The 72,089-nt window shown below is 38.0% G+C and overlaps 5 protein-coding genes across 7 annotated transcripts in view; all 5 read left to right on the top strand.

Annotated features, from left to right (window-relative positions):
- znf710b (zinc finger protein 710b) overlaps positions 1-13,882 on the top strand; it is a 20,878-nt gene extending 6,996 nt beyond the window's left edge. The window contains exons 1-5 of one of the 2 annotated variants that reach the window (XM_053634965.1): positions 4,273-4,642; positions 5,431-6,948; positions 10,293-10,484; positions 11,016-11,187; positions 11,281-13,882. In XM_053634965.1, coding sequence (XP_053490940.1) covers positions 4,598-4,642; positions 5,431-6,948; positions 10,293-10,484; positions 11,016-11,187; positions 11,281-11,459 — 2,106 coding nt within the window. In that variant the 5' untranslated portion in view covers positions 4,273-4,597 and the 3' untranslated portion in view covers positions 11,460-13,882. Of the gene's footprint in view, positions 1-4,272; positions 4,643-5,430; positions 6,949-10,292; positions 10,485-11,015; positions 11,188-11,280 lie in introns of those variants that run through there. The other variant, XM_053634966.1, reaches the window with a different exon arrangement.
- A 12,560-nt stretch (positions 13,883-26,442) lies between these two features.
- tmed3 (transmembrane p24 trafficking protein 3) lies at positions 26,443-30,055 on the top strand. Its single transcript, XM_053635034.1, has 3 exons — positions 26,443-26,682; positions 27,978-28,223; positions 28,444-30,055. The coding sequence occupies exons 1-3, from the start codon at positions 26,539-26,541 to the stop codon at positions 28,666-28,668; spliced, it is 615 nt and encodes a 204-aa protein (XP_053491009.1). The 5' UTR covers positions 26,443-26,538; the 3' UTR covers positions 28,669-30,055.
- A 123-nt stretch (positions 30,056-30,178) lies between these two features.
- frmd5b (FERM domain containing 5b) lies at positions 30,179-50,145 on the top strand. The gene is given in 14 exon segments (XM_053633985.1): positions 30,179-31,173; positions 36,541-36,645; positions 37,086-37,128; positions 37,311-37,389; positions 39,225-39,322; positions 39,752-39,875; positions 40,128-40,215; positions 40,371-40,459; positions 40,545-40,608; positions 41,445-41,536; positions 43,005-43,079; positions 43,257-43,325; positions 43,473-43,579; positions 49,559-50,145. Coding segments are annotated over 14 exon segments (1,722 nt in total). The 5' UTR covers positions 30,179-31,071.
- A 5,169-nt stretch (positions 50,146-55,314) lies between these two features.
- serf2b (small EDRK-rich factor 2b) lies at positions 55,315-57,346 on the top strand. The gene is made up of 3 exons (XM_053635545.1): positions 55,315-55,460; positions 56,527-56,632; positions 56,741-57,346. Exons 1-3 carry the CDS (start codon positions 55,454-55,456, stop codon positions 56,805-56,807), a joined length of 180 nt encoding a protein of 59 aa, XP_053491520.1. The 5' UTR covers positions 55,315-55,453; the 3' UTR covers positions 56,808-57,346.
- Positions 57,347-63,356: 6,010 nt separating this feature from the next.
- On the top strand, positions 63,357-68,965 carry LOC128614256 (uncharacterized). Of its 2 annotated transcripts, none has more exons than XM_053635648.1 (16): positions 63,357-63,468; positions 64,929-65,035; positions 65,230-65,311; positions 65,433-65,571; positions 65,739-65,801; positions 65,928-66,042; positions 66,161-66,263; positions 66,344-66,446; positions 66,534-66,674; positions 66,770-66,941; positions 67,113-67,207; positions 67,333-67,383; positions 67,639-68,023; positions 68,152-68,328; positions 68,486-68,596; positions 68,831-68,965. In XM_053635648.1, the coding sequence occupies exons 2-16, from the start codon at positions 64,966-64,968 to the stop codon at positions 68,899-68,901; spliced, it is 1,878 nt and encodes a 625-aa protein (XP_053491623.1). In that variant the 5' UTR covers positions 63,357-63,468; positions 64,929-64,965; the 3' UTR covers positions 68,902-68,965. The 2 variants fall into 2 exon arrangements, with proteins under 2 accessions (XP_053491623.1, XP_053491622.1); XM_053635647.1 differs by lacking the exon at positions 63,357-63,468 and adding an exon at positions 63,864-64,446.
- The last annotated feature ends 3,124 nt before the right edge of the window (positions 68,966-72,089 follow it).

The raw sequence follows: 72,089 nt of genomic DNA, 5'->3' as shown, positions 1-72,089 counted from the left end.
CTTTTCTTTAAAAAATTCACAAAAATAGTCTGCTCTCATGGATATCAAACAATTGCAAACACAACACAGGTTTATCAAATAAAAATCTTTGTTAAATAAATGTGTGCAACAATTGTTGGCACCCTTTTAGTCAATACTTTGTGCTGCCTCCCTTTGCCAAGATAACAGCTCTGAGTCTTCTCCTCTAATGCCTGATGAGGTTGGAGAATACATGGCAAGGGATCTGAGACCATTCCTCCATACAGAATCTCTCCAGATCCTTCAGATTTCAAGGTCCACTCTGGTGGACTCTCCTCTTCAGGTCACCCCACAGGTTTTCTATGGGTTTCAAGTCAGGGGACTGGGATGGCCATGGCAGGACCTTGATTTTGTGGTCAGTAATCTATTTTTGTGTTGATTTTGATGTATGTTTTGGATCATTGTCCTGCTGGAAGATCCAACCATGGCCCTTTTTAATCTTTATGGCAGAGGCATTCAGGCTTTCATTTAATTTTTGTTGATATTTGATAGTCCATGATGCTATGTATCATAACAAAATGTCCAGGTCCTCTGGCAGAAAAACAGCCCCAAAACTTTAAAGAGCCACCCGCATATTTAACTGTGGGCATGAGGTACTTTTTCATATAGCTACCTGTCTGTGTGCGCCAGAACCACCTCTGGTGTTTATTGCCAAAAAGCTCCATTTTGGTTTCATCTGACCATAGAACCCGATCCCATTTGAAGTTCCTGTAGTGTCTGGCAAACTGAAGACACTTGAGTTTGTTTGTGGATGAGAGTAGAGGCTTTTTTCTTGAAACAATCCAAACAACTTGTGGTGATGTAGGTGACTTTGGATTGTAGTTTTGGAAATGCTTTCCTTTTAATTTCTAGAATTAAATGGACAGCACCATCCTTCTTGGATGGAAAGATGTTGTAGAACCTTTTGTTTTGAACCATGGGGTACCTTTTTGATCATGCCTCTGTCGAAGAGAACTTCTTGGGTCAGAGAGACAATGTTATTGGTGTCTGATACAGTTGTTCCCAAAAGTTTGCATACCCCTTGCAGAATCTACTAAATCTTAATACTGTTAACAATATGAGGGATCATAAAAATCCCATGTTTTTTTTTTTATTTAGTACTGTCCTTAAGCTATTTCACATAACAGATGTTTACATATAGTCCACAAGACAAGGTAATAGCTCAACTTCTAAAAATTACCCCGTTCAGAAGTTTATATACCCTTTATTATTAGTACTGTGTTTCGTTACCTGGATGATTAGCGACTGTTTTTATGTTTTGTGATAGTTGTTCATGAGTCCCTTGTTTGTCCTGTGCAGTTAAACTGCCCACTGTTCTTCAGGAAAAATCCTCCAGGTCCTGCACATTCTTTGCTTTTCCAGCATCTTCTGCATTTGACCCCTTTCCAACGGTAGTTACATGATGTTCAGATCCATCTTTTCACACTGAGGGCAACTGAGGGACTCGTAAACAACTGTTACATAAGGTGCAAACATTCACTGATGCTCAAGAAGGTAACACGATACATTAAGAGCCAGGGGGGTGTAAACTTTTAAACAGGATGATCGGTGTAAATTATTTTTTCATTTAGTACTGCCCTTCAGATGCTAGATAAGATAGTTACATGTCTCCCAGAAGACAAAATGCTAACAATTTACATCAATCATCGTGTTCAAAAGTTTACACCCCCTGGCTCTTAATGAATTGTGTTGCCTTCTTGCGCATCAGTGAATGTTTGCACCTTGTGTAATAGTGGCAGTGTACGAGTCCCTCAGTTGCCCAGGTGAACTCTTGGAAACAGGTGGCTTCTCCCTAGCTTCGCCCCATTTTTTTTTGTGCAGGGACCTGCTCAACTGGGCAGAAATTTATCGTTCACATCCAGCGCAATAGATCCCTTGATGGATACCAGTGGTAAGTGTTTGAACAGTGGTGCTCAGATAAGCACAAGCAGCCTTTTCGGTGCTCCAATTGTGTTGATCTTATCTTTACTCCTGATGAATAAGGCAAAATCAGTTCCCGAACAATTTCCCCTATCCTCAGTTAAAGCAGTGTCTAAATGCAAATACAGTTTGCCTTGCGAAAGGACCCTAAATGTGCATTTGCTTCTGGTAGCAGATAGTTTCACTCTGCATCATTATGTATGTGATGTTTGACGTGTGAATTTGCAAACATGGGTCTTGTGAGCAAACAGAAAACATGAAGGTTGTATGGTGGTGTCTGTGCTCTGGCACTTATCAGGGAGGAAAAAGTTACTCCTACGTTTTCTGCAAAATCACACCAGCCTGAACCAACATACTGTTAATCCATGCAAATCAACAGTATCAAGGGATCAGTTTATGTGCTACCAAAAAAATTTCCACTTCCCTATATAATGGAAAGGGCTGGAATAAGACTTCTGAAGTATAATTAGGAGATGTCTATCCCATAATGAAGCACCACACTTCACCTATCAGAGAACTGGGGCTGATTTTACCACAGTGGTGAATCTAAATTGCCCCTTGGTGTGAATGCGTGTGTGTACGATGTCTTCCAGTGGCAGGTTGTATTCCTGCCTTGCGCCCAGTGTTTCTGGGATAGGCTCTAGATCCACCACTACCCTGACTAGGATAAAGTGGTTAGAGAGAACGAATGAAGGGATGGTTGATTGGTTGGTTGTACCAACCAAAACTGAAGTACAACTGAAGTTTGGATGTATAACTCAAGGATACTGGTAATTATTCAGGATTGCCTTCCTCAAGCTGTTATGAGTTTGATCCAGAGAGAGTTTTTCTCTTTCTGGCTGTTAATATACATATTGTAAATGGTCAGTTTTATAATCTGATTGCAAATGTTTAGACAACTGTCTAAATCGGGTAATGTTGGGATCATCAGTGTGCATGTAAAGGCACTGTGTGTGACTGTGTGACTCTACACACTGTCCTCTACTGTGTGCGAATAATAAGCCATAAGAGGGTTCAGTCATTTTCTAGTATGTTCAGTATGTGAACCTGACTTGGATCAGACACTTGAAACCATGTAAATGAACCCTGTGAAAAACTGGACTGTGGCGTTTAAAACTTAATCAAAGTACTTGCAATCAGAATCTGTCTCTCATGTCTCCATTTTCTCTTTCCTGTCTCACTCCCTGCCCTCCCTTTCTTTCTCTCACTCTCTCTCTATCTCCTTCACTCTGTCACTCCTCTCTCTCTCTCGCGCTCTCTCTCTTTCCCCCTCCCTCATTCGTCCTCGCACTCCCTCTCTTTCCGTCTCCCTTTCTGTCTGTCTGTCTTTCTCTCTCACTCGCTCTCTCCCCTCCCTCGGTCATTCTGTTTATCTCCTCCCCTCTCTTTCTTGCTCTCTCTCTATTTGTTCTTTCCTTCTCCCTCCCTCTCTCTCTCTCTCTCTCTCTCTCTCTCTCTCTCTTTCCCTCTCTCCCTCTCTCTCTCTCGCTCTCTCCCTCCCTCTCCCTCACTGAAAAAGACTTCTCCTCCCTCATCCCTCCATTTTCTTGTCTTCCTGAATACCTCTCTCTCAGCCATTTTCTCCTGAGGTGTAACCACTACAATTCTAAAATGCCCCCAAAATGAAAATGGGTTCATATACATACTGTACTGCAACATTATATCGTATATTAACCATGATCAAATAAACAAACTGTGTATTGGGACATTTCTAGTATCCATACAGTTTATTGTTCCAGTTAAAGATTAGAATATTAAACAGTTTTTTTCCCCCCTACAGACCAAAAAGAACAAAGTTAACTCAATGAAAAGCATGTACATGTTTAGTTAATAATGTTTGAACTTGAGCAAGTTTTGCTTTTATGTGTATTATATTTGGCTGTGTGTGAAACACTGATGTATACTGAATGACCATTACTGGACTTGGGTATACACTGAAGATTTGCGTATTCCAATTATGACCCTCTGACTTTGTGGCCAGTGCAGATTTCTTACTGCCTTTATCTGTCTGTCTCTCCTCTTCTCCTTTCCCATTTCATTCATTATTCTTATCCACATTATGTGTATGTTTTTATCTTTTATTTTACTATGTTTGCTTAGTCACTCTCTCTCTTTCCCCTTCATCTCTCTCTCTCTCTGTCTCTCTCTCTCTCTCTCTCTCTCTTTTATTCTTTGTTTCAACTCCTCTCAATCTAGTACTGATTTGGGGTGTTTATATCTAATATGTTTTTCTTTGGGGCATAAAAGCAAATACCATGATGTGTGTGTGTGTGTGTGTGTGTGTGTGTGCGTGCGCACTTGTGTGTGTGTGTGTGTGTGTGTGTGTGTGTGTGTGTGTGTGTGTGTGTGCTTGCACCAGTATGAAAGAGAGAGAAAAAGAAAGAGAGACAGACAGAGAGAGAGATGGGGGAGGGGAAAGAGGAAAATTAGAGCGAGCACATACGAGAGAGAGAGAGAGAGAGTGAGAGAGAAAGAAAGAGAGAGAGAGAGAGAGAGAGAGAGTCTGACAGAAAGGGAGGGGAGAGAGAGAGGAAAACGAACAAGCTCACATACAGAGAGAACAGAGACTGTGTATCTGTGTGTGTTTGTGTGTAGCTATAGACTGTAGAGAGTGTGGAGCAGAAGGGGCAAGCAGGTAAACGTGAACTTTTGACTAAAGATGAGATCGCTCAAACATCTAAAACCTCAAACCAAGAGAAATTTGGTAAGTTTATATTAGAGGGTGTGTGTGTGTGTGTGTGTGTGTGTGTGTGTGTGTTTGTGTGTGTGTGTGTTTCACTTATTCCTTACTGTGTACACTACAGATTTTAATGATTGAAAAGCTGTGGTGTTTTAACCAAATGCCTTTTTCACATTTAAGATATTATGCTGTTATTTCTTTCTGTACATCTAAATTAAATTTATTTTTATATGCTTTTCATTTTATTCCCCCCCTCTCTTTCTCTCTCTCTCTCTGTGCCTCTTTTCTCTTGCTCTCTTTCACTCACCCACTCTCTTGTTCACTCACACATTCAACCCCTCCTCTTTTTTTCCTCTCCCTCCATCACTCGCCTAATCTGTCTTTTCTGTCAGTCGAGCTTCCTTTCATGCACTGTTTCCCTCACTGTGCATATTCATGATTTTTTTTTGTTAGTATCTCTCTCTCTCTCTCTCTCTCTCTCTCTCTCTCTCTCTGTTTTTTACTTATTTTGTTAGGAGTATGGTTGTTCACAAATGAAAAAACAAGAGCTCAGAGAGCTGAATTCACAGTTATCAGTGTATCATTTTTATGTGAAATTAAATCAGGTGATTGAATTACATTGTAATTGCCTGACAATATCTTCAGTTCTATCACAAATAAAGCATTTTAATTCCTCAGGAGATGAATTCAGTGTCTTTGTGGTTTAAATGGTGAACAATGGAATCCAAGATATCTTTTTAGTTGGATTTTACTTGACGTCTAGGTTGCTCATTTATGCCCTCTGAGGTATTTATGATGTATGTATGTTGCAGGAGGAGAAGACCCAGCAGCTGGTTCGATGTTACGCTGAAGCCATGCACCAGCAGATGGATGTGGGGACACAGACAGACCCAGTGGTGGTCTTGTCTCTGGCCCAAGCTGCTGTGTTGGGACTTATATCCCAGAATGAGGTCTTTGGTGCCACCATTGCACCTAACGGCTTTTATACCGGAGAGCCCAAAGAATCGCCTGCTCCGTCCATCGAGCGGATGGAGTATGAGTATGCTGACCAGCTCATTGGTGCTAATGGTGATTACCTGGGTGTGAACCTCGGCGAGGACGGTCAGGTTCACCCAAGCTGTGCGGAAAGGAGGTGGCAGGGGACACCTGAAAACACAAAGCCTCTTATAGGGCACCATAACTCGGGTTCACATGTCAAAGGTGAGTGTGTGACCCCGGGACTACCTTCCTGCAACCACATGATGAGCATGATGCCTAGAGAGAGCATGCAGATGGTAGACAACTCTGGTTACCGCCTAGCCTCCAAACCTCACCAAAGCAACTGCTGCTCTACCTGTGTGCGAGAACCCAAGAGCACACATCCACCACCTAACCACCATGTTCATCCCCACTCCAACAGTCACACACCTAATGAGGTTCATACTCATGGCAGAAACCATACACTGGAGAAAAGAGGAAATGAGGAAGAGGAAGGGAATGATGCAAGGATGGGGAAGGCTGGCAGTGGAGGGGAGGAGATCAGCAGCTACTTCCGTGCTAATGAGGTTGGCTATGAGGGTGGGGATATGGATGGGGTAGGGGAGTTTGATGAGAGCAACCAAGGCATGTTCTGGGGGGAGCCTGTGGAAGGGGAGGCACCGCGGGGCCGCCGCATTGACCGATTGGACATCAACATACAGATCAATGAGTCGTATTGTGTAGATGTCGGCGAAGGCTTGAAGCGTTGGAAGTGCCGCATGTGCGAAAAGTCATACACTTCCAAATATAACCTTGTAACGCACATCTTGGGTCACAATGGCATTAAACCCCATGCTTGCCCACATTGCGGTAAGCTCTTCAAGCAGCCAAGCCACCTGCAGACACACCTCCTGACCCACCAAGGCACACGGCCGCACAAGTGCACTGTCTGCAAAAAGGGCTTTACTCAGACCAGCCACCTAAAACGCCACATGTTGCAACACTCTGATGTCAAGCCCTTCAGCTGCCGTTTCTGCCGTCGAGGCTTTGCCTACCCCAGTGAGCTGCGAGCCCATGAGGTGAAGCATGAGCGTGGCCGTTGCCACATCTGCCCGCAGTGCTCCATGGAGTTCCCCACCTATGCCCACCTCAAGCGCCATCAGGTCAGCCACCAAGGGCCGGCCACCTTCCAGTGTAGCCACTGCAGTAAGACATTTGCCTACCGTAGTCAGTTGCAGAACCATATGCTGAAGCATCAGGCCCAACGCTCTTTTTCCTGCAGCCAGTGCGGCCTGCAGTTCCTGCAGCTCCACCAGCTACGTCAGCACTCTCTCATACATAAAGTGCTCAAGCCTCAGCCACGTGCCGCTAAGGTAAAAATGACTTTGTTTTAGTATGTTTGTGTGTGTATGGAGCTTTTACTGTGTTACACATTGCAAGTACAGCTGCAAAAGTAGGTATACATAATGCCTTTCATGTTTTACAAGACTAAACCCAAGGCAGTTGGATAAAAATCCTAGCACTAGGATAAATAATAGTGCCAGAAAAACAAATTTTTCAAATTTAAAATTTTGTTTAATTGAGATATTTTTGGCTGCAAAAAATCTTTACACGCTATTCAATAAAAAAAAAGCCCAGTTTATTAGGTACCTTATTAAAATATTTTTGTGTGTGTTTAATAAACTACAAACCCACCATAACCTTCATTTTAATTTGAAATACATAAGTAGTGCTCTCTTATTGGCAAATTCAGCTAGGGTGCATAGAATATTGGAGAGTGGGATTGTGGGATTTATCTGCCATCTGGCAAGAGCTATCTATTTACATCGAATGTTTACAATGAGCTGGTCATGCCACAGATGTCTTTTTGTTTGACTGAAACCACTGCATGTCATGGTTAGGGGAGCTTACATATGACTTTATAGAAATAGCCTACACATTTAAACGACATGAAAGCGCAACATGTTAAAAAGAATCGGTCTAATTAATGTTTATCTACGTAAAAAGTAAATGGATGCTGATGATGCAGAAGTGGTACATCTTACTTTATGTTGTATTGTATTCTGTGTGATTATTGTGATTGTCGTGGTTTTACGTTTACAGCAGTTGGCAGACGCCCTTATTCGGAGCGACTTGCATTTATCTTATTTATACATCTGAGCAGTTGAGGTAGCTTGGCAGTGTTGGGATTTGATCTCATGACCTTCTGCCTTCAGTGGTAGTCATGCCCTGTGGTTATTAGTGATGATTTCTTTGAGAAATTGCTGGACTGCAGTTAGAAATAAGGTAGGAAATTTATGCTTGGAGGGTTTTTTTTTTTTTTTTTTTTTAATTATTTATTTATTTATTTATTTGTTTTAAAGTTTTTTGATTGGGCAGCTGTCAAGTATACAGCTACCAGGAGAATCAATATTAGAATCTCAATATTATCTGTTCTGCTCCCAACTCCAGGCTTATATGAACTATTACTGGAGTTAATGGCATAACTCTTGCTTCATTAGGGAAGAGCACACAAATAATTCCTAGCTGTCTTGGCCTCAGTTTCTGTAAATTTGATGAACTACGCAATTATGTTTTCCAGATGCTTGCTTTTTAATTGACGTCTCTCATGTTCCGTTTGTTTCTTTTTACATCTCACTCTATTACCTATCCATTCTTCATGTTTTTGTCTCTCTTGCTCATTTATTGTTGAAGACCACCCTGCAGTTCCTTTTTGTTTTCGGGTTGTCAGTCCGAGATTATTGTTAATGTGATACCTCAAGAACGAGTGGTTGAATGTTTGTAGGATTTATATGGAATTATCGTTGTTACCTGCAGATTAACTGGTTTTGGAATTGATCCAAACAGGGTTAAGGTCATAACAAGGTCACATGTCTAATATTTTCTTTAATAGCTTCCATCCTGGTTGTCCTGCAGAGATGTTACTTACGCCTTCATGTTCAGGCACTCCAGGCCCATTTTTGGCTAGCTATGATTTTGCCATCGGTTGTCTGTGTATCCGTCTGTCCAAGCAAATATCCAAGATTCTCGTCGTAACCAGCAGATGAACTGATCAGATTTTGGAATTGATTCAAACAGGATCAGCAAGGTCAAATGTCTGAAATGGTTTTTCTTCAATAGTTTTCTTCCTGACTGAAGTATATTTTAAGGGTATTTCTGGTATACAAATTAGTAACAAGACAGGCTCGACTTGGTGGTGGTGGAGACATCCCCATTGGCACTGTTGGTTGTTCTCTCTGCCTCCCTTTCTTTCCTCTAACATACCAGATGCAACTCATTGTTTTGTGTTCCCAAGGCCTTCATGGGATGAATTTGGTATGTTGGAAGAGAGTAAACTCAAATCTCTGTAGGTCATGGTTCTCCAGGACCTGAGTTTGACACACCTGTTGTAGAGTTTCCAGAATATTAGGTACATTTATCTAGTAGTGTTGTGCCTGGTTAGATGTAATTTATTTGCCCAGGGTAAGATGCTGGGATGTTTTGCACAAGAATGTTGTACCGTAACACTAAAGCAGTTGCCCTATTGCTGGGAGACCACAAGGTTGAATCCTGATGATACCTGATGATGTCCATGACTGGGTGTCCAACAAAACAAAATTGGCCATGATTTCTGGGTGGGAGGATGCCATTACTCTTGCCTCTTGTCAGTCAGCGCGATATTCACAAATCACTGTGGTCTGCGAGCTTCCGTATGCGGAAAAGGGCAGCGTTTTCTTCCAAGTGTGTTCAGCTGCCCTGTGACATAGCATGTGCAGCAGTTCAAACAGATTCATGTGTCTCAGAGGAAGCACATGCTAGGCTTCACTACCTCCAATTGGTAGCTGTTGTACAATAGGGGATACGTATCTAGAAGTTCTCTGGAACCATTCAGCAATGATATGTGCCTCATGTCATGGTGCATTATCATGCTGGAAGTGTCCTATAAAATGTGGACAAACTGTAGCCATGGGGGGCTAAACTTGGTCAGTTCCATGGTCATATTCATATGCTCTTTATTGTATTGTTAACCCCTAAAAGAATGATAAAAATTGGATCCATGCTGCTTGAGCCAAATTCAGATTTTTCCAGCAGCAAGATTAGTACAAATCTTGATTTGTCCAACCAGGCACATTTGCTTGCCAGCGGTCTGCTGGGGGGATGTTTTCTCTAAGACCATGCCTGTTGTCCGCAAAGGGCCACTACGGTTGCAGTGTTTCGTTTTAACCAAGTAGGTACCAAACCTGATTGAAGACCAAGATCAGCTGATTAAACAAGTGGAAGCAGTGGCTCCTGTTTGGTTGGAACAAAAAACTGCAGCTGATTATTAAAAAAAAAAAAAAGAAGCTAATTTCTAAGTTGCTTTCGATAAAAGTGTCTGCCAAAAGTGTAAATGTAGAACTAGCTAACACCAGCTATCATTCCATAAACTCACGTTCTTCATGTTACCCATTCCAACAGTCAGTATAACCCTCATACTTGAAACAATGGTCTACTTAATTTATACCACACAAAGCAGTTATGTCACGCTCGTTGGAATGTACAGATGGTGAGAAGGGGGTTATGTACCTAATAAACTTCCAACTCTGTGTATGTAAACAGTCATTTTTCAAAACCTCATCCAAGCCAAAAAGAAATTGTTATTTGAATAAGATGAATGATAAGTGCTCTCAGACTGACATCACTTGTAAATCATTCCTTGAGATGTCACCAGTCTTTGTTGCTTCCTCTTGATCCTCAGGGAACGAAGGGCTTCAAGTGTGATGTATGTGCTCGCGAGTTCACATTGTCTGCAAACCTGAGGAGGCACATGCTGATCCATGCTAGTGTCAGGCCCTTTCAGTGTCACGTCTGCTTCAAGTCCTTCGTCCAGAAGCAGACTCTGAAAACTCACATGATCGTCCACCTTCCTGTGAAACCCTTTAAGTGCAAGGTAAGGCTCCAGAATATCAGAACACCACAGACGTGAATAGCAAATTGTATTCATTTAAACAAACCGTTCCAGATTTTGCTGATTGCTAAACACTGCAGTGGTATTGATTAGCATTGATACTACGAAGAATTTGGACCCATCTGGTTAACTGTACACAACTCGTTGTTGGTGATTTAGTTACTTTGCTGCTATACTTGGTGACTTTTTAAACTACTTTAGTGATTTTATTTAAAAAAAAAAAAAAGAGGCTTGTCCTGTGCACAGTAAGGTTGTCCAGCTACCATAAGATACAACAACAAAGCAGTGGATATGCAAATTAGTCTCCGACATCATCTGGTGACTTTTTGAGCATACAATAGCTGCTTTCCCCTGAAAAACATTGGCACCACTGTCACAAGCTCTATCTGTCCAGCAGTAAATGTTCTGTCCATTGTATGCAAATCAGAAATAAATACAGCAAATCTCATGCAATTATACGTCACCATTTTTGCTATTTTATTTATTTGTTGTTGTTTTTTTTTTTTTAAACAGGTGTGTGGGAAATCATTTAACCGGATGTATAATCTTCTGGGTCACATGCATCTCCATGCTGGCAGCAAGCCATTTAAGTGTTCGTACTGCTCCAGCCGATTCAACCTGAAGGGTAACCTCAGTCGACACATGAAGGTTAAACATGGCATGGATGTATCCCCAGAGGGACAAGGTGAGGAAGTTCTAACAAAATCTCTCTTAAGGCTGAAATTCAGTGATCAAGAAATAAGGTTGCTTCATTTCTGACCTCTTATTTGTCTCTCAGATGCTCCTCCAGATCTGGAACCTCATGAGGATTATGAAGAGGATAACTTTAACTTCGCCGCCCCTGAAAATATGGATGCTAATGATGCGCCTAATCTCACCAAGCTCTCTGAGGTTGCTATACAGGAGCTGGACTATTATAACTTCGGAAAGGATGTGGGCAGCTACAACACAGCATGAGCTCTATGAATAAGACTAAAGCTGAAATACTGTTAAGTATCCATTGAACTAATTGGGCACTTATCAGCTATACGCTGGTTGTTATGTATTTCCATGAGAACCACGACTTCTCTATTATTACTGATGGACAGGTGGCCATTTTGGTTTCACTCATGTTGTAACTATTCTGATCCTGTTTCATAAAAACCACTGAATTTGCTAAGTCTTTTGAACAGTTGTAAGTTTACTCTGTGCTGCAGTATGACATTTGTGCAGTACGTTATTAATTAAAGGTCCACTCAGCAAGGTTCATGACCAAAAAATAACAATATACATATATAAAAGTGATTATTTACTGTCTTTATGTTGCTTACATAATGTACACTCGCATGAGATGAAGGGTTAAATTTCTTTGTTGACTATTAGATGGTGCAGTGGGTAGCATTGCTACCTCACGGATCCAGGGTCCCTGATTGTTTCCTGACCTCTGGTTACTGTATGTTCTCTCTCCCAAACACATGACTGTAGGTGGATTGGCTGTGCTAAATGGCCCTTGGTGTGAAAGCGTGTGAATGTGTGCATGCAAGTTGTCTATGATTGATTGGCATTACCATCAAGGGTGTATCCCTACCTCATGCCCAGTGGTGAATGAGGCAGCTTATTCTACATAGCACAAGTTTCCTTGCTGTGGTTGAAATCATGTGCCCACAAAACCTAAGTATGGGTGAAGATGTCATCAAAGAAGTTTTGTGCCCTCATTGAGTGCAGTTGTGTCTTTAGATGTCCCAAACCCTGTGATCATTGACCAGATCTGTACTTTGGGGACATCAAACTGCTGCCTATGAGGGAGTTAATTCAAACAGTACAAAGCATTATTCAGCTCATGCAAGTTGTACATAATGTAAGGGGGGGGGGGGGGGTGGACAAAAAGATCATAAATAAACACTGCTATTTACAGACCGTTGACAAGTTCAAGGAACAGAACACTATAAAGTGTGTTTTAGGTAAGGTTTTAGGCCACCAAGAGCCACCAGACCAGTTGGTGTCAGGGTGCCTTGGCATAAAAGTCTCTGAAACTGTACTAGAGATAAGTACCATTCTTCCAATAGATATGCTCTCGGTTAGTAGTGGAGAGCGCTGTCCACCAGTACGCTTCAAAATCTCCCATTGTCTGGTGACTACAATAGCTATAGCATGACTTTACATTATTTTCATCCTCATCAAATCATTTAATGAGCCCTCGTGCCATGGGGATGGGGTCATCCTGGAGGAGACCATGCCCATCAGGATATAACTGTTTCATCATAAAGATAAACATGATCAGTCAGAATAACTTTGTATTGATTTGCAGTGACTGTTCTCTCTAAGGGGACAATGGACTCAAAGCATGTCAGCAAAAATAAATGCCCCCAACAGCCACTGTTTTAATTTGTGACCCATCTGTGTATTGTCTGTTTTTGATCTCTGACTGGACCGCTTAAAAACAGCCTAACTAATATGACTTAAATTTCTTTGCCTCTACTTACTGTTATTTATATACAGTTGCAATCAAAATTATTATTCAACCCCCCTGGCAAATCAGGTTTATTGTGAAAATTTACAGACTTCCAGCTGTTTGAAATGAACAAATCAAACAAAAGCAATTGAAATAGTCCCAACACAACGAATGCTTCAAGTGGTTTCGCCAAATGCAACTGAAAATGCAACTTATAATGATTTCTCCAGTTTCAAAATTATTCAACCCCTTCATGGCAACCATCTTTAGTACTTAGTAGAGCACCCTTTTACTGTTATGACCTGCTGCAAATGAGATGCATAGCTTCTGGCAGTGTTCCTGAGGAATCTTAGCCCATTTCTCATGAGCAATGGCCTCCAGTTCAGTAATATTCTTGGGTTTGTGTGCTGCAACCGCCTTCTTCAAATCACACCAGAGATTTTCTATGGGAAACTACTTGAAGCATTCATTGTGTTGAACTATTTCAGTTGCTTTTATTTGAGTCTGTAAATTTTGACAGTAAACCTGATTTGCAACGGGGGTTAAATAATTTTGATTGCAGCTGTGTGAGGGAACGTAAAAGAGTGCCCGTTATATGTTTGTGCTCAGTGGAGCAGTGTACTAATGAGTGTACATACTTGAGTGTGTGTGTTTGGGCCCCATTACCAAAGTCACTGCATGACCATCGACCCATGTAGTACCACTACAATTTCCAGAAATCAATACCTTCACCAACAACCAGTTATTTGTAGAGAATAATTGTTCCCATATATTAGTTTGATATTTATTTTGCACCTTTTGATTAAAAATGCATTTAATATCTTTTGAGGAGAAACCTGGTTTATCACTGACAGTTAAAGCTCTTGTCTAATCTTCATCTCATAGGAGATAGATAGGGCAACATTGCCAGTTGTGTTAGTTTCTTTAAATAAAGCATTTTCAAAGTGAAGTAATTGCTATAGTCTTTCCTTTACCAGGCAATTTTCTTCAGGTCTTTGATTTGATGCTGAAACACTTTTTTTCTTTTTAAAATTACATCACAACTGCTTATTTTCAACATAAAGAAACAAACAAAAAATCTTCAATGTAAAGTCAACACAGACCGTGGGACACCTTAGCTCTGTAGCTCAGCTTCCAGCTCCAAAAAGTGTTGGGTAGGGTTCTCTCTCTTTCACTGCAACACACGGGACATATAAATCAGCCATCATTATCAGCAGCAGTGAAAAATACTTCAGCAGTTGAACTTTTGCAAATGAATTTGAATTGAAAATGAATACTTGCACTCAAGCAAATTTTAAAGAGAGATAAACATGCAGCAAACCTATGAAGAAGGATGTTACCTTAAAAATTTGTAATTTATTTACTTAAATTTTCTATAGTGTTAGGTTTTGTGAATGCACTTGTTAAATTAGCTAGCTAGTTTGGATTTCATATTTGGTACTAATGTGCCTTAGCTTTTATTCCAAAAAGCTTTTTTTTTCTCTCTCTCTCTCTCTCTTTTTTTTTTTTTTTTTTTTTTTTTTTTTTTAAATAGGATTATTAAACATTAGATAACCAGCAAGCCAAATTCTAGGTTTGATTGAGTTGGCATATTATTTTCCGTATGACTGCTTGCTTAGAAAACTGGTTAGTCTTGCAGGGTTGGGTATGATGTCAGCTCTTTCACATTAGAAATATTTACTTACTCTTGCTTTGAGTATGTTTAAATGTAGGTTTTTTTTTTTTTTTTTTTTGCCTCCATACTACTGTTACATACTCATAAGTAGTACATACTTCATACTACTTTTAATGGAGTAAGTCTTGACAGAGTATACTTCATTTACTGTGTCATCTTTTTCCACCCTGACTCACAGCATCGTCCATGCAGCCACTGCTGCACTATTTTACGTAAACTCTTTATATTGCTAATGAGGCTTTTAAAGCAGGAATGCATTTTAAAGTATTCATTGTTTTAGGCCTTCCACAATGGGGGGATGTTATCCTGCAGGTTCTCATTATAGCTGTAGGAGGGGATAAGAATTGAAAACTTGTGGCAATGTTGAAAACATGTCTCCATGATCCGATTCATAATCGGATTCATAATTCACCATGCTCAGACGCTCCTTTATGTTTTGTAGATAAGCCCACCCTAATATGATCTTGTATACAGGGAGGGTAGTTCATAAGGTCGAACATGAAGCAGTCCTGCTTTGGGTTACACACTATACATGGCTTTGGCTGTTAAGCAGCAGCTGGTTTTCTTTCATCTTTTATTACATTGTTTGTATCTGACCAGGGATCAGGATGATGACCAATTCCGTTTAAGGAAGTCAGCTGTATGTATCAGCCAAAGCAGAGACAGACACTAGCTTAATAAAGTTAAGGAATGTGTAAAGGACATCCTTTGAACACACACACACACACACACACATATTCACACTTCCTCAAGGACTTTAGAAACACCATCAGGTTGTTCATTATGTTTTTTCATTAAGCATAGCTCAGCAACTTTCTCTCTACAGTTTTTTTTCTATGGTCAAACAATTAATGGAGCAATGGTGGTGCAATGGTGCCTTTAACAATTAATGAAATGACCTGCAAATATGCAGCAATATATTCATATAAAACAAAAATACTCAGGTACTAACCTACTTTACCATAGTTCATAAACCAAAGGCACAAAGTAGTTTTTGAATAATTAATTGATTTTATTTTACAGTATGGTTGTGTTCTTTTCATGGTTTTATTAATTAATATTTGTTGATATATATATTGATTTAATTATTGATTGTGTTTTTAATAATCTAAGGATCATGACAGTCAAACAGCCAGCAGATGGAAGCATAACACCATGTTGCTGATATCCCTTGTTTTGATTCTTGTGGGCTCCTGTTACATTCTTTGACACGTAACAAAAAGAAATGGTATTAGGAAAAATGTTTAATATATGGTCCTGTGGAAAAGTCATTTATAAGTGTTTGAATTATGGGTTCGGGTGTGGCTTAAGTAGTAGCTCAGCTGTAGTAGCTCAGCTTCTGCAAAATTGGGTTGATTTTCCCTGAAAGCAATAACAGCTGAATTTAATAGGGCAACATATAATTACTAACCACCCATTAACCATCCATTACATTTTCCCAAAGTATATATATGCTTCATATATAAAATTCAAAGTGAATTCAATTAGCAGCCCTTAATCAACTCTAACAGCCCATCTGTCTGTTCTCATTATGGTGAATATAAATTTCTTCTTCCTAAAAGTTCGTCACCCCTTCCAAGCACTGGGGATGCATGAAACACTGGGATTCTGAGACCATCCAATAAAAACAGGTACTGACGTATGAATGAATTTGCGATAAATACCCAGGGCTGCCAGGGTCAAGTATTTTTTTCTAATACACCAAATTAGGCTACCTTTGGAATAAGGTTGCAAGTGGAAAACGTAATTCCACAGGTTATGTTTTTTTGGGCGTAGTTTAAAAATAAAAATTTGTTGGCCACCATGTTTTAAAGCAAGTAATAGGATTGAAATCAAGTCAATTCAGTCATGGCAACTGAAGGGAAAGTGTAAGTGCAGACAGAGTGTCTATGATGTACAAAACAATTTTGGTTGTAAGTTATATTGCAAAGATTGGCTGTACCAGGCAGTGATTAAAAAAAGTTTGTGTTTCCACAAACTAGAAGAAGAGAAAAAGCATCTCGATTTTGACCATGTTTTTGGACTAATTTCAGATCTTTTGTGTGGTGTTTGGGAGGGAAATATATCTAGGACCTGACATCCCTGGCTACACAGCATTTTCTCCTTTAAATATTCCACATTCTCTAACAAATAGCCAACTCGTGGGCTGGTGGCTAATGCATTGTTAGCATGACTGAGTGTTCTTCGCTTAACATACTATCCACTCTTTATTGCTGGAGTCAATTTTCTCTCCACACCAGTCAAAAATAGGCACCTGAAATGTACTCATTGCCTCATGAATTGAACATCTCAAGGACACTATGTCTGACTTCCCTTGCGCTGACTGCGCAGTAATACCTATGTTGACACAGTGCACTTGGCTGGCAGATTCAAACTTTGGCTCAAGGCCAAATAGCCAAAATTGCTCAGCCTAAGCAGATGGTCGCAAAAGTCCTGGAACAACCGATAAGCATAAGAAGACTCAGAAGAGTTAAAGCAGAACAAGAAAAACAGAGTTACTCTTTAGACGAATCAATGACTTGTGGAAGACATGGCTCACATGAAGCCCTTCTTATTGTTTAATGGCCAGTAATTCTTCTTGACCCTTATCAGAGGAGCACGAGGATGCTATGTCTACAGCCACATCTGGGTGGTTCTTCTAGGCTGATAATGACTGTAACTCAGCATAGTCTGAGGAAGGGTCTAGCTTGACCCCTGCCTGCTCCAGGTGCCTGTGACAGGCGCTAAACTAGCCACAGCATCCACTCTAAAAATGGCAGCCAGTCCAGTGGAGTTGGAGGGTGCAGTGCAACCCACCACAGTTTATTATGCCACTGTGCAGTGACAGGTTTCAGTGGAGATTTAGACAGGCATCCCGGGTCCCCCGGATACACTCTCCATGTGATGTGTTCTGGTAAATCACTAGCAGGTCAAGTGTGAGTATATGCCTGCCATTGATGCTTGTGTTGCATTGCTGGTTGTCTCACCAGAAAAGCTCTACAGATGTACACTGCCCAAATACTGTGTGCAGAAGCATTGTTGACTCTCTGATGAGAATTTATATTGCACTGTATGTGTGCCACATCTTAGCTATTGATAGTTTGTTCCATCTTGCTTAGAGAAGTGATAGAAAGGTAGACCCTGCAGTTCAAAACAACAATTTTTATTTTTCTTCTTCAGAGAAAGGATTCAATCTAAGATCTAAGAGGGTTGAATTTTTTCGAATATTAAGGGCAGGTCTCATGCGATTCAAATTTCCAAAACAGGGAAAAACTTGTTTTAATCAGGAATGCCACCTAATACTATGACCATTTAAATGTTACTACAACTTTTTCACTGTTGAAATGACACCAACAACTAATTTAAGTACAATTGTGCATGCAAAAAAAAAAAAAAAAAATTCTAACAAGTATCCTACAAGCTAAGTGGGTCACCAAGCATTACTGATTTGCCTGGCAAATCTTCACCTGCACTTGCTCCTTCATATTCTGTTTCCTGGAGTGCATTAGTCAGTTCTGGCAGCATTCCAGCCTTTTGTGTTGTGCTAGCCATGCCCTTAGTCATCTTCAGGTGTGGTACTGGCATATACTGGGGATGCTAAGACTTATTATAGCAACCACATCAGTGATTCCCTTTAGGACTGCTAAATACTGGAATCTGAGATACTTCAGTCATGCTAAGTTCAGTTTATTTTTCTTCTATTGGAATTTACTGTCTATTTGATTATGATTTCCTTTAGCTGTTTAACATAGAAATTTAACAATTTAGAATGATTTTCTTAAATTGATTTTCTTGCTTTCTATATTATGTATAGAAAAGTAGCTTGTTACTACGTCCTTGTACCTTGTGCATTCTTTGTTTCCTGAATAACAGAAAGCTGTTTATCTTTCAATTTTACAAGTGGATTTTAAACATCTAAATTTAAGTACAGTTTAGTACCAAAGTCTGTTTTCCTGTTGATTTCTGTGTAAAATTGTGCACTAGCAGTTAGATGTTTGGACACATCTGCTCATTTGTATTGTTTATTACTATTTTAGAATAATGATAATAATAATAAAAAAGACATTAGCACAATGAAATAACACCTATGGAATAACACAGTGACCCAGACAAGTGTTAAACACAAATCACAAATAGATTACAAACGTTATAGAGCAAAAGAATGCAATAAATGACAAGAAATGGAGACGTTTTAACATTTTCTTTTTCATGATCCATATCTTAACACTTTAAATGTTTCTATTTGTTATTTTGTCATAATTGAATTAATAAATGAACTCTGAAAGACTATTCTGGGACAAGTCTGCTAAGTTCGGCTTGAATCTCCCCCTGGTGGTGCTACTGACACTCCATTGCCTCAATTTGCCAAATGTAGAATATTCCTTGGTCGACTTGAAATAGACACAATTAAACAGTAGACAGAATTCCTTTGGTTGAAGAACTTTATATAAATGTGTTTTTTCCCCTCTAAATTATGCACATCCGGTATTTTGAGTTAATCTGCAAAAACTCATGATACTTTTGATCATGGCCAAGCATAATACGGTTGCTTAATACATCTTGTTTAAAAAAAAATGCAGAACACTTATGAATAGACAGTGCTATAGTAGTAATCACATTTGGACTCTCATCACTACCATTTGTGAACATATTTTATTATACTTTGGAGAATGTATCCCACAAATAGAATAGATTCACCATTTTTTGTCTTTTCATTTTTCAGCATTTTCTATTTGATGCACAGTAAAATAAAAACCTTGGGAAATGGCGATGGGAATGCAGGCTGAGTAATCCCAATACACAGCTAAAGATATTTTAGCAGATCTCCCGTTTTCTGCCTGAATGAGTCTGCTGTCTGATTCAGGCGGAACTTTGGGAGCAGATAAAGGATGGACAAGCCCTGTTTATTTTACCGGGGACTTTCACATCATCCAGAGGAACTCAACTAGATAATCAGTGACAAAGCTTCTAAAGACCATGGTTCCTGCACCCTGACATTGGCATGCTAAGACATCAGTAAACATCATCCACAAAATGGCAAATCAAGTGGAAAACTAGTCAGCTAAATAAAATAATTTCACTTTCACCAACTATGTTTCTCTGCTTTACTATTATCTAAATTGATTTACATTTCTCAAGAGCAGCACTTTAAGGACTTAAAGTGTTGTTCTTGAGAAATGTAAATTAATTTAGATAATAGTAAAGCAGGTCTTTTAAGACCTGCTTTACTAAGAAAATAAGGCCTTTTCTGTTTTTGCTAGTCAAAGTGAAAAGAAATTTTGGTCATAACCCTACATTAATCTATTGAGTTTAAACGTAAAATATCCAACTTTATTCTGAGGACTATGCACTTCAAGGTTAAATGTGTAGATTCAGTGTTTGATTTACTGTATGTTTGTGTTGTGTGCATTGAATTGGAGAAATGAGCGTGATGTACTGTAGCTCCTTGTCAGAGAGCTTTCTGAACTTTTCTGACCTCCCTAGTTTTGCATGTAATTTGATGGTGCAAGTGTTTTCCTAGTGTCATCCATTCTCCTAAGCTCGTAGTCCCATGTAGTGGAAAAAAATTACACAGCCTCACTTTATCCTGGCACTATTGCTCTGTAGAGTGAATGTTGGTTCTTGAAAAGGAGGGTCTTGATGTGGTCAGTGGATATTGGCCTGGATTATTATTATTATTATTACTACTACTACTACTACTACTACTACTACTAATAATAATAATTATAATAATAATAATCTCCATCCAAATATCCATACATCCATTTTCTGTACTGCTTATCCTACACAGGGGGTCCCGGATAATATCCCACGGGACTCGGGGCACAAGGCGGGGGACACCCTGGGCAAGGTGCCAACCCATCACAGGGTCCAATCGCACACACACTCACTATGGACAATTTAGAGATGCAGTCGGCCTACCATGCATGTCTTTGGACTGATGGATGAAACTGGACTATCCGGAGGAAACCCCCGCAGCACGGGGAAAGCATGCAAACTCAGGGTGGCGACAGGAATCGAACCCCCAACCCTGGGGGTATGAGGCAAATGTACTAACCACTAATCCACCATGTCCCATAATGTTGTTATTATTATTATTATTATTATTATTATTAACAACAACAACAACAACAACAACAACAACAACAATGGAAGTGTCACTCGAAATGTGTAGTCATCATCGTGTTTTTAATTAAGGAATTAGGGAATAAAACACAACAGGCCGTGCAATTACAGATAAATAATAAAAGCTGGGGTGGTGTGTATCCGCTGTCAGATAACTTAAAGGAACAGCTTCTCACAGGAGACTCCTTAAATAAATGTTACTTAAATATCTTCTCACAGAAAACTTATAGATTCACAGAAAACACCATATCAACCAACAAACACACCTAAACAAGTCCCCATGTAAGTTGATGCTGTATGAACAATACATACACAACATGGCCAAAAGTATGTGGACACCTGACCATCACACCCATATGTGCTTGTTGAACATCCCATTCCAGATCTGATCCCTCTCTTTGCTGCTATAATAGCCTCCACTATTCTGGGAAGGCTTTCCACTAGATTTTGCAGGGTGGATGTAGGGATTTGTGATCATTCAGCCACAAGAGTATCATTAAGGTTGGGCACTAAATGTTGGGTGAAAAGGCCTAGTGCACAGTCAACATTCTAATTCGTCAGGAAGATATTCAATGAGGTTAACGTCAGGGTTCTGTGCCGGCCACTAGAGTTCTTCTCCATCAGCCTTGGCAAACCATGTCTTCATGAACCTTGTTTTATGCACAGGGGCATTGTCATGCTGGAATAGGTTTGAGTCTCTTAGTTCCAAGAAATTTTTTTTAGTGCTACAAAATACGAACACATTCTATACAACTTTGTTTCAACAGTTTGGGGAAGAACCACATATAGGTGTGATAGTCAGTTGTCCACAAACTTATTGTTTAAACTAATGCCTTATTGTGTACTAGAGTGAGTGCATTAATATAAACTTTGCCAGCACTACTGTCTAAGTTGATAGAAAATTAATCAACAAATCCTGACTAATCAGAATCAAGCATTCAACTGCAGTGTCGTATAATAATGGTATAAAAATTCTCTTTACTTGTTATGACCGTTCTTCAGTGGAGCTGCAATGCCACAAATCTTCATTCATCAACTTAAAATGTGTTGGCATGTCATTAAGTTGAAAAGATTTCACCACATATTTGATCTGATTCCAAAACTTTTCAGAGCGTTTAGCGAAGTGAGAGATTAAACTGTCTTGACAGGTGAAAGACACATAAGTAGATATTAAGTGCACCAGGAAGTACTTCCCCCTTCATGGGCATGACAAAAAAAGTGCTTTCACTGCCTCCTTTTCCCTCCAGGGAAGTAGAAGCAGAGTGAAGCTGACATGTGAAGATCAGAATGACGCCAGAGGAGCAGACGCCCATCTGTCCCACCTCTGTTCCAGTCACTGGTCAATTTTATTTTCTTTCAGGACATAAAGCAAATAGGCTTTAACCTCTGGCCCTGAGGGCGAAACCTAAGCACGGATCTCCAAATCTGATTGGGAGTTGAAATATATGAAGGTGGGGTGAAGGGGGAATAAAACTCCTCAGAACGATGTCTCTAAACTTTGCAGTGTGGTGGACCGTATGCGGGACCGAACTCTCTGAAGACTTTTAGGATGAAAACTGTGAATATGAATAAAAAAGGACTCTACTAATATCAGTTCAATACTGTGGTGTTTGTGAACATACAGAGGCGAAAGAACAGACACTTCTCACTTCTGCTTGAAGAGGACACTGGATCGAGCAGTAGGAGCTTTGAATTGGGGATTATACTCTGTACATTCCTCTAATGATCATTCACATGTCCTTATCACTTTTCCAGCCCAGCTAATGGTCAATCTGTTGGACGGAGAACTGATAAGGGTATGTGTCTGATACTTACAGCTGTACCCATTCAGGAGTATGCGAGCCATGTGGTAGGAGATGAGTGTGTCATTGATTTTATGTAATATTGTTTATGCAATATTAGGATAATACACATTTAGTGGTATAAAGAGTGGTTACATCAGTAGTGTAACCACTACTAATTGTTTGTTCAAAGGTGTTTGTAAAGCATAGCTTGGTAGCTGTGATTTATTTATTTATTTTTTATGATTGAGCTCTTATAGTCACAGGTACTTTAAATGATTAGTTAAACTGAATGGCTTTAATCCAAATCTCATGTTTTATTTTGTGGAAATTTCAGGAACAAAAAGCTCTATGGCGCAAGAAATTGTCAGAATTTTATTGTACAAATTTAAACCTCGAGCCTAATTTTTGAAAAGTTTGAGAACGTCCTCTTTTAGAGTAAAATTTCTTCTTTATTTTGGACACATCCAGAGTGGTTTCTTAGAGTAGGCTCCAGATCACTGTGTCCCTGACCAGAATAAAGTGCCTGCTGAAGATGAATGAATAAATGAATGAATGAATGAATGTAAAGTTATTTTGTTATTGTAATCCTACATTTGAACGATCTGATATGTTTATATAATAAAAACACATATTAGAAAATTACTGTACAATCAAAAAACAAAAATGATGACGTGAATATTTTTTTTAAATATTATATTTAATGTAATATATAGTTTATATTATGTTAACATTTATTTGACTAATTTGAGTGTGTTTTTTGTTCACAATTAATGCAAAATTCATGTACTAACTGTAAATAAATGAAAATCACAATTGTTATTATTATTTAAAGATTTATTGTATGTAGAAATGCCTGTCAATATTTCTATAACAGGGGGATGGTGGCTTAGTGGTTAGCACATTTGCCTCACACCTCCAGGGTTCAAATCCAGCCTCTGCCCTGTGTGCACAGAGCCTGCATGTTCTCCCTGTGTTTCTTCTGGGTACTTCAGTTTCCTCCCTCAGTCCAAAGACATGCGTTGTACACTGATTTCCAAACTGTCAGTAGTATGTGAATGGGTGTTTGAATGTATGCAATTGTGCCCTGTGATGAGCTGGTCCCCTGTCCAAGGTCTCCTCCGCCTCATGCCCTGAGTTCCCTGGGATAGGCTCCAGGCTCTCCACAACCCCGTGTAGGATAAGCAATCTAGAAAATAGATGGATGTATTTAGTTATTACATTTATTTCCTGCCTAGCTACTGTACTGTAGTCTTGTGGTTTCCCTACCCACACTCTTAACTGGCTTTGTGGGTGAATGGGTCAATAAAAATGGCAAAATAAATGAATGAGTGGAGTAAAGCTAGACATCTGTATTCCCTGCAGTCATTGATCAACCAAGTGGGAGAGCCAAAAACAGATTAATCAGATTAAGATTGGAATATATGCAATATGCCAATTGTTAATTTCTCTCATGTTATAGCAGCAACAAACAGGCATTCGACTACCAGCCTCTTTTTTTTCCTTTCTTGAAGTTATTAAGGCAAACAACACAGCTTGTCATGTTACTGAGAAACGTCGTCTGTCCTGAAGACTCTCCATTGATGAAGGAACAGCTTTACATCTAACTGTTACAAACTGGAGACACCTTCCAGAAAATGTTAAGTACCACAATACGTTTTATAAATACTCTTTACAACTGCGCTGAGCAGAAAAGCATCTTAGAATGAGCAATACATCAACCCTGGAGGTGGAATGGCTATCTGAGGCTAATCTGAGGCTACAGTGGGCACAGGCTCACCGAAAGTGGTTTGTAAAGAGTGGTTATTTGAGTTACTATAGCCTTCCTGTCAGCTCAAACCACTCTGGTCATTCTCCTCTGACCTCTCTCATCAACAATGCTTTTCCAACCACAAAGCTGCCTCTCACAGGATATTTTTTTTGCCCATTCTGTGTAAACTCTAGAGACTGTTGTGTGTGAAAATCCCAGGAGATCAGCAGTTTCTCAAATACTCAAAACAGCCCGTCTGGCACCAACAACCATGCCACGGTTCAAGTCACTGAGACCACATTTACCTCATTCTGATGTTTGATGGTAACATTAAGTTTAATATATAGAGCATCTTTATTTTATATAGCCCAAGGTACCGTTCCTCATTGTGGAAGGGTGGTATATATATACAACCTCAATTCCGAAAAAGTTAGGACAGTATGGAAAATGCTAATAAAAACAAAGAGGAGTGATTTGTAAATCTGACTTGTATTTAAACAAAAAACATATAAAGGCAAGGTGTTTTACCAAATCGACTGCATAGTTTTTTAAAGGTAAACGTTTATTTTGAAATTGATGCATGCAACACGTTCCAAAAAAAGTTGGGACAGAGTCAATTTAGGATTAATAGCGATGTGAAATGTTGAGATGAAATAAGAAGGTGATGTGAAACAGGTGAGGCAATCGTCTGATCATAGTATATAAGGAGCCTCCAAAAAAGGCCTAGTCCTTCAAGAGCATGGATGGGTCGAGGTTCGCCCAACAGATGCGTCAGCGAATAATCCAACACTTTGAGAACAACATTCCCCAAAGACAAATGAGTAGGATGTTGGCCATTTCACCTTCTACAGTGCACAATATAATTAAAAGATTCAAGGAATATGGTCAAATCTTGGTGCGTAAATTGCAAGGCCGTCATGAGTCTGTAATGGATATCCTGACATGGGCTCGGGAATACTTTGGTAAACCTTTGACAATCAACACCATTCGCCGCTGCATCCACAGATGCAAGTTAAGGCTTTACTATGCAAAGCAGAAGTCACAAATCAACACTGTCCAGATCACATCTCATCTGAGATGGACAGTCGTACAGTGAAATCGTGTTTTGTGGTCTAACGAGTCAACATTTCAAATGGTTTTTGGACAAAACAGCCGTCGTGTTCTCCGGCCAAAGAGGAAAAGGACCATCCAAGCTGTTATCAGCTCCAGGTCCAAAGGCCAGCATCTGTCATGGTACGGGGGCGTGTCAGTGCCCATGGCATGGGTAACTTGCACATCTGTGAGAGCACCATTAATGCAGAAAGATATGTACACATTTTGGAGCAACATATGCTGCCATCCAGAGCAGGACAACGCCAAACCACATTCTGCCCGGATTACAAGCACATGGTTGTGTAAGCAGAGTGTGCGGGTGCTAGCATGGCCTGCCTTAATAAGTGTTATTAAAAGAAAAGGTGATGTTACACAGTGGTAAACAGTCAACTGTCCCAACGTTTTTGGAGTGTGTTGCAGTCAACAGATTTGAAATGAGTGTTTATTTTAAAAAAATAAATTAAATTCATAAAGTAAAACTTCAGTTAATGTTTTCAGTATAGTACAGGGTGAATTGATTTTTCAAATGACCTTTATTTATTTATTTTGCATTCTCCATACTGTCCCTACTTGATCGAATTGAATTGGGGTTGTGTGTGTATGTAAGTATATATATATAGAGAGAGAGAGAGAGAGAGAGAGAGAGAGAGAGAGAGAGAGAGACTTAGTATCAGGTATCAGTGCAATAACCAAACACCTGTAATCTGCTTTTTAACCCAGAAAGTAACGAGATGCCTGGAACGCCACAAGCCTGTCCTGTCTTGTTTTTCCGGTTTCAGGACTTAGCTCTGACAATCTGCCAAAATAAAAGCCCAGTTGCTGTTACAGGCTAACAAAAATAACTGAAATTAGCACAAAGAATCCTAGTTTGCGAACAAGCTGGAAAGAACTGACGCTATACCTTTACATAGTCACTATTATTATAACAGGCTATTATTATATATTAATTCATTTAGGAGAAATGAATTAATTTAATTAAATCTCAGCGTATACTTGGATTCAATAATTAAAAAAATATGTTTTTTCGTTTGTTTTGCAATTATAGCGAGTATGCTTTTAATTTGAAAACATGTCTACAACAACCCGGAAATGTCTGTATGCCACGTCAGAGTTGATTCCCATTGACAAATTTGTACATTTAACCTCACTGTACGTTTATATCTGCGTCTGCTAGAAAAATAATATTTGCATATTTAAGAAATATGCTTGGTGTAGTGTTGATCATTTTGACACTGTACTCAGCTGTGATTAGTGGCACTGAACTGACTTTTGAACTACCTGATAACGAAAAACAATGTTTTTACGAGGACTTAGAAGAGGGGGTGACGTTTCATGTCGACTATCAAGTAAGTTAGTTGAACCTTTAATTTTTTTTTTAAAAAAATTAATGTTGCTGTAGTTATATTTGCAATATAATACGTCCAGTATGTAAATGTAATAATTTCTTTCTAAGTTAACCTCTGATCATTTAAAAGAAAAATTAAAATCACAAATAAACACAGATGAACTTTCTATAATGGACATGTTATGTTGCATATAAAGCTAACATGTCCAATATATAAATGTAATTATTTATTTCTAGGTTCACCTGTGTTGATCTATTTATTTTCAATCAGAGATTTTATTTTATATGTCATTTATTACTATCTTTGCAGAATACACAATCACATCTGTAATACAGAATAGTTACTGATCCCCATTTCTTTTTCATGACTGAAATCCTGTTTTTCTGATGGAGTAATATTTCCTGTCTAGTGTAATTTTTATGTAAAAGTTTATCTAATTGGGTCATCTGGAGCGTACCTGAAATGTTAGGCCTACTTCAGAATTTTGAGAATTTCCTATAAGAGAACATTATGGGAACGTATCTGGAATGTTAGTGTGTGTTTACAAATTATAGTACTTTTCTGGCAAGCTTCCTGTTATCACTCAGGGAAAGAACGTTTGGGAAATGTTCCCAGAAAGTTAGTTTGTAGGTACAAATAACAGTAGCTTACCTTTTTGGTGGCCTTATTTAATGAGACCATGAAAAAATGTTTTGAGAATGTTTCCAAAAATGTTAGTTTGTAATTACAAATTATAGTACCAATTTTAGCATTTTTTTCCCCCTGTTATAAAACAATGAAAGAATGTTTTGTGAATCTTCCTGGAATTTTATTTCGTAGTTACAAAACCAGTACCTATTTAGCAAACCTCCTTGTTTCAGGAATGTTCCTGGAGCTTTAGTTTTTGGTTACAAAAAATTATTTGTTGAACTTACTGTTGAGACCATGAAAGAATGCCACAGGAACATTCCTGGAAAGTTACTTTTTGGTTACAAAAAAGATTATTTCTGTTATAAGACCATGAAAGAACGTTTTGGGAACGTTCCTTAAACATAGGTGTAGTTACAAAAAAAATAACACTTAAAAGTAATTAAATGTTCCTTGTTACAAAATGTTTCAGAAACAGTGCCAACTTTGTTAGCTAAAATAGAAAATAGAACCCAAACTTTATGAAATGATTCCCAACAAAATAACCAAATGGGAATTATATGCTAATGTTAGCAAAACGTTCTGTGTTTGCTGGGTTTATGTTACTTTGGCAGTGGAAAAACCTTGTGCCAATATTGACAATATTTTAAATCTATTTTGTATTGCAGGTTATTGCTGGAGGCAACTATGATGTTGACTGTTTTGTGACAGATCCAATGAATAATGCATTGTATGAAGAACGCAAGAAGCAATATGACAGCCTCACCCATACTACAGCTTTGAAGGGTGTTTACAAGATCTGCTTCAGCAACGAGTTTTCAACCTTCTCTCATAAAACTGTGTATTTAGAATTCAGATCAGGCGACGACGAACGACTACTACCTGGTATGAACAAGCAGACAGCGCTTACACAGGTAAAATGAGCACACACACACACACACGTACACACACATACACACGTACATGCATACATGCTGGGTAACATCCAAAGCTCAGATGCTTTATTGTTGTTGTTATTTTTACACACTTGTTTGCACACTTGACATTTAGAATCCTGATGTGAGAAAGTATTTGAAGTAAAACTCATTATTGTAATTCATTAAATCTCTGAATAAAATAATCATGAATTTACAGATGGAGTCAACCTGCTTGTCCATCCATGAGATTTTGAAAGTGGTGGAAGACACTCAGACGAAGTACCGTCTTCGAGAAGCTCAGGACCGCTTAAGAGCAGAGGACCTAAATGAGCGCGTTTATTATTGGTCCATCGGACAGTCTGTCATTATATGCGTGGTCAGCATCGGACAAGTTTTTATGCTTAAGAGCTTTTTCAAGGAGAAGAAAGTTACGGGCATCTAGTCTTCTTATGACCACTTTCCAACAATCCAGCCACAATTACATCCCGTTGTGATGATCCGCTATAGATCTATAGATTACAATATCAGCAATGACACTAACAAGGATGTACTGTATTTCCCATAGAAAAAAAATACGTACTGGTGTCAACTTTTAATTTATGAAAAATATACAACAAATCAGTATAAGCTTTATTGGGTGTAGTAATACAAATTTTGTGGGGGTTTTTTATACAGCCATATTGTAGGGATTTTTAGAGAGTGTTTAATTTTGTACCTGTATTGGAAATGCACACAAGGTCAAGTTGCATCTCAAAATAATTACATCTTAGTATGTGCATATACATTGAATGTAGTCATATTTAGCTAGTATTTCCTATTATAAGATTCAACCAAATATAAGACCATTAAGCCTATTTCTAGCTAATATGCCTTATGTTGGAAGATAATTTTGCTGATTTTTGGCATTTATTTGTAGAAAGAAGAAACATCTACCAATAGAATTAGAAAATTTAAAGCTTGAAATGATTTTTTAAAATGTAGAAATTGGATTATTATTCTAATTATATTATTTCATATTAATCTTATATTTGGTGTATTGTAATCATATAATAGGAAATACTACATCAATGACTATATTTTCACTTGCTAAAATGACATAAATTGTTTGCAGTGAGGGATTTATGAGGTATGGGTCAGCTTTGTGTCCTTCTCTGTTTTTTTTTTCCTACAATTTTGTTGCACTCATTTTGGGTCCATTAGTAGAAAGTTATAACTCTATTACTGTCATTCCTTTAACAGCTAGATACTTTGAATTTACTTTTTACCAAATGATCGAATGTAATCCAAAGCATACAATTCTATAATTTCCAAAGATTTAACATTTGCTGTATTCATCTTCTCACCTTTGACAAGATGATAGACCCTTAGACAAGTGCAATTAAGTGTCAGCTCTCAGGATGTGTCTTGAAACTGTTTGTATAAAATATCTATTGCATATAGCTGCTTCTGTATTTCTTTGTGATGATGAAGTGAACGACGGACTACACAATTTAAAAAAAAAATTTGATTACAGAATTTTTTAGATTTCGGTCTACATATTGTGCAGTTACTACACATAAACTGTACTTGCAGTTATGATGCAACTATTTTAGATGCCTATACTGATAGGAATACAGAAACAATACACGCCGGGGTTGTGTGAAACTGTTACACCCCAATGCCTGATGTACTATTGTTATCAACCAGTGCAAACAGTTGTCTGTATAATTTACACAGGTATTAGAGATACTTAATATAAATTTAGGGTTTTTTTTTTTTAACAGATGGTTGTTGATATCACTGCGTTATTATGTCATATTTGATCGTTGGATATAAAATATGATGGTGAATCTTGTGTTTGTCAGTATTTTATTTAGAAATTATTAGAAATTATTCATTCATTTTCAGTAACCACCTTATCCTAGTCAGGCTGGATCCTGAACCTATCCTGGGAATACTGGGTGTGAGGCATGAATACACCCTGCATGGACATTATCTATGAAATCTATCTCAGGGCAGCACGCGCACACACACACACACACACACACACACACACACACACATATAAAACACATCTAACGGAAATTTAGTATACCTGTAGCTAATCCACTTACTGCCTTGTTTTTGGGAAGTGGGAGGAAACCAGAGACCCCGGAGGAAACCCACACAGACATGTGAAGAACAGGATGAAACAGCAGTGTTCTCTATCTGTGTAAACAGCTGCTTGTAGCATCTAATTTATGTGTAATGTGTAAATACACATGTATTAGAGAGGCTTAATACAGAATGTGTTTTTTTTTTTTCTTAATGGATGGTTGTTGTTGTGTTATTATTGCATTACTGTGCCATGTTGGATTATTACAGATAAAATACTGCCAGGATTTGTGTGTGTGTGTGTGTGTTTTATATATATTTTTCGAAAGATACCAGCCGTGCTTTGAAGGAATGAGTCACTAAAGAGCGAGCCTATGAGATCGTTTGTAATGGATGACGCACACTGAACAGCTCTGGGAAGCAGACGGAGGAACACTTACCCTGCACCATCATTGAACGTGTTTTTTTTTTTTTTTTTTGGTGGGGGGTACAATAATCTGAATAAATTAGCCGTATTTTCACGCGCTGTTTTTCATGTGCTTATAAAAACCTATAGTCTCAAGGAATTGCCCTGTCGAATAAATATGACCAGGCTGCGTTTGAGTGTCCTGTATGTGCAACCATCAGCGCGTCCGTCGGCGTCACATCGCGGCTACTCCAAACGCTTTGTGTCACGCAGCAGGTTGACCAAAGACAAGCAATATTGATCCATGAACCGCTGACATGTTGCGTCCAGCTTGATGTTTGCGCCAGCATCCAGTGACCGGGCAGGATGTTGAGTCGGGTTTTGAGCGGCAGTGTTCGGAGTCTGGACAGAGAATTCAACTGCACTGTCCGGCTGCTGGACGACACGGAATACACCTGCACGGTACAGGTCAGTTTCGACATGTTTTCATGACACCACACGTGTTTTCCATGCTGCTTGGTTGGTCCTGATGTTGCGCATCAAGCCATGCAAATTCCCTGCGCTTGTGCGCGTGCATGTCGGAGATCTGTCAAGCGGTTCGAACGCACGCGTTACTTTCTGTCTGTCTGTCTGTCTGTCTGTCAGTCTGTCTTGTCTGCGTACTGTATGGTGCTGGTGATAACGCTTTGGGTACTTGCTTGAGGTGTGGTCAGATAAGCGCACAGCTCGTATTTAAAGTTCTTAAAGCTCATATATTTCGACGCATGCAGCATTAGACTGAGATTTCTGCTCCCCCCCCACACACATACATACACACACACACACACACACGCTGTCCCTAGGATATCTGGGATGTCGTTTTCTTCTTCTTAAAAAAAACAACAACAACAACAACAATTTCGTGCAGAAGATACATATCAAGCTGGATTTTATTTCCATGCTGCCACCAATCTGAGTCTCAGAGCTGAGTCTGAGTTTTAGTTCATCTTTGCAGTGCTACAGTACGTGCAACTCATCTTGATCTGAGGTGTTACTATGGGATCGAGCAGGAGGTTTAAATCAAGCCATTTTAGTTCAGTTTAACCTTTTGATGAAGGTGGAACTATGGTTATGACACTGTGGATATGAAGAGTTACAAAATGTTATTAATTCATTTATTTTTTGGATAAATTTGTACATTCTATGATCCCAATGTATCACTTACATTTACATACTCTTAACTCTAGACTGTAATCCGAGTTGTGTGAACGAGATGAAACTGAAACATCTAGAGAATTTGTGAGATAGGGCAATGGCGGTCCTTGTTACATATGAGTAGTACTCTCTGCAGGGCCAAAAATGGTTCCAAGGCCCTTTAAAGGTGCCATAATTCATTTACAGCCTTTAAACATAATGGCTATATATGTTTCATGCCTTATTTTTAATAAATTATTGTAGTGTGCCTGCCTCTCCATTTTCTTCGAGACTGTCCATGGTCTCTGAATATTCATAAGCAAAGACTCAACGTTGATTAATATTTATTACTTGACTTGGGGAACTTCCAAAATACTGATGCAGTCTGATGCATAATCTGAGGAACAGCAAGAAGTTTTAGAGTGGTGAGTTTTTGTAATGGCCGAATTAACTGAAGGATTTGGAAGTCACCGGGGTAAGATTAGTGTACTCTGGTAAATTAGTTAGCTACATAGCATGCTTAAGGAAGAGAGAAGCACATCAACACAAGCAGACATTTTCTTTAAAATCCAAACATCAGCAATTTGTTGATTCATGAACCTCTGAGCTGAATAAAATTGTTTGCAGCCATGTAAACCCATGAGGATGAAATGAATCCAGTGTTCATGGAGGGCTTTGTCTTTGGGGATCAGGTGAATGGATTTATTTACATCACATTTCTCACATTGTTGAAGTATGCTAGGTAGCATGAGCGCATTACAAAACTGTGGGTATCTAAATTTCAGGCTAGAGCACTAAATAGTATTTCAGAATAGTCAGAATAAATTTTTTGGCGTAGCCTGATTCTTTCTTTGTTGCACACGCACCGACCACTTTATTAGGAACACTTCTGCTCCTGCTAACTCATGCAATTATTCAAAAAATGTAATCTCAGTGACTTTGACCATAACATGGTTTATGGTGTCAGATGTGCTAATTCGAGTATTTCAGAAACTGCTGATTTTCTGGGATTTTCACTCACAACAGTCTCTAGAGTTTACACAGTTCTGTGGGAAGAAACACCTTGTCAGAGGAGAATATCCAGAAGAGTTCGAGCTGCTTGGAAGGCTGCCGTTGCTAAAATAACCACTCTTTACAACTATGGTGAGCAGAAAAGCATCTCAGAATGCACAACAACCCTGAGGCATATTGGCTACAACAGTAGATGACCATATCAGGTTCCACTCCTGTCAGCCAAGAACAGGAATATGAAGGTACAGACTACTTTGGGCAAAGACTCACCAAACCAGTACAAATGACCTGTATCTGCATGATTTTATGCACTGCTGTGCGGCCACATGGATTGGATAATTTTACAAATGAGCAGATGTACAGGTGTTCCTATTAAATTGGTTGGTGAGTATATGTTAAATGCAACCATGGAATTACATATATTTTTTCAGTTATGTGAAATATTTGACAGAGACTGTACCTGATGATGATTTAAGAGAAACTTACATGTGTGGTATAAGGTAAATCTAACGTTTTTGGAAAGATTTGGAGTTCACTGAGGAAATATATTATAGGGTAAAGGATTTGCTAAAGCCTTGTAGTGGCCTACACCTTACTAAGTGACTATTGTCTTTTGTGTTGGACTGTTCCTTTCTATTTCATTTAAAGTATCCAATCTATTAAGAAACAACAATATATATATACGTCATTGTAATGTTATATGAAAAATCCAACAACTGCTGCTCATGCTGCGTCACAGGTCAGCATAACACACTCAGAGGAAGGCACTATCTGCCTTTATCCTCGTTCATGAGCTCACAGATGCCTATGATTGGCTAGTATGTACTTTCAAACCAATGATTTACCTGCATCTAGTTTAATTGTTTCAACAATTCAATTTCAAAAACTAAATGCTGTCTTACTTACATCTTTTTAGGATCAGACAAACACACTGCATACCCAAGTGGAATTTTTTTCCATTGATAGTTCTAGACTCTAGAGCTTTTACGGCACTGTTGAGCGCATACGTGTGATATAAATCAGTGTGAGTGCTAGTGCTTGTTAGTGACATCATACATTTGATGCAGTTGGGAATGCCATTCTCCAACCACGACATTCCACTGTCCTTGGAATTCAAGGTGAGCTTGTGGTTTCCATAGCAACAGACAGATTCCATCATCGGTCTCCAGCTGCTCCTGCTTTTTTTCTGACACAATAAAAAGTCATCTAGACATGGAGACTGTTGCTGAAGCCTCACAAAGCCGAGAAAAGAGGGATTTGATGGAGAAATTATGAGTGTGGAGAACTGGGATAAAAAAAAGTGAGGTCTGTCCTCTGTTCTCCTCTCCTTTTCCTGTCCTCTCTGCTCTTCATTCCCTCAAGCACTGTCCTGTCCTCATTAAGCCATTGAGGAGGTCAGAGAGGTGCAGCTAGACATAAAACGCTTATTAGTGTAATGTGACACGTTTTCTTTTGAAAGATTGCTGACTGCGTGTGGCTCCTTCCCTGCCACATTGATAGAAGGGTATATCAATCCCTGTGTCTCTTTAATACATGCACTCACACCCACACACCCACACACACAGTCAAGTTGTCATTTAAATGAAAAACAAAAACAGAGAAACACTTATTCAACATATTATTTGGATATAACACAACACACACACAACAAGACGCACACAGATTTGACCTTTTATTACTCATTACACCCATGCTATGAAGGCTGCAAAAGTCACAGTGATTAGTATTTGAAAAAAATGTCCCTTGGTTTTTTTCTAAGAAATCAGAAGGAGTTACATCTTCATAGAGAGTGCCTCCTCTTCCCCTCCCCATAATGCTAGTAATGCATAAGAATTTGGAGATTGTGGTGACATTTGGCTGATTTAGCATAAAATTAAGCATAGCACACAAAGTCTCCAGAGAAACAGGACGTTTCGGACAAAAGTCCTTCATCAACCGTGCAGGCAAGGTGCACACACACACACACACACACACACACACACACACACACACACATATATATATATATATATATATATATCAGCTGCACCAAAGTGCCACATGCAATAAAATACAAATAAAACAATATAGCTGACTCTCAATTGGTACTGTTGTGTTTATAGTCAGTTTTAAATCCATAACAGAACACTAAAATATGATGATGTATTATGCTGCAATACCCATTCCATTTTTTTGCTGTTAAAATGTCTTACACAACAGTCATATGCAAATGTGTAATCGAATAGTTTAGCGAAAATGTACGTCTGTGTTCTCATTGTCTCAGGGGGACCATTGTGGGTTATATATGTAGGGAAAAAATGCATTACAAAACAAACTAGAATTGGGTAAGGATGAGATTAAATGAATAGAGGGCATGGTGGTTCATTTTCTGAAATCATGCTGCTAGGTGTGTTGCACGGTAATGGACTGGTTGTGTTCTTCTCTTATGCCCATAGTTCCTGGGATAAGTCCTGGATCCACCACGATACTGATGAGGATAAAGTGATTATGTAAAGGAAAATGTGACATTGAAACACATTAAATGTATTTATATTGAAATGTTTGTCATGTGTTTAGTGATTCTGGTGCTAATTTGTTGTTTGGTGTTGTACTTTCGTAATTCCTTTGAGCAGTTAGTGATTGTCTGCCTTACTGATATCACAGGGACACACAGGAGAAAAGGTTTCAATTCAATTCAATTTGATTTGTATAGCGCTTTTAACAATGGACATTGTCACAAAGCAGCTTTACAGAAATAAATACATTCAGGACATAAATTATATATGTATGAATTTATCCCTGAGCAAGCCAAAGGTGACAGTGGCAATGAAAAACTCCCTGAGACAATATGAGGAAAAATCCCTGAGAGGAACCAGACTCAAAAGGGAACCCATCATCATCTGGGTGACACTGGATAGTGCAATTATAAATAATTCCCTACTATAACTGTGTACTACACGGTAAAACATGCAATTGTGCAACCAGGAAATTCAATACAGTTTTCACAAGAAGTCTTTTTTGTTGAATTATCCAATGTTCACTGATGGAGACTTGAGTTTCAAGGGATGACAGTCAGGTTTTGCTGTTAGCTCTTAAAATAAAAGAGTGACTTTACTGAATCAGAATTATCCAGCAATGTGCAACATCATATTAATAAGAAATTCAGCCTAGCAATACTAATTTTGGACTGAAAGATTTAGAATGTAATGTAGCTATAACGCACTGAGACTTGGCTCAGCTAGTTAGTGATCTACAAGTCGATGAGCATGATGCTGTTGACGGTTGTAATAGCATGAAAGTTAAAGCTTTGGAAGCTGATATGAGTGTACAGATGAGGAGGTGAGAGAGCTGGACAGACTAAAGGGCTAAAGCGCCACTGCATCACTCGCGTTAGGTAGAGATGAAGCGAGGGCTGAATCCCACGGTAATATAGCAGCCCGTTGGGTAATGTAGCAACCCATTAACCAGATTGAAAATAGACCAACACGTCAAAGGAAGACGTTTTTTAAAAAAAACCTCAGAATCAACTCGTTATAATTTAAATCTTGGACACCATCAATCTTCATGTTAATTCATGTTCTTCATGTTAATGAAGATTAATGTGCAAGTCATTCAAGGTAGATTTTACTTCTTTATACTCAAAACACCTCTCTTTTTTTGTCCATGTTACAGAGAGATGCAAAGGGTCGATGGATTTTTGAGCAGATTTGCCATCATTTGAGCCTGTTAGAGAAAGACTACTTTGGCATCAGATATGTAGACCCAGAGAAACAGAGGGTAAGTTACAGTAAAAGAAATGTACAATACTACATTTATTCATTCCGTTCATGTTTACAGATGGTTCAACATGTTTAATAGAAATAAATAGATTATTTTCATATAAGTATTATTCATGATTTTAGTGTTCAGGTAGCTTTACTAAATACTCCATTTGGACAGAGCGTTTTGAGTTTCTTTTATTTCTTATATTAGTTAAAACAATTACTGGCGTAATTATAGCAATATGTCCATTGTTTATGCTGATTTTCTGTGGTACACACCAAATTTTTGGAATGTAGCTCATGGAGAAACATGCATCAACTGTATGCTTCCTGATGAATAAGTGCAGGGAATAAAGTAATAAATATGCAAGCATTATTAAATGACATAACAACGGTAGCTCTATACATTTCTACATTCATCAGTATGACTCATTTCATTTAACTTTGTCATTTCAGCATTGGCTAGAGTTAAACAAGCCAATCACCAAACAGATGAGATGTAAGTTTTACTTTTCACTGTACTGTAATTTAGAAAGTTACTTCCTGATATGCACTGTGGCTTTGCAGGACTGTGAAAGACAATATGTCACTTCTGTGATATCAATTGTTCTGCAAAATCTGAGCATGTGGAAACTCTAGATATAACTCTGCCATTCAGTTTCACTCTTTTTTGTACTCTAGCTCAACCGCCGTTCATCATGTGTTTACGGGTGAAGTTCTATCCCCCTGATCCTGCTGCTCTCAAAGAGGAGATCACCAGGTGCTTCAGTCCACTGTGACCTAAACAATAATAATAACGATAATGATGATGATGATGATAATGATTATATTATTATTATTATTATTATTATTATTATTATTATTATTAATATTATTATTATTATTATTATTATTATTATTATTAAATTATACTAATCATCATCATCAATATCATTAAAACCTCTATCCATATTTTCCATATTTTATGTACTTTTTATTCCATTATATTACCATAACTGTACCACTTTACATTATGGTTGCCTTTACATAGTAAGGAATAAACCACTTTGGGGTATGCTGCTATGGGAAAATAATCAGTGACAAGGTTGTGCAATGCATCCCGACTCAAATAATTTTCTTATAACAGCACTTCATAGAGTGTTTTCCTCTTATACCACAGCAATATGCCAACAATGGCAATTTACTGTACTTATGAATTTATCAATGAATGAATCTTCATTGACCTTTTAACTATTTATAGTTGCATTTAATATTGTAGAACACTTTACAACTCGGGGTCTGTTATCACTTGGGTTATAGCAACTTTCAGTCTTTCCCTCGACAACCTCATTTTATTTTTGTCTTGTGAAGTTAATAATACAAAGAAACACAGCTTGCCAGGTTACAGAGAAAATGGAAAGTGTAAAGGTGCAAGACCTTCCCATGGAGGGAAACTTACTGTATCAAAGCACTGACACTGGAGATGTATGTCTTTGTTAATAACTTTTTTTAAAAAAAAGTTTATTATTAATCTTAGAATATGAGCAGCATCTGCTGTACAAGTTGCTCTGAATGGGCTGTTACTATAGAAACATTAACATGATTTGAATTATAGTTGGAACTACTACATAGAAATTAATATAGAAAATCAGTCAATACCTTTTCACCAGTCACTTTAGAGAATTCAACAGCACTGTGGTATAATTAACATTAGCAAACCATGAACATTAGTGTTAATACAACCCCAAGTCCAAAAAAGTTGGGACACTGTGTAAAAGGTAAATAAAAACTGAATGCAATGATTTGCAAATCTCATAAACCTATATGTTATTCACAATAGAACATAAAAATCATATAAAATGTTTAAACTGAGGAAATGTACCATTTTACGGGGAAAAAAAAGGGTCATTTTTAATTTCATGGCAGCAACACGTCTCAAAAAAGTTGGGACAGGGGCAACAAAAGGCTTGAAAAGTAAGTGTTTCTAAAAAGAAACAGCTGGAGGCTAATTGGCAACAGGTCAGTAACATGATTAGGTATATAAAGAGTATCTTAAAGAGGCAGAGTCTTTCAGAAGTAAAGATGGGCAGAGGTTCACCAACCTTTTGGAATTGGGGTTGTAAAATATGTAATGTTTCATCACATGTACAAATTGAAGTTTGTTTAAATGTTGACCAAATACATTTGCAGTTTATTCAATCCGACTAAAAATCACATAAATGGGCAAAAATTCAATGACAGTGTGATGATAATTTACAGAACTCTAGTCTCCAGGTGTAAACATTGGAATTTTTTGCCAGTTTCTGATTAATAGTATAAACATTTGTTATCGCAGATGTTGATTATTTTACTTATTTGGTGTATTATATAAGAAAAACACCACTTAATACAAGTGTTAGTGTTACTTACACTGTATTAATGCTGAACTTCATGGTTTGTTAAATAATGTCAGTTAAAGAAACACTAATGTAACCCTAATGTAAAGTTGTGTCCAGTTGCTAGAATAAATCATAACAAAATCTCAGCTGAATGTAACATTTCTATTATAATTGGGACCAAGCGTACAGTATGTGCACTAAACTGATCTAACAATGTTTTTATTGATGTTGTTTTCAGATATTTGGTCTTTTTGCAGATTAAGAGAGATTTGTACCATGGCCGACTGCTATGCAAGAGCTCTGATGCTGCCCTGCTGGCTGCTCATATTCTACAAGGTAATGATATTTAGTGACAGGTTTTGAAGTTTGCTGTAATACCTGTGACATGTTGCTGGTACTGAAATACATTTTATAACAAACTTTGGTACGAAAGAATAATTCCATTGAGTTTGTGTGTTTATGTGTATTCATTTGGTATTTTGGCCTCTTGTGATGAAAAGGAAGTAATACTTTGACTTTGAATTTGACTTTGGATTCCATACTCACATGGTTTAACAAAACTGAATTACATGAATTAATTCATTAAAAAGCAAAATGGTTTAAAATTATTATTAGGGATCTCTCTGTCCTGATTTTGGGTATCTGTAATCGATTACACTTTCTCGTCTGCCCGAATGATGTCATGGTCTTAAGCGGAGGAAGCCAATAATGCGACATACTTTGTATTTATAGTAGATTTTTCTCAATATTTTCTTTCTCATCTAGCTGAAACTGGAGACTACACTCCAGAGAAGCATCCAGAAGGCTACAGCTCCAAATTCCAATTCTTCCCCAAGCACTCTGAACGCCTTGAACGCCGCATTGCTGAAATTCACAAAACCGAGCTAATGTAAGAGCATAATTATGGTTATAATTAAGCTCTATATTTGTCTCTCGATAAGCCCCGTTCATTAATAGAATGGTGTTCATAAAATAAAAGACTGCAGATGGATCTCAGGAGACTAGTATCTGGCTGAAGCAGTGCTATGAGGATCTTCTCAGTGTTTTTTTTTTAGCCAGATGAAATGTGTACGTCTTTTATATTATATGCTAAGTTTGATATGTGTGTGAACATTTATACATCATTCTTTTCTTTTAACAGAGGCCAGACTCCTGAGACATCTGAGTTGAATTTCTTAAGAAAGGCTAAGACTTTGGAGATGTACGGAGTTGATCCACACCCTTGTAAGGTCAATATCATACACATTTTATCAGAGATTTTTCCATAGCAAACTCTGAGGTCCAACCTGGGAATAAACAAAAATAAACAAATGTAGTATGAAATACGTATGAACATAGTTACACTCACTGAGTCCTTAGTTTATTTTTCCTTTGTTTGATGCAGGATGTGTCAGGAAATGCTGCATTTTTGGGTTTTACTCCGTCTGGCTTTGTGGTGCTTCAAGGAAACCGGCGAGTTCATTTCCTCAAATGGTCAGTTGGAGAAATCTGTCATATTGCATTTACATGATCGGTGTGTGTGTGTCAGTGTAGATAACTGTCCGTTGTTCATCAACAGGAATGAGGTCACCAAAATGAAGTTTGAAGGGAAGACCTTCCACATTTATGCAAACCAACAGGAAGTAAGTATATATAAGAATCATATCATCATGTAGAAATCAAAAGATACATTTTCCATAAATGTGATTTTCAATTATATGTTTTATATGGCAAGTATCACCTACTGCAATCCTGCAGGGAGGGAATCTAGCACAAATTAATGATCTTCCTGCTCAAAAACACCTAACCCAGCTTAATTACCTGGTTTAGTAGTTATTTGAACGTGAAAATTACCAATTTATGCCTGCCCTCCAGGACTGAAGTACTAATGGAACTCCTTTTTTCTGGATTCATAATATTTCCAATATAACAGGCATGTCTAATCTTATCCACAAAGGGCCAGTGTGGCTGCAGGTGTTAATTCCAGCCAAACAGGAGACAAATAATAGTTGACTGAAGACCAATATTACTGGTTCAGTCTAGTGTGTCTCCTGTTTGATTGGAATGAAAACCTTCAGACACACTACCCAGTTACAATTGGATGCCCCTGCCTTATAATTTTAACTGCCAGACACATATAGACATGCGCCAAGCCCACTTATTCTATTTTCAATATGGTAATGGCAGCCAGTACTCAAATACTGACGTCCTCCTAATAACTGAGCCGACTGTCACTGTTTTCTGATGCAATACATCAGAGATGTAATGGCTGAAAGCTTTAAAAAAATATATTTCCTATGTTTAATGCACGTTTAGTGCTTCAGTTAACACCACATGCATTCATTTTATAGAATGCATCAGAAAATCGAGTCAGAAACGTGCCACTATTTGCCACAATATCCATCCAGCGTTTCAGTCCAAAATTGGAACAGTGTATCCCTATTCACGTCTTGATCTGTTTCCTTTTTCCATCACTCAGGATCAGAATATCATCCTGACCTACTTTGCACCAACGCCTGAAGCCTGTAAGCACCTGTGGAAGTGTGGAGTGGAGAACCAGGCTTTCTACCAGTGAGTCACCTCTGAGCATGATCATCTTACCAAAGACCCAAATTAAGGCTATTACACTTAAATACTAAATAATAAAAATAAGGCTAAAATAGAGTACTGTGCAAAAGTCTTAGGCACCCTATTTGTATTACAAATTTTGCTTTAGATGTTTATTGATTCTGCATTATTGAGTCAATACAAAAACATTTTAAATTTCCAAACATTACTTTTCCAATAAAAAATTAAATATCATAGAAAAATGTGTGTATGTCAGTAAAAAAATTAAGCCTGATTGGTTTAGCATGCAAAAAAAGAAACATATGTAAGCAAAGGATTGTCACACAAAATATTGACTTTGTTTATTACTGTTTACTGCTCTTTATAGTATTTTTTTTTATTATGTAGAAACATTTAATTTTGTTATTTTTGATGGCATCTTTGCTTTATAGCATTTCTTTGCATGAGCCTAAGACTTTGCACAGTAATGGACATACTGTAAATCCACAATCCATGTATCTAAGTATGAATAAAGTTATAGAATGTAATTTAGTTAAATGTTTATAATGCCAACACAAAGGCAACAGACAATCAGTGCCTTAACCCTCAATGAGCAGGCCAAGATTGACAGCACTGAGGAAAATCTCAATAAGAAAGATCTTAGGAGGAAAAACTTTAGAAGGAATAGCACAGATTGTCTTTGCAAATGATCATAGTTCAACAGTTGTCAACAGTTAGTCAAAGAAAAGGTAGCAGGTGCTTCTGGTCCCCACAGTGGAAGGCACCTACAGAAAGCTAGTATAGTTCTATGAACCCCAGATAACCAACCTAGGGGCCATGAGAATCACCGGGAGACCTTCTTATCCACATGCATGAGAAGACCCATTAACAAAGTTACAATGGTGTTCAGTGGGGTTGAGGTCAGGGTTCTGTGCAGGCATGTCTTGTTCTTCCACATCAACCATGGCAAACCATGTCTTTATTTTCCTTGCTTTGTGTACAGGGGCATTATCATCATGAAATAGGTTTGAGCCCTTTAGAAGAAGCCTTTAATTGTCACATATACATTAGAGTACAGAGATTTTTTTTCTTCACATATCTTTGAGGTCAGAGCATAGGGTTAGCCATGTAACACTGACAGCTTAGCGATGAGATGGCTTGAAACCCTGACCTTCTGAACAGCAACTCAACTGAGCCACCACTGCCTTACAGTTCCAGTGAAGGCAAATCGTAATGCTACAGCATACAAAGACATTCTAGGCAATTGTTTGTGATAAGTGTCCACATACTTGTGGCCATATAGTGCTGTATATCTAGGGTTCATGGAAATACAGTTACATATGTCACTAGAATTCTATTTCACCCCTCTTACCTACCAAGGGTGGTGAGACTCACCTGGATAGCATATGCCAACTATGTCTTGAGGAACAGGACTCACCTTAGGACTAACCACAAATGATAATAAGCTGTACCCAACTTTGTCTTCTTATAGGTTTGAGAAATCCAGTCAAGTAAGGACAGTGTCCAGCAGTAATCTCTTCTTTAAAGGGAGTCGTTTCAGATACAGGTAATGGTCTTCAGGTGGTTTTACTTTTTTATGAACTGATATTATAGTTAATTATGATATTAACTGTGATAGACTTTCTGTCCTCCTGATGTGACATACTAAGATATGCTCAGATGTTCTGATTAAATCAACTGATGTTAATTCAGTAAATTTTCTTTGTGTTTTATTCTCTCACAGTGGAAAAGTGGCCAAGGAAGTGATGGAGCAAAGTGCCAAAATCAGACGAGCGCCACCAGAAATCCACCGGTAGGTTCATATTTAAAGCTTGATTAGTTTGTTTTGTGTTTGCTGAAGTTCCTTATAAATGTCTAATCCTGTTGTACAATTAACCCTTAGGAATTGATTTTCATTTGCACTTAAGTGACAGTTAAACAAATTGCTTGTGTTCCTAAGGGCTGGGATGGTCCCTAGTAGGAGTTGTCCTTCCATCGCTCACGGCCCACGACAGAGTAGTGTTCCACGAACATGCAGAAGAGCAGTCCATATGTCTATAATGGAGGGTAAACATAAACATACTTTCTTTTGTCTTTGAGAATAGAAAGATGCTTTATATTTTTACAAATTGAAATGTTATGTGCATATATTTTACACACAGTGTTCTCACATTGTAAAATCAATACATCCAGCTTATTATCTGTTTTTAGCTACGGCATTAACTGTGACCTAGTCTCTATTTTTAAAGACACCAACACTTCATTCATAATTTAGTGAATTATTAGGCAAGTTTTATGCTGCAGTGACACTAATCTGGATTGTTTTCAGGCTTAAATATGTTGGGTTCATCTACGGTAAAACAACAACTGGAGGCTAAACTTGTGAGACCCTTGTGACTATTTTAACTAGCGAAGGACACCTCTAAGCATGTAGCAGACAAGGCTTTTAATGATCACAAAGCTCACTCTGAGTTCTGAGTACTACAGTAGATTAAGAGGATTAGAAATATCATGTGGGGGATGGGGAATATCCTGGACACTGTTTGACTTTTGCTGCATTCAACTAAAGGTCAGAATCTCCAACTGCTGACTAAACTCAGAATTCCTCCTCACAAAGTCAGGGAGGTCTTCTCAACCTTCATGTCAACATGGCCACTCACACCGCCAACAGTAAATAAAATCCCACTTCATTACTTTAGTAGTGTAATAGTATTTACTTTAGTTTAATCAACATAGACACATAAGTTGGTTAAAACTATAACACTGACCATACAGTTCACATTTTTTAGAAAGTAAATACATAACTCCTGATCACTACTGTTAGCTGGCTAACACAGCACCCTTTCATATGAATTCCCACTTTATTGCCCAAACACACTGAGCTCGAAAATGACTTAATCTGTGTTCAGATGTCCCACTTGTGAGTTAAGTTGAATGCAGCATTATACCTAGACCAGACCAGTGGTTTTGAAAGTGTGTTTCAGGGAATCCCAGGGGTCCACGAACCATGAGGCATAACCAGGGGATCTATAATTTTTTTTAACCAGTCACAACCCACTATTTTCAAGATTTTCATATATTGAGTTCATATAGTTATTAGGCCATTTCACTGGTCCTTGAATTTAATTGGGTTTCATCCAAACCTCTATATCTCAGAAACAAGTAGGCATACAAATAATGTGTTATGTCTGTGCAAGGTTCAGAAATAAAAAAAAAAATCTCTATGGCAGTAATAAGTAGCCAAAAATCTTACTATATATCAACTACTTCTGTTGACAGGGCAGAAAATAAACAAAAGATTTCACCATATTATGTCTGAAATGTACATTACTTGATATTAATTGCACTCATACTGCCATACTGAATATTGGCATGGTTGTGGACCTGTGGAATATTCAGTATGACAGCACCCTTTCTCATGTGATAGTGCTTACTTGTGTTTAACAACACCAATTAAACAGTCAGTAAGATATAGGATAAATGACATATAAACCATCACATCAGTTAAGAGGACAATCCAGGCTGTATACTATACAAATAAAGAAGCAAACTGCAACTGCACAGAAAGTACATTTCAAAAAAACAAGTCACCTATTACTACCGGCAAATTAGTACATGACCTTTAACTGCCAGTTGTCTGCCTTATCAAACTGTAGCTGAACTGACTCACCTGACTCATCAAACATTTAACATGCTTGCTCCATTTTCTAATGAATTTGTCAAATAAAGGTGCAATTCACATCAATTAGCAATGTTTGTGTAATTTGCATAATATGCAAAAAATTAATTTTAATCATCTTTCAGGCTGAGGATAGTGTCATCTACAGACCTTGATGGCAAAATGTGTAAGAATGTCATTAATATGATGATACTGTATGTTGTTGGTACATGTTTGCAGTCTTACATACAGTATACAGTGCTGTGAAAAAGTATTTGCCCCATCCTGATTTCTTCTGTTTTTGTGTATATCTCATACTAAATTGTTTCAGAAATTAAAACAAAAACTAAGATAAAACAAAGGCAACCTGAGTAAACACAAAATACAGTTTTTAAATGATGATGTTATTTATTGAAGCAAAAAAGTAATCCAATACTAATTGGGCCTGTGTGAAAATGTATTTGACCCTGTGGTTACTAATTCCCCAAATCTACAATTCATAATCCAGTTCAGCTGGACTAGACTCAACCAGGCCTGATTACTGCAAACCCTGTTCAATCAAATGAACTCTTAAATAGAACTTTTTCAACAGCATGAAGTTGGTTAAAAGGCCTTACCCAGTAACATACTATGCCAAAATTGAAAGAAATTCCAGAAATGATGAGGAAGAAGGTGATTGAAATACATGAGTCTGGGAAGGGTTACAAAGCTATTTCAATTATGCTCAAGCTATTTCAAGCTATGCTCTGGGACTCCAAAGAACTACAGTGAGAGCCATTATCTCCAAATGGAAAAACTCGGCACAGTAGTGAACCTTCCCAGAAGTGGCCAACCATCCAAAATTCCTCCAAGAGCACAGCGACGACTCATCCAGCAAGTCACAAAAGAGCCAAGGACAACATCAAAGGACCTACAGGTCTCTCTTGCATCAATAAAGGTCACTGTTCATGACTCCACTATCAGAGAGACACTGGGCGAAAATGGCATCCATGAAAGAGTGGCGAGATGAAAACCACTGCTAACCCGGAAGACCATCCATCCATGTTCAACCGCTTACTCCTTTTCAGGGTCACGGGGAACCTGGAGCCTATCCCAGGAAGCATCGGGCACAAGGCAGGGTATACCCTGGACAGGGTGCCAGTCCATCACAGGGCACAATCTCATACACACTCACACACCCATTCATACACTACAGACACTTTAGACACACCAATCAGCCTACCATGCATGTCTTTGGACTGGGGGAGGAAACCGGAGCACCCGGAGGAAACCCCCCGCAGCAAGGGGAGAACATGCAAACTCCGCACACACATGGCCCTGGCAGGAATCGAACCCCAGACCCTGGAGGTGTGAGGCGAACGTGCCACCCAGAAGACCATTAAAGCTTGTTTGAATTTTGCCAAAACACACCTTTGATGATCCTCAAACCTTTTGGGAGAATGTTCTGTGGATTGATGAGTCGAAAGTGGAACTGTTTGGAAGACAGGGGTCCCGTTACATCTGACACAATCCAAGCACAGAATTCCACAAAAAGAACAACATACCTATGGTCAAGCATGGTGGTGAAAGTGTGATTGTGTGGGGATGCTTTGCGGCTGGGCAACTAATGGAGTGAAAGATGAATTCTGTTCTCTACCCTAAAATACTAACAGAGAATGTCTGTTCTTCAGTCCATAAGTTGAAACTCAAGTACAACTGGATTATGCAGCAAGACGGTGATCATAGCAATAAGTCCTAGTCCTAGAAGTAAGTGAAAGACTGATCTCCAGGTATCGGAAGTGTTTGGGCCTGTTCACACCGGTCTGTTTTTTGCTGCGTTTTTTTGTGTTCACACCCAGCTATTAAACGTGGGCGATGCACTGAATGAAAGCGCAAATTCACTCCCTGACAGCAGATGGCGCTTATTGAAAAGCAGGTGGCACAAGTTGGCGCTGCACAATTTTCTGTTTCTGACTCCCGCTTATCACTGAGAAGAAGAAGAGAGCCAGTATTTACATCTTTAAGCCATTCACACACTTTTTACGAACTGACTAAAGCACGTATGCACTTTTGCGAAATGTAAGGTATTTGGTGATTTGGACACTGCAACAAATACTTCTTTAAAGCTAAATCCTAGTGGGGGGCAGACTGAGGCTTTGTGGAACACTGAAGCCGTTGAAGCAATTGTGCCCTATTGTGTCGAGGCTTCGAAACAATCCGAAACCTGTCTCCACGGTGACACCTAGTGGTCACTTACAGGTGTTGATCTGAAGCAACCTTGACAACGAGTCAGACAATTGTTGACGAATTAGATATAAAATTATGTTTGTGGTAAGCAGGGAAGTGTGTGGAGGAGCCGCTAGAGTTCTCAACTGGTACGCTGCTGTCTTGGGTTTGAATCCTGTGTGACTAGCCATTTAATTTTATATATATATATATATATATATATATATATATATATATATATATATATATTGTTGTGCCTTTTTTTTTTTAATGTGTTGAGTTTTTAACATCTGTCTGACAACCACATGAGCTTAGTTTTGTAACCTGTAGGCTCCTCATTGTGAATAACTATAGATTATTTTAGTCATGAAAAATTAAGATTAATAAATGCAAAACTGTCCAAATTCTCTCCCGCCTACGTAATAACCCACAACATCTGGCCATGTCCTCTTTATTTGTATCAGGAAATTTGGTGGGATTTCACGTCAGATGATTAAAAAGGCATCCTGAGGCAAGCACTGACCATGGATCAGTACAAACACAATTTGATCATTTCAGGTTTATAAACCTACATAACTCAAAACTGAACGGAGAACAGTTTAAATGATATATTAAACACTGATTCATTGGTTCACCTGGAGATCAACACCCCCTAGCGGCGAACCATGGAAATTTCGAAACATTTCGAAACGGTAATGATGTAACGAAACCTCGTTTGCTGAAATCACGTGACTTGCCCAATTTGATATACGCCGAACCACTGATTCAAAACAAAAGATTCATAAAGGATTCGAAGCTTCAAGAAGCAGTGTTTTGAAATCACTGTTGTTGTGCCCAAAAATGTTAATGTTCCTGCAGATTGATGAAATGTTGAGTATGAATAGTCTTTTTTGTGGTCAATATGATAATACATGACTCAGTAATGGGGCACTTAGCTATTTGAATAAGAGGTCAAGTATACTTATATGCATATATATGCCAGGTGCAAAATAAATACAATGGGCTGTCAATCAGCAGATTGTCATTTGCAGGGAAGAGACAAAGAAACAAACAATGCTGTTTAATGTAGAAAACAACACTGAAAGATTTAAATGAATCACTTAGAATATATGCTTGCATTTCAGTGTCGTCAAAAAAATTTCCACAACATAATAAATACACTTGTATCGTATTCAGTATGTAATTTTGAATCTGGTTCTTTCAAAGGACACCTTGTTTATGTGTGTAGGCAGAAGGATTTATTAGCAGAGAGCATTTTATTTTGGCTAAGTCACTTACGCACTCTCACTAAAATGGACGGCTTCTTCGTCGGTAAGACAGTTTTGTACTTGAGCGCCACGAAGTCTTACTTTTATGTAACTTCAGCGGCTCCGGGCACTTGAACAAAAGCGCAAATCTCATTGGTTGGACAGTTTTTAACGCAGCACGTCAAAAACACCCCAAAAAACAAACCCCCCCAACATAAAAAAATTTAACGCTTTGGCGCCACGCATTTTATGCCTGTGTGTGAACACTCCCATTGACAGCCATTGCGTTGTTAAACTGACTTTTAACTTTTTTCATTCTGCGAAAATCGCCCTCGGTGTGAACAGGGCTTTTGGTTGCTAAAGGTGGCACAACAGATTTTAAGTTTAAGGGGACAGCTAGTTTTTCACATTGGTGATAGGTGTTGAATAACTTTTTTTTTTTGCTTCAATAAAATAAATAAAACCTGTATTATGTGTTTACTCATAAAACTTTGTTTTATGTTGTATTTTGTTTGAAGATCTAAAACTATAGATATACATAAAAACAGAAGAAATCAGGATGTGGGGAAAATACTTTTTCACAGCACTGTATGTGTTCAGAACTGTTCTATCAGAACTGTGCTATCTTGTTCCACAAGCTTCCTATCTGACCACACATTTGGGTGTAGATGAAAGTAAATACCTCCTGCTTGCACCACTTTTTGTTTGGTCCTGATGCGCACCTTTAATCTCAACCAGATTCTGGAAAGCTTTAAAAAAAAAAAACCCAAAAAAACAAATCGTGTACCTCTTATTTGTATCTATATTTGTTTTTATTTAGAACACATTATCTGTTCATTCTGAACAATGTATTTTGTTTATCTCTATGTATAGTACATGAACATAATTCAGTAATATTTCAAAAGTAAACCTTGTTACCTGTTTGTTCATTTCCAGGTTTGGAGTCTTTACGTGACAGTGGCCACTCCACTCCAGTGCGGTCCATTTCTCATGGCCACTCCTTACTGAGGTCCCATAGCAATTGTGCTGAGGGTAGAAATGGGGCATCAGAATTTTCTGAGGAATTGTACAAGCCCACTGACAGTGTGTTACCCACACCTTTCTCCAGCAACTGTTCACTGGACCAGGCCTTGTGTCAGCACATGAACAGCCCTCCCAGTGTCCAAGAGGAGAAAAAAACAGAAGCAGTTATTCCAAAAAGTGGGAGGCTGGTTGTTGCTAAGTTTACAGAAAGAGTCTATCACCTGGGAAAAATCCAGACACCCACTGGTAGCATGGAGGTAAAGCAAGTAAGTAAGGTGATTGGAAGTTTGGCACGGCTCTTCTTGGTCACCCTCACGCTGCTCCTGGCCCTCCTCCTGCTTCTCATTGCTCTGACAGAGTCTGAACTTGATGTGGCCTTTCTGAGGGACATCCGACAAACAGCTGAGTTTCAGCAATTCCACAATGAATATTTTTGCCCGCTGAGACGCTGGCTAGCCTACAAGCTGCGCTGGATGGGAGGCTAGCTCATGAATAAATGAGAGACTGGGAATGTGTGACAGGCTTCTCCATTTTCTATCAGTATTCTATTATGGCATCATGTACTCAGAACTTTCCAATCAAACCCAGGCCAAAGCCACAGACATCCCCAGTGCCATGCCACGAAGACTGTGTACATGTTTTGTTTCTCGTTATTGTAAAATTTTACTCATTAGTGTTACCTTGGTCTATGTAGAAAATGTTAGCAATTAGACCACAGTGCTGTTGACTTCTCAATTCTGATTGGTCAGGAGGTGTAGATTAATTTTCTATAAAAGCAGCTCTGACATTAGTGCTGGCTATAATTCAAATGATAGGTTTATATCAATGCACTCGTTCTAATATGTTATTATTTCTATAAAACAACTTATTCACAGGGACTTGTATGGCAGACGATCTACATAATCTAAGAAAAATGTATAATTGCTAATATGGTGACGCTTTCTTTTTAGGATATGTTTCTTTGACTTTATAGATGGGGTCTTGCGAGGCTGTTGAGGGAATAATTTTTATAGCTGCTATACATGAACTAACTTGTCTTGCAGATGTTCCACAACATTTAATGTAACTAGAAATGGATAAAACGCATGTGTCATTCCTTAATGAATTAAAAAAATGGTCATTGTTGGCAAATCACTGTGGTATACTGTAAGAGGAATACAACACTTCTGGACATGCTGTTATAGAACAATAAACAACAATAACGCCACTTCATGCTGGGCTGTTTGACACCTCCCTGTTTTTGATTATTCTCCTATAACAGTACATCCAGACATGTTTTATTCCTTAATCAATTTGGTCATCACCTCTTCTGTGTTTTCCACAGCAGTTAGATATCAAATGGACTGATGGAACACTTTTTCCATCCCTTTTTTAATTTCACTAGGTCTTATCTGCTTCTTTTTTCCTTTTCTCTGTGCAGGACCCTATACCCATGTCATGTACCCATGTTTTGTTTTTTTTTTACCACTATTATACAATTACAAGTGACCGGACACTGCAGACAAATATTCCTTTTTTTTTTTTTTTTTAATTTATGCTGGATAATATATAGAATAATAAGATGCACAGGGATATTCTGACATGAGGTAAACTGGGAAATGAATTTGAGAGCCCAACAGACATCGTCCTATGTGATTATTAGTTTGCTCTTCAGTGATGTGTCGTTAATATCAATATTCTCTGTTGAGGGTAATAACAAAGGATTAATATGTGTGATGTAGAGTCTTTAAATCTTTTTTTTTTTTTTTTAAAGGAGTGGTTCGTACAAAAATCTATCTGGCATGGTTTCCCTCTTGCCTTAATTATGCACCATTTGACATTTTATTTAAATGTTTTATAGTTTTTTTTGTAGAGTGATGCATATTGCAAGTCAATGTCATCCTTGTCAAAGGAAAATAGTACTTCCATGTTTAGAACGTTGCTGAGCCTATTGGAGCAATATTTATTGGTTTATTGGAATATCTATGTATTTACAGATATATACCAGACAATGGAACTGTATCAATGAATGAAGTAAAGTGTCACACCAAGTGTTTTCGTAATTTGTCTAAGGATGGTGCTGAAATTAAGTAGGACATTTTTCCAGAAATGACAATAATTTTTATATGAAATATGTACCACATTTTTTCCCACATGCCCTTCTTATAAACTTATCTTGGTTATTACACCAAGCAATTATCACATGCATTAAAACATTTCAGCCTCGGTTAGGCATATACTGAATACACTCACCAGCCACTTTAATAGGAACACCTGTTCAAGTGTATTAAACACCTATTACACCTATAGGAACACCTATTCATTCGTGCAATTATCTGCAATCAGTGCAATGCATCAAGTCATACAGATCAAGAGCTTCCTACAGATCAAGAGTTCAAGAGCTTCAATTAATGTTCAAATCAAATATCAGAATGGAGGGAAAACACTGATCTCCTTATGTTTTTGCACACAACAGTCTCTAAACTTTTCACACAATGGTGCAAAAAACAAACAAACATCCAACTCAAGCTGACAGCAAGGCTACAGTAACTCAAATAACCACTCTTTCAAAAAAATGTTGAACAGAAAGCATCTCAGAACACACAACATGCCGAACTTTGAGGAGGATAGGCTACAACAGGGGAAGACCACATCAAGTTCCACTGCTTTCAGTCAGGAACAGGAATCTGAGGCTACACCTCTTAGCTGCATGATTTTATACACTGTGTTGCTGCCACATGATTGGCTGATTGAATAACTGCATGAATGTGCAGGTGTACCAGTTTTCCTGTACTGAGTGTACATTTCTAATGATTTTATAATAAAAACAAATCTGTCTCTTTAATGAATATACTGTACAAAATGTACACACTATTCTCTTGAAGTAGCCCAAAGCAGCATGTTGGCCCATTTATAAAACAAAATGATATTGTGAGGTATAGCAAAAGGTAATGAAATATTAAAATAATGTAATAAACAGATATTTTATCTATATTTATTTATCATACAGAATGTTCTATTTTATATTCACCATATTCCTAAATAACATGTTCCTTATATATTGGTTTAATATAGATTATGTTTCCATATACAGTCATTTGAAAAAAAAAAAATAAGTACACCCCATGGAAATTGTTGGCTTTGACATATTTGGACAAGCAAACATTTGATGGTCTTTGAAACAGAGCCCATTAATGAAGCTGATATGCTTGAATAAAACCACAAGAAAATTTGCATTTTTAATCTTTACTCAACAGAAATATCAATAGCTGTGATATTCTTCTGTGGAAAAAGTAAGTACACCCTTGGCCTCAGAAGCTAGTATTATATCCCTTTTAGCAGAAGGCGTTTTGCATAATTGGCCACCAGGCTTTCTGGAATTTTTGACCACTCGTCCATGCAATATTTTTTCAGTTGAAAGATATTTGAATATTTTCTTGAAGAAGACTTTATTTGTCACATACACAATACAGCAAAAAAAAAAAAAGTCTTCACATATCCCAGCTTGTTAGGGGGATTGAGTCAGAACACAGGGTCACTGCTTGAGCAAAGAGGGTTAAATGCCTTGCTCAAGCTAGGCAGTGCTGGACCCCCTGACCTTCTGATCAGTAACCTAGACCCTTAACCATTGAGCCACCATGTACACCCTGTTTCAAATCCCCCACTACATTTCAATGGGATTCAAATCCAGGCTTTGACTAGGCCATTCTGTAACCCTCCATTTCTTCTTTTTGAGCCATTCCTTGGTGGATTTGCTAGTGTGTTTAGGATCATTATCCTGCTGAAAGGTCCATGTTCGGGTCAACTTCAACTTTTGGACAGATGGCTTCACATTATCTTCAAGCACTCTTTGAGAAGATGCAGAATTCATAGTTGAATCAATGATTGCAAAATGTCCAGTCCCTGAAGCAGCGAAGCAACCCCAAACCATAACATTTCCACCACCGTGCCTCACAGTTCGGATGAGGTGCTTCTCACGATAAGCTATCTTTGGTCTACACCAAACATGTCTGCTGTTACACTGATTCATCTGTCCAGAGCACTTTTTTTTAACTGTGAAAATTACTACAAAATGTCAATTTTATGTGCCATTTCATAGTGTATCACCTTTATTAATAGGCACTGTTTCAAAGAGGATCAAATGTTTGCTTGTGCAAATATGTAAAAAAGCCATCAGTTTCCATGGGGTGTACTTATTCTTTCACATGACTGTACTGATACACATGATTCACTGATACTGTCATACATTTACACTGTATACAATATGATAAAGTGGTGAAATCTGAGAAAAGAAGTTCTAACAGGTTTGTTTAAAAGAAACTTACATTAGTTTTCTTAATTTGGGGCACTTCTTAATTGAACAATATTTCAGTTATATTAGTAAAATGCTACTCAGATTGAACTGCTTTTGTATTTTTTTGTATAAAGGAATTGATATTTAGTAAGATTCTTTAAAATGTCATAGTATGATGAATTATAAGAGGTGTTTGAATACTTTTGCATATGTAGTGTAGTTCAGTTGTCACTATCAGGTAGAACTACATCTGTCCAAAAACATAATAAAACACTTTGTGATGTACAGTTATAGCAAAAATAATCTTGTTATGAGTTTGTAACATCACTAGTGACAGGCACTGTGGATGGATGGATGAATGGATGGATGGATTAATTCATTAATGGTTTCCTTTGTACAGAACTCATTTCAACAAATACATTTATCTATGTATAGGAAATTTGTATTAATAATCTCACTGGCAAAAATCAACCAGCACAATCAAACCCTCAAGTTTTACAGTTAAACCCACATGGACCTCGCAGATGAAGTAACAGACAATGAATTAGGTCGGGCTTAAAATGTGAACTAATGTTTATGTGTCAATAGGTTCGCTATAAGTACATGCAAACTATTCTATTAGTATCATATATGGATATGGGTATTTATGCAGAATTATTTACTGGTTGCAGTTGCCTTTTATTGTTTAAAATTTTAGGGTTAGGATTAGCACGCAGTTGGATTACTATCTGCACTTCGTCCTTTCACCACCAGATGGCACGAGCGAGTAACTCTTTTTCGAAATACTTGGGGGCGCTTCATCAGTTACTATTACAATCTGCGATGATGAATAGTTTCAGGTCCTGTTTAAATAAATTTAACCAAATTTCTAAGCTCCTGTTAAATAAATCCAGCCAGGAGGGTCCCTACATGATTGAAGAAGCCAAGTGCTCAGCACGTCATGATGCACGTGATGATTTCTGCCACAAAACAAGCCTCGGTACAGTGATTCACAAAAAACAAACAAACTAACAAAAAACCAGTCAAACAGCGTAATATCATTGTGGACGAGCAACAATATTCATTTCCAGCACCACTTTATAGATTGTATCTCTGTCATTCTTATTTCCTGTTTTTGCTACTCGGAGCTTGGTCATCTGTTTGTAAATCGATTCATGCTGCATAATAATAATAATAATAATAATAATAATAATAATAATAATACGTTTACGTTTATTGACCTAAAATGTGTGTAGATTTACTGACTAAGAAAGTTAACGCAAACAAATGATACAAAGAATGAGAATATCTTTCTGAACTTCCGGTGTTTGTTTATGTTATAAATAGAAAAGGAAGCCATGTTATTTCATCTTACTTCTTGGAGCGCATGCGAAGTTCCTGTAAGATGATTGGCTAACACACACCACAACATGGAGGCGGGGCAAACAGCCACATCTCGGTCAACCAGGAAACGCCATTAGCGCTCTGTTGCTTCAGGGGGAAAAAAAGAAGGGGTTAGGCTTCGCTTTGCCCGGACTTAAAAAGCATCGAAAGACATGACCAGTAGGTATTTTGTTGAATAATATTTGATCAAAAAATATTTGCATATTTTCAGCATTTACATTAGATACACGGCACGTACCTAATATAAATACGGAAACGTTATGAATTCACGCTAGATAATGTAGCTGAAGCTAGCTAACTAGCTAGCTGACGTGATCACTGTTGTGCTAATAAATACACTACAAATATACAAAATAAACATGTTGGTTGTTTATTAAGCGTCACGAGTAACGACTAATCTCGATCAAATGTTTTTGATAACGTTTTCTTGGCAAATTAACTTCATCTTAGCGTTTCCTTGTAACGTCACTGAGTACTAGCTAGTAATAAAGCGCAACAATAACTCATCATTTATTCTCATGCTGGACATAAGAACTGATTATCGCACAACTATTGATGTGTTGTATTTTCTTGGTAATCTTGACCTGGTTTTTGTGTGTATTTGAATATTAAACACGTGCTTTTGTTTTTGGAGTTCATGTTGCCACGTTGGCATGTGATATTTATATAATTAATAAACCTACAGACATGATAAAGCGTATTTGATGAAAAGAATGAGCTCGTAGTTTGAATCAAGCACAATACAAAGGACCTCAGCATTCTGACAATGCTCAGTTATTAACCTATGTAAATAAATTTATCTATTTATGTTTACATAACGGTATCCCTGCTGAAAAATCCAGTTTGGTCTGACCAGCTATCAGCTTCCAAAACACAAGCCGAGCTGGTCAAACTGGTAGACCATCTTTAACAGCTGGTAAGTTATTTTCCAGCTTCATTATTACTTAACTAAATTGATCAATAAATATTTTAGGTAATTTTTTTCTACCAGTTCTACTGTTGTGTTTTTGTATTAAAATTGTTTTTCTTAAAATCTGCCAGCACTTACCTGGTAGAGACGGTTTACTGGTTTGACCAGCTTGGCCTGGGTTTTGGATGCCGGTAGCTGGTTAGATCAAGCTGTATTTTTCAGCACTGAAGGAGTTTGGTGTAAAACTTAGGAGATTGATGTAAAACCTAAATCCTAATTAATTGGTGGTGTTGAATGTGAACCTTTCGTGTGCAGGAGGAAACCAGCGTGAACTTGCCCGCCAGAAGAACGCCAAGAAGCAAAATGAGCATGGCAAGGGCAGGAAGGATGATGGTCTTTCCGCTGCTGCTCGCAAGCAGAGGTAATGTCCTGTTCAGCTTTTTCCCCACTGATGGTGATAATGATGTGATAGTGCCATCTATTAGCAATATTAAATAACAAAATCTAACACAAATGCTTTTCATTTTAGGGATGCAGAGATAATGCAGCAGAAACAGAAAAAAGCCAACGAGAAGACTGACACGAAGTCAAAATAGCCAGTGGGACACATTGGGACTAGCATGCATTTTTGCAGCGGTTCCCAACATTCAACAGCTTGCGGCTCACGAAAAGTTGTAACCATATAGACAGCTAAAAATACTATTACTGACTGGTAATCAGTTGGAGAAAATAGTCTACAATGTGGCTTCAGAAAGGTCTGACTTATGAGGGAAAATCTTTGAGTTAAGTAATGATCTACCCATTGTTCCAGATATGATCAGTACACGCAATAATTAAATTATGATACGTAAATTGGTTTAATCGTATTTTTAACTGGTTAAAAATATCGATGTGTAATTCCACCACGCGTTAAACACACCTGTGTTACTGATAATTCTTGGTTCAAATGTCATGAGATTGCATCTTAATCTTCTGTCTTTTGTCTCCTTTTGATTTCAAATCATTTTCGAGTGTGTACTAGACATGGAGCAGATCATTTTAAAGAGGGAGACTGCCAGTCAACATATGAATTGACTTTCGAGTTTCTGTATTTTTGTATTAAACACCCTTAATAAACTGTAAATTTTTAAACAGATTCCCCACCCCCATCCCAGTGTTTAAAATGTATGAAAGTGGTACATTTAGAAGCTCATGTAGTTTTTTTGTGGTTTATAAGTTCTCTATGCAATGAGGATTTGCTGAATTTAGTTTTTAACCTACCTCCCAAAGCAGAAAGAACAGATCTACAGGAGGCATGAGGTTGCACGGTCCAACTCTGTCTTTGTCGGTTTGAAGCCTTGAAGATACGGGTGTAACGCAATACCACTAGTTGTATTTGTTTATGCTCCAAATATGCAGAGCTCTGTCTGTATTTTGATTTATTTAAACCAGAAGTGGGTGTGATCTAGACCAGAGATTTTTGTGAACCCTACCACTGTGCCCCTGGAAACAATGGACATTTTTTTTAAAACAGACAGACACACACACACACACACACAAAAACAGGGATACAGCAAAAGTCTTTTCATTCACAAATTATAACATGTTTGCAGAATTTATTCAAATCCTCATATTTTACAGTACCTCAGCAAATTAATTATAGGTCTTGTATAAGGAGGTTGTAATACACTATATGGGCCAAAATTTTGTGGACACCTGACCATCACACCCATATGTGGTTCTTCTCCAAACTGTTGCCATAAAGTTGAAATCACACAATTGTATATAATGTTTATGTAGGCTGTAGCATTGTAATTTCCCTTCACTTGAACAAAGTGGCCAAATCCTGTTCCAGCATGACCGTGTCCCTGTGCATAAAGTGAGCACCATAAAGACATGGTTTGTCAATGTTGAAGAACTCAAGTGTCCTGCAGAGAGCCCTGACCTCAGCCCTACTGGAACACAGTCTGGATCCCAGACCTCCTCACCCAACATCACTGCCTGACCTCACTAATGCTCTTGTGGCTGAATGATGACAACTCCCCATAACAACGCACCAAAATCTAGTGGAAAGCCTTTCCAGAAAATTGGAGGTATTTATAACAGTAAAGGGGTTAAAATGTTAAGGGGTGTGCAGAAAAACACGTATAATGGTCAGGTGTTCACAAACTTTTAGACATGGTGTTTTCCAAGGTTTGCTGGACGCCCTGGGACACAGTGCTGCTGCACATCTAAATGGGGTCCTTTGCTTTATAATTGAAAATTTTAATTAATAAGTATGTAAATATGTAATTAAAAGTAAAAATACTAATCAATAAATGCTTAAAAAACAGCTGCATATAGCCAAAGGAAGAAAAACATTTTAAAGGTTATTTGGATTGTCAGGGGCAATAATCTTTGGAAAGATTCCCAGGTCTGATAAATGTTGAGTTTCCAGGAGTTTGTATTTTATATTTTATTGTGCATCTTTTTACAGTTTTAATATTGAACCACCTGATCTGAAAGGTAGCATTCTGCAATTAGCTAGACTAACTATAGTTATGCAGTACTGTCTAATAATTGCAGATATTAATGCATTCCTGCTTTGTAATGTGTAAAGTTAGCCTAATTTCTTTGTGGATACGGACATACTGACGTTTTTAAAAGTGTTGAATAGGCCTATTCCCATAAATTTACTTCTCTTTTTGGGGGAAAAAACCCCCAAGAAGTGATTGCTGTTTGTTTCCCCAACCTGACATGACTCTCATTGACAATTTCACAGCAGACAATTCAGCGAGGAGGTCTCTGCAAATCTACAATCATGTGAATTTTGATTTGCACAGCGTTTTATTATTCTCCCTTAAATCCACCATGGCTCACCTAAAGTTCTGGTGTACTACATTAACATTAATAGTAACTCTCAGCACAGTGTTTGATCATCTGGCCTTTTAGTTGCATGATACTTGCAAATCCTGCTAAATTTTGATTGACGTAAATGTATTATATGCTAATGTCAGATGGCCAAGTTGTTAAATATTAGTATAGCTAACGCTAAGCATTAATGCAAATTTACAGACATTTAGCTAATGCTGATCTGGGGTTACATTTAATATTATAAACAGTTATACATAATTGATAATTTAGTGTAATTTTTTAACAGATGTCATTTATCATGAAAAACAGGTATTAAAGATTTACTTCAAAATCAAGTTGTCTAGATTGTTAACGTAAAAGATTTAGCAAGGAAAACACAGCTTGAGACAACACCTGTTTTGTGATGGGCTCTATTCCAGGGGTTGAATTATTTTGAGACTGGAGAAGTCATTATAAGTTGCATTTTCAGCTGAATTTGGAGAAACCACTTGAAGCATTTGTTGTGTTTAACTTTTTCAATTGCTTTTGTTTGATTTGTTCATTTTAAACAGCTGAAAGTCTGAAAATTTTGACAGTAAACCTGATTTGCAATAGGGGTTGAATAATTTTGATTGCAACTATACATCACCACAAGTTGTTTGGAAGGGTTTCAAGAAAAAAAAAAAGCCTTTTCTCTCATCCAAAAACAAACTCAAGTGTCTTCAGTTTGCCAGACACTACAGGAACTTTAAATGGGATTGGGTTCTATGGTCAGATGAAACCAAAATAGAGCTTTTTGGCAATAAACACCAGAGGTGGTTTTGGCGCACACAGAGGTAGCCATATGGAAAAGTACCTCATGCCCATGGTTAAATATGGTGGTGGCTCTTTAATGTTTTGGGGCTGTTTTTCTGCCAGAGGACCTGGACATTTTGTTAGGATACATGGCATCATGGACTCTATCAAAAATCAACAGATATTAAATGAAAAACTGACTGCCTCTGCCAGAAAGCTTAAAATGGGCCGTGGTTGGATCTTCCAGCAGGACAATGATCCAAAACACACATCAAAATCAACACAAAAATGGTTTACTGACCACAAAATCAAGGTCCTGCCATAGCCATCCCAGTCACTTGACTTGAAACCCATAGAAAACCTGTGGGGTGAACTAAAGAGGAGAGTCTATATTTCAAGTGTGGACCTCAAAAATTGAAGGATCTGGAGAGATTCTGTATGGAGGAATGGTCTCAGATCCCTTGCCATGTATTCCCCAACCTCATCAGGCATTATAGGAGAAGATTCAGAGCTGTTATCCTGGCAAACTGAGGTACCACAAAGTATTGACTAAAAGGGTGCCAATAATTATTGCACACCTATATTTAACAAAGTTTTTTTTTTTTTATGTATAAACCTATGTTTTGTTTGATATCCATGAGAGCAAAGTATTTTTGTGAATTTTTTTTAAACAAAAGATCAAATGTTTAAATTATAAAGACAAGTTTTCACAGCCTTCTTTGCTCATATTTACCAAGGGTGCCAATATTAGTGGAGGGCACTGTGGACTTTCAGATAGAAAATGATGCACCAGAACAATGAGTTAAATCCTTCTATTACAGCCCAGTCTAGGTTAGGCTGCACAGAGTAACAAACTCACAGATTCAGTGGAATTTGACCTTTAAATAAGGGAAGCCAGGAATAACAACACAACCAGGTTTGCATTAAAAAGTTGTGGTATATTGTAACACAATTATATACATACAACGATACAAAGAACCAAAACACCAGACGTACCTTCAGGGTGGGCCAAGGCCAAAATAATAAACAAAAGGATTCTTTTGTTAGGTAGCTAGCTTACCTAAAAGGAAAATAACAAAGAAAATACAAGGATACTCCCCTAACTACCTAAGCCAAAAACAGAGACAAAAGGACCCTCTCCCAAAAGAAATGGCAGCCACACCCCTACTGCCAATGAACCAAGTGAATCATATATACAATGGTGAAGAATATACACAAACAGATACAGGGACAACCAAACTCAAAGTCAAAAACCAGGCAAGAATCAAAACCAGAACAGCAGTCAGAATACAGAATTTTTATAGCCACAAGGGCACACAACACGAACCAAACACTCTCCTAGCAACAGATCACACCATTCTCCCTCCTCTTCCTCTTTAAATATGGCCTCAATCAGTGATGTCATCCTGGGAGGCCTGAGCAAGGCAGGTTAGGGCAGGCTGGAAACTCTGGGAGGGAGTGCGGACCTGCACACAAAATATGGCACAGCACACAAAAAAACCTTCCCATCCCAAAGATAGCGGGTTGTAACACCTTCATTTACAGAGATTAAACTTTATATACTGCTATTAAACATGCTGTGCATGCTTTGTATCCAGAAGTCCCCGCCTACTCTACGGACTCCAACTGTGGCGAAGGGCTGGGCTTCCACATACAGCTCTGATGCCAATTCTGCCACAGTTAGCTCCCCCACTTATTCTTTCCTTTGTAATCTTATCATTTTGTATTTTGTGGTATTTGAGTTACATTAACAGAAAGTGATGTTTTTCCTCCTGTTAGGGATATAATGATTCTTACTGAGATTTCTTTTGTTTGCAGGAACCTGATTGTGATGTTTTCTTCTCCCAAATCTCAGTTGGTGTCCTCATTACTGAGTCAGAAGGCACTGATCAACTATCAAACTCCCTGCATATTTATTACATATACATCTACAGAGTACACGGTGGCTTAGTGGTTAGCATGTTCACCTCACACCGCCAGGGTTGGGGTTTGATTCCTGTGGCTCTGTGTGTGTGTGGAGTTTGCATGTTCTCCCCATGCTGTGGGGGTTTCCTCTGGGTACTCTGGTTTCCTCCCCCAGTCCAAAGACATGCATAGTAGGCTGGTTGGTGTGAATGTGTGTGTGACTGTGTGCCCTGCGATGGACTGGCTTGTGCCTGATGCTCCCTGGGATAGGCTCCAGGTTCCCTGTGACCCTGAAAAGGAGTAAGTGTTTGAAGATGGATGGATATACATTAACTGAAAATGAATGTTTCATCTTTAGTGAAAGGTATGCACTTTTCCTGACTTTAAAAGCTGTCCATGGTGAATAGTTTAAAATGTTCTTTTAGATTTGTGGTAGGGATATACAGTTCAACTTGTACTGTTATTTATTCGGATTTATTTAGACAGTTCAGACATTTATAGGAGAAAAGTTATTTTGTACTGCCTGTTAAATGGTCAGTATATGTATTGAACACATGATTACAATAAATATGATGGCACTGAAATTGTATATGCATGGCAGGTAATATTTTTCATAAATGTTGTGAAACCTTATTAGCTCTCCTTACAAGATTACACACTTTAATTTGGTGCATTAGACATAAAATACTTGTGCTTTTAACTTCAAAGAGTTTGAAACAAACTACATGTATTTGTTTGTTTTATTTCTACTTTCTAGCAAGTGCTGACAACTACAATCAATTCATTTATCAGAAAGTGTCATTCTGTGTTAGAACAACCTATGTTAGTTCAGTTTATTTTAAATGTCCAAGTTTTCTCTACTTAAAGTTCAAAGTACATATAACTTGAATATAACATACATTAGCCAAACTTCTCCCAAAGTGCAGTCCATGTAAATAATAAAGTTCTTTAAAAAAGTAGCTTCCCTGTATAAAAGATTTGGTCACACCGGATCAGCCAGGCTGCATTACAGGGTCTGTTTTAAACTATTTTAAACTCCCATCACTGTGCCACCTAGTGCACAATTTAATGCTGTTAAATTGTGATGGTTTCACCTGGAATATTCTGTGTTCATTAATTCCATATAAAAGGCAAATATGACAAATAAATTAAACTGCCGTTCACTTAGGCTAAGTTTTTAAGTAATATGATTCATATGGTCGAGAGAATAAAGAAAAAAAATCAAACATTTAGCAAAGTGTTAAATAAAAAGTTTAAGGCTGTGAATTACACATATAAAATGGCTCTTTTTTTTTTTTTTTTTTTTTTTACATACAAAACAACAACAAAGTGCATGTTTATAGAGCTGTCAATTTACTGTCCAGTGCACTGGACTACACTACGGAATCCCTATGCGGCCATGCATTATTCATTTTTTTTTCTTTGTTGTTTTCTCGTGATCTCGACTTCATTTTCTCGTGATCTTTACAAAACCAAAAGCTGTTTTCCCAGGATGTAATTTTATTGCTCGCGCTTTGTGAATGGGACTGGTGTTACATGCACGTTGGCATCTTCGCCACGTAATAAATGAACAGAACAAACACACACACACACACACACACACACACACACACACACACACACACACACACACACACACACACACACACACACACACACACACAAAAAGAGAGAGAGAGAGAGAGAGAGAGAGAGAGAGATATGTAACAATATTGCTCGTTACTAAAGCTAAAATTAAATAATAAGGTAATGATAATGATAATGAGTCTTTATTGGTCACATATACAGTAGAGCACAGTGAAATAGTTTTCTTCGCATACCCCAGCCTGTCAGGAAGCTGGGGTCAGAGCACAGGGTCAGTCATGATAATAAAGTATACACCTAATTTAGAATTAGATGTATTTTCTTCCAGCTTGCGGAAATGTGGGTTGGACAATTAAAATGTCCATAGCCTATTAAACTCTTATTATTAAACTCTACAGTGTAAAAAAAAAAAGTCTATATCTAGCTAGTTAGTTAAGAAGAAAATTAAAAATGAAGACTCCAGTAAACTATGAAATGTAATTGTGGATTCTGCTCTGGGATTTCACTATTGTTCACCAGGTTTTCCTCAGGCTACCGTCACTTTATTTGGAAAAACAGTTTTAAAAAGTGTTGCAAAAATATGTTTGAATTCAGTTAAATTCAATGTGCAACTTTCTGGTTGAGAGTTTGAGCTCACACTTATTGTTTTTTATTTTTTATTATTATTTTTTTTTGTATTTGCATTTATTTATTTGTTTACATTAAATGTTGTTCATCAAGGTCAGGTCTCATTCGGATTGACGATTTGATTTGTAAATGTGTGCAACCTTCAGCTTGAGATTAGTTTCTGTAAAAAGGTCTGCGCATCATGAATAAACATCTCTATACATGAATACTGCACGGGTTATGCACAGTACACTGGGAGATTTACTGGAAAAATTTGAGAAAAACTGAACTTCATATATGAACAGCGTCCATGTTAGTTTATTCGATGCAGAAAGGTGTGTAACTGTGTGTTTAGAAACTATGACAACAATAGAACTATAAAACTGTTCGTAATTATTACGTCATCGCGCCGAGTCTTTTAGGCTCTCTCTGTTTCTTCTCCACACTTCGGAGTTAAATGGCCGAGATTTACACAGAGAAATCGACCAAGTGATCTCTAATAAGCAGAAAACCTGAAGCTATACGTCCTCAATGGTATGTAGACTATATGCGAGTTGAGCATAGAGGAGATATTATAGTATCTGGAAATATGGTGCATGACTGCTGACTACTGTATATTGATCTATTTCCTAAAGCCTAAAACCGTCAGGAAAATGACTAACAAATAAAGTTACATTAGTCCTACATTATAGATTATCCCTTTGACTATTTATTAGTGAGTAAAATGTACAAAGCAAAAAAAAAAACAAAAACAAAAACAAAAAAAACCTCCAGTTTTCCGTTTTTCATTCCTCCTAATATTAATTTATCATGGAGACAGGTGAACATCCTGTGCACAGGAGAGTGGGGATTAAATCTGAGAAATTCTCCCATTTATGCAGATAACAAGCGAATATCGTACGCCAATCATACAAATTTGTCAAGAGACGGACAGAATAATTGAAACATAACTTTAACCATATAAAAACAAATACATTAATAACCATAGGCCTATATAAATTTCTCTTGTTCCATAGTTTTCACCAAAACAAGAGGAGGATAGTGAGCAGGAAAATGCTGAACAGCCCTGTTGATCATATGCCCCATCCTGAAGGAGAACCTCCCGTTCATCCTTGCAGGCCAGGCAGGACACCACACACACACACACACACACACACACACACACACACACACACACACACACACACACACACACACACACACACACACACACACACACACACACACACACACACACACACACACACACACACACATATAACTTATATGAGTCAGGTTCTTACTCTGTAGTCTTACTAATTGAGCTTTTGTCTCCAGAGGAGGATAGCGGCATCTTCCAAAGTTATGACAACTACGTGCCTGATAAGGAGAACATCTCTTTTCCTGGCCCTCTGCTGAGGTGAGTCCTTCTTTCTCTTATGTACCACACACAAACTGGACATTAAATATGCAGAAAGCGTTGAAACTTATCATCAGGTGGTCAAAGTGTATGTGCAGTAATCCATATCCATCTCTTGCAGCAGTAAGATGCAGATGGAGGACCTAATTCATTTTATCCAGCGGAAGTCCCAGGAGTGTCTCCAACATGTGGATAAACCTGAACAAAAGGAGGCATATTTCTTCTGGAGTATTATGGAGCTGCTCTGCAGTAAAAATGGAGTATGTGTTGTAGTTCTTTATGTGGTGATTGTTTAAGCAAAATTATTAACGATTAAAGTATCAAGAGATTTTATCTGCATGAAAGCAAAAATATTTCTGAACTGTATGTCATGAATGAAGAAAAATACCTAGAGTAGATGTGTAAGTTAAATATGTTTCTTTTATAGAACGTACTGCTGGCTGAAGTCGCTGTAATCCTCTTTAAAGGCTATGGACTTCTGAGGGAAAAGGTATCAAAACTTCATCACCATCTGTCTGTAAATTGTATTGTAATTGTATTGTGTATTTTTTTGTGTTGTTTGTGCATTGTTGCTTTTTCATAATTTTTTTTACTAATGTTACAATTCCTGCTACAGTTAAGGGGTGGTAAGCACCAGGATGGCTGGTGTCTCGCTCTCGCGCAACTTTTGTGCTCTGCTGACTCAGAAGAGGAGCACTTGAGTGCTGTGGTTGACATGGGGAAAAAGCTTGGTATGGATCAGTAACAGTAACAGTATATTTTGGAATTCACATGTTGTAACTATATCATTAACTCTGGACTGTTTCACTGACCCAGATCCTTACATGCATATTGGTCTTTCATCTGCAGACTCAGAAGGACTGACCTATGCAGCACATATATGCTATGTGGTGGCACTGGAGGAGCTGGAAATATGTCAGGGATACAGCTTTGATCTCATTGGCTGTAAATGGTATTTTGTGTGTGTGTGTGTGTGTGTGATTTTTTTTTCTGAGTTGGTACTGTGACATGTTTCTCTTTGTACTGTATCAGTTTGCCAGTCAGCCAATCAGCCTTGAGAGAAGCTATTGAGCAAACTGAGGTCTATGAATATGTATGCTCCCTGACCTCAGGGTTCGCCCAGCCAAACTTCCAGGTTGGACTTTTTTTTCTTTTTAATATTGAACAGTCAAACTGAAGTATGAACCATGGTACTAAGAATGAATGACTCTGTCTGTCTTAGATCTACAAGTTCTATCATGCCAACAGGCTAGCTGAGTCTGGCCACTTTGATCAAGCCATTGAGTACTGCAAGACCATCGCTACAGCAATTGCCAAGTTCCCTTATGAAATCACAAAGACCACAATGGAACTGACCATTGCGGTAAATACAATTATCAATATTTTTGGAATAGTTTCAAGATTTTAAATGCAAAGTATTGTCTTTATCACTATTTACTGTCCTTGTCTGTCTTGTAGCTGTCTGAGAGACTACATGTAGGGAAGGGAGAAGCACCTGAGTGGCTGCTAAATCTTCGTCAGCTGCACAGACACAGAGTCTTTAAGCCGAAGGACTCAGAATGGGGCCTTTTGAATAGTGAGATGTTCGCTGTCCAGTTTCCATGTCTGGAACACCACATTACACCATGGGGTATGTTAGAATCGACCATTTGCCCAAAAACTATATTGAACATTTCTTATTCACACAGCAAGGAATGTACAGTAATGTATGCCGAGCAAATTCATAACTCAGTAAAAAGTAAACAATGGAGGTTCTTATTTCAATGTAACTTAATTGAATGATTGTCTGTTTGTTTAACAGAGGTGGTTGAGTCACTGTACACTACGAGAGAGCTGCTGGGAGAAGGAGGCTTTGGGACTGTCTGTGCAGGAGTCCGTAAGGCAGATGGTAAACAGGTAATATGACTGCACATATACAGTTAATTTGCACTAATCAACACAATGCATTACATCTTACGGACTGTATATGTCCTATTGAGGTTTTATATAAGAATGTAATGATGTGTTGTATATGCAAACAGGTTGCCATTAAATATGTGGACAAGAGTCGGCATGGCACAGTCATCACCATTGTAAGTAAACTTAATTTACTTCTGAGATACTGCAGAGAAGCCATATCCCAAATAATTTTTTTTTTTTTTTTTAAATTTAGTCATATCTGCTAACATAATCATAAACTACTCACCTCCCAAACATGTTTTAGATTCAGATTTTTTTTAACCTAACATCAAATAGTCAGTATCAAGCCAAACCTTTCCATCTCTGCTTACCATAGTTTACACATATTCACTCCAGACCCAGGCAAACCATATCTGTTTTTATTTCAGCCCGGAGAGACACGCAGCCTCCCTCTGGAGGTAGCATTAATGGAAATGGTATCCAAGCCATTTCACTGTGAGAATGTGCTGGAGCTGATTGAATGGTTCGAGATGTCAGAATGCTACATCTTGATCCTGGAGCGACCCAGCCCCTGCATGAACCTCTGTCAATTCACAAAGTCACAAAGTCACAAAGGTCGACTGTCAGAACCACTGGCTCAAAAAATCATGCGTCAGGTGGTTCAGGCTGCTCGTCACTGCTGTGACTGTGGAGTTCTTCATCGTGACATCAAGGGAGAGAACATTCTCATCAACACTGACACACTGCAAGTGAAGCTGATAGACTTTGGTTGTGGAGATTTGCTGAAGAACACCCCCTACAAAATTTATACAGGTATAATAATTTATACAGGTAATTTATACAGGTATGTGCTTTATAGGTATGTTACAGAATTTTAAAATGCAGTGGAAAACCATTTTTGTGACATTCCTCTCGGTGCTCTTTCTCTCTTTTTCATTCAGGAACTAGAGTTTTCTACCCACCTGAATGGGTTTGTGAGGGTGAGTATTTCGGACGTCCTGCTACCATCTGGAGTCTGGGTGTTCTTCTATTTCACTTGGTGTGTGGAGACTTACCCTTTCAGAACGAGGTCGACATTGTTGATCTGAACATCCGCTTCACTCCTGGCCTGTCTAGAGGTGAGAAAATGCAAACACATCACATTTAGACCTTTATAGTAAAGTTAGAAAACCTGCATTACAGAATGAATTAAACAGATCGATTGATATTCAAAAAAAGAGTCTTTGAATTGTACAGTAATTTCTATCAAAATGTTTCTCTCATCATTACACACAGCTTGCCGCGATCTGATATTTTGGTGTCTGGAGCGACATCCTCACTATCGACCAACATTCCAGGAAATCCTCAGCCACGAATGGTTTACAGAACCTCAGAACAGAAGTGAAGGTTAGACAGTGAAAAGAGAATAGACCTAACTATAATGAGCTAAAACAATAGTCTAGATCACATGCATTGTACTGGATCAGTATTGAGTTATGTAACAGAGATTGCTGTGCTTGTGTAATTATATTAAGAACACTTTATAACATGAAGGCCAAAATATAAAATAGTGAAAAAACTATTTGTCTTTGATTCTAGTCTATTTTCATATCTAATTGTATGTTTTTTTTTATTCTGCAGATCCCTGCTGTGAACAAAGATCTGGTTTAACACCTTTACACTCTCAATTAAATGAACAAATAAATAAATGAATAAACAAACAAACAAATAAATAATTGTATGAATGCATGAATAAATAAGCAAGAAAACATGCAAGCAAGTGAATATGTAGTCTTTTTTTTTTCTTCAAAAAGTAAACCAATGTTCAGATAGCAGTTGGGAAAAACATGCAGAACCACCTCTTGCAGCAACAACTTTAAGTAAACATTTTCTGTAGAAGTTTATCAGTTTCACATCATTTAGGAGAAAATGTTGGCCCACTCTTCTTTACAACATTGCTTCAGTTCTTTGATATTTTTTAGGACATTCTTTTACAGCTATCTTTAGATCCAGCCACAGCATCTCAATAGGGTTGAGGTCTGGACTTTGACTTGGCCATTTTGTTTCATCTTTAGCCATTCAGTTGTCGATTTGCTGGTGTGCTTGTGGTCATTGAGAGTCTTGGGCTCGAAGAGTCTTGATGCATGCCTTCCTTGTACCCTGAGAGATGGTGGAACCATTAAAAGCTCATGTAGATAAAGTTATGTTAATGTTAATGTTAAGATAGCCATTGTTCACCTCAGATATATCGCTAAGATATGTATAAGAAACAAGTGTCAATACAAAGGGCCATAGCTAGGGAGTTCTGGGCCCCCTGAAAAAATACTGACGTGTGCCCCACTGCCCTTCAACCATACGGTATAAGATATGGGCATAGAGGCCCACATCTACATATTACTTATTAAAGTTTAATATCATATCCCTTTGACACTTTGTAACAGAACATGGTAATGTTGTTATAAACACTTATTTCAAAAGTTAAATGTTTCTATAAATATCACATCAAAATAAAGCCATTAATAACATCTTATGAAACACTGTTTAAAGTCCTGAAGCACTTATTCAAGACAAACTAATAAGATAATAACAAAAGACAAGAAATTACAAAAATAGTCAAATAAAACTATTTTTTTAAGTACCAGCAATATAATACGTCTTTGTGTATAATACGTGTGGTGTCTAACAACTGAAGTAAACATTCAGAAATTTAAGAGTATGCATTCAGATGTAAAATAAAACCACTTAAATTACCCATTGTCTTCATTTTTGATGAAGATAATATGCTACTGCATAATACATTATTAAATAAAGCTAATAAATGTATACATCCAAGAGAAGTGAGCTGTATTTTCTTGATAGTATTGTCATCTTAAAACACATCACATCAGCAGCTGACAGGTCTATAATCCTGTGACACGCATATCCATTTTTCCCTGTGTGTTATACAAACCAATTTTATTTACATAAATGCACAAAAATATGTGGACTTTGACCACGTAATCGTTCGGTCAGTGCAATGGTACAGTACTGAGACAATGGCAAGGAGGTCTTATTAGGTGTCAATTGGGCAGCGAAATGATCAGGGTGCAACATCCCAACACACTGACATCCCTACAGTGCACTAACCTGTCTTATTAAAGAAGGTCTTGATAGACTGGGATCCAGCAGTTCTCCTGGCCTCCCTGTCCTTCTTTTCATTACAATCCTGGTACCTAGAAGCTCAGGTTCTTCAACTGTAACTTTCTAATCTTAACTGTTCTCAGAGCAGCCTCAACTCTGAATGGTGATGTTCACAAGCTGGGGTGGGACTTAAAATTTTATTGGGTCCCTCTGCTGTTTGTCACTGACTGAGCTGAAATAATTAATAACCATTAGACTAAACCATTTGTAGGGAGGGGAGCATAAAAGCTGAAGCTGTAATGTACATTTTATTTGTTCATAGAGTACAGGCCTATATAGCATAACTACTGGATTTAGTGGGGGCCCCTATAATTGTCATCACTTTTCCCCCCACTAGCGAAGGCCTTGTCAATACATGATGCAGAAAAAAGTAGTTCAAGAGTACTTACTAGAGCCAGAAAATTTGGTCATATCACCCCTATCACTGTATTGATTCCCAGCAAATTTTGCTTTCATTATAAAATATTACAAATGATCTGTAAATCACCGAATTGTCTCGCCTCACGTTACCTGAGTCACCTTTAGGTCTATTATGATCTGACCACACCTGCTTCATTCAAAAGTTGCAGGCTTGTTAATAGTATAATAATGAATACTACAGCAGTGGACAGAGATTTCTCTTATAAGAAAAAATTAATGTTCGGGACTCAAACAATCTTTAAGTCTCAATCTTTAAGTCTAGGTTTAAAATAATGATTTGTTTAGCCAAGCTTTCTGTTAATTCAATTCAATTCAATTCAATTCAATTTTATTTGTATAGTACTGTTTACAATGGACATTGTCTCAAAGCAGCTTTACAGAAATATGTAAACACAGGATACTGTTGGGTAAATTTTCGCCTATTACCCAAAGACAATTAATATTTAACATAGAAACAGATATTCACATATATTAACCAGATGACTGTAGAAAGTAAGACACCGAGAGCCAGTGAGTGAGAAGAAGCAAGAGTCCAAGTTTATTTGTTCCATGAGATCCACACAGTTGAGACGTCCCAAGGCTGATCTAAAAAAAACCAGAGCTGAAGCTCTCCTGAAGCTCTCCTCCCAGAACACCATTACGTATGTTAATCAACATCTCAAGGCCCTCGCCGTTCCCAGAGTCCCTTGTCTCGCAGCTGCAGCTCTTATATCAATACCCTTATATTTTGTCTAGTTTCACTCTTAAAAAATAACCTGACTTTCGTCTGTGTCACTCCTGACTGGACCTTCGTTGAGAAAGGACTCTCCACACTCCCAAACACACCATCTCTACATTATGAGTAAGTTTTATGTTTGTTTTATGTTTGTTCTGTATTTCTTTTTATAGTGCTTGTATGTACATTACCCTATAATAGTTTATTTCTGTTTTCTGCATATACACCAGGCCTCTCTGTGTGTGTGTGTGTGTCTTTGTTGGACTTCTGCCTCTGTGTGTTTCTTTGCCTGTACTCCCCCATTTTTCTCCATTACATCAAATAGCAGTTCTAGGTTTCAGTGTAAATAATAAAAATAAATCTAAATGTTAAATCCAAAGTGTAAATCTAAATTGTCAGTGTCACATAACTAATACAGTTCATTCTCTCCTATGTGTCCTAGGTGAACATGAGTTTTCCTTAACTGCTTTAATGGAGGGGCTGGACTTGGATCCGAACACTTGCCATCAGCTTGGGCATCTCACCGCCGACATCACTACGCTGATCGAAGTTCTTCGCACCCCCTCTGGGAATGCAGGGTTCCCC

The sequence above is a fragment of the Ictalurus furcatus genome, chromosome 10, assembly GCF_023375685.1.
Source record: "Ictalurus furcatus strain D&B chromosome 10, Billie_1.0, whole genome shotgun sequence".
Classification (NCBI taxonomy): Eukaryota; Metazoa; Chordata; class Actinopteri; order Siluriformes; family Ictaluridae; genus Ictalurus; species Ictalurus furcatus.
The sequence above is the reverse complement of the archived record's forward strand: the minus strand, read 5'-3'. Positions and strand labels throughout refer to the sequence as shown.

Bases quoted from the DNA above. Each gene is read 5' to 3' on its own strand.
- tmed3 (XM_053635034.1), top strand. From the start codon at position 26,539: ATGCTTGGTGTAGTGTTGATCATTTTGACACTGTACTCAGCTGTGATT. The intron at 26,683-27,977 runs GTAAGTTAGTTG...TTTGTATTGCAG, and splicing joins CGTTTCATGTCGACTATCAA to GTTATTGCTGGAGGCAACTA. The intron at 28,224-28,443 runs GTAAAATGAGCA...ATGAATTTACAG, and splicing joins AGCAGACAGCGCTTACACAG to ATGGAGTCAACCTGCTTGTC.
- serf2b (XM_053635545.1), top strand. The intron at 56,633-56,740 runs GTAATGTCCTGT...TTTTCATTTTAG, and splicing joins GCTGCTGCTCGCAAGCAGAG to GGATGCAGAGATAATGCAGC.
- LOC128614256 (XM_053635648.1), top strand. From the start codon at position 64,966: ATGCTGAACAGCCCTGTTGATCATATGCCCCATCCTGAAGGAGAACCT. The intron at 65,572-65,738 runs GTATGTGTTGTA...TTTCTTTTATAG, and splicing joins TGCTCTGCAGTAAAAATGGA to AACGTACTGCTGGCTGAAGT. The intron at 66,942-67,112 runs GTATGTTAGAAT...TTTGTTTAACAG, and splicing joins ACACCACATTACACCATGGG to AGGTGGTTGAGTCACTGTAC.